The 72,089-nt window shown below is 32.4% G+C and overlaps 2 protein-coding genes across 2 annotated transcripts; both read left to right on the forward strand.

Annotated features, from left to right (window-relative positions):
- Positions 1–22,410: 22,410 nt before the first annotated feature.
- LOC150032147 (pectinesterase inhibitor-like) lies at positions 22,411–22,986 on the forward strand. The gene has a single exon (XM_090308417.1). The coding sequence runs from the start codon at positions 22,411–22,413 to the stop codon at positions 22,984–22,986; it is 576 nt and encodes a 191-aa protein (XP_090164543.1).
- A 7,446-nt stretch (positions 22,987–30,432) lies between these two features.
- On the forward strand, positions 30,433–30,996 carry LOC150032148 (pectinesterase inhibitor-like). Its single transcript, XM_090308418.1, has 2 exons — positions 30,433–30,532; positions 30,620–30,996. The coding sequence occupies exons 1-2, from the start codon at positions 30,433–30,435 to the stop codon at positions 30,994–30,996; spliced, it is 477 nt and encodes a 158-aa protein (XP_090164544.1).
- Positions 30,997–72,089: the final 41,093 nt, after the last annotated feature.

The raw sequence follows: 72,089 nt of genomic DNA on the forward strand, positions 1-72,089 counted from the left end.
ATAATCTATTCCTTCTACTTGATTATAGCCTTGAGCAACTAGTCTAGCTTTATTTCTAACAATATTACCAGATTCATTTATTTTATTTCTAAATATCCATTTAGTACCTATAATAGGATAATCACTAGGACGCGGGACTAGTTCCTACACATTATTTCTTTCAAAGTGATTTAATTCTTCTTGCATAGCAATTAACCAGAACTCATCAGATTCAGTATCTTTAAAAGACTTTGGTTCAATTTGAGACACGAAAGCAATATTATTTAAAGCATTTAAAGAAGAGCGAGTTCTTACCCGTTGAGATACATCACCTATTATTAACTCCTGAGGATGGTGAGTGGAGAATCTCCAATCCTGAGGGAAGGATTTTTTTGGCTCTTTCTGAGATTCATTTGATACTGCTTCCCTATCTTTAATACTAAGATCTTCAACAGGTATTTCTAATTCATCACTAGCAGAAAATTTATTAGTGGCAACATGTGTTTCATAAAAAACAACATTCATTGACTCTTCAAGTACATGAGTTCTTTTATTAAAAACTCTATATGCTTTACTACATGTAGAATATCCTAAGAATATGCCAATGTCCGTTTTTTACTCAAACTTTACAAGTTTCCCTTTGTCTTTCAAAATAAAACATTTGCATCCAAAGACTTTGAAATAGCTAATATTTGGAGTTTTATTATTAAAAAGCTCATAAGGAGTTTTATCTAAAACAAGTCTTATAAAAACACGATTCATTACATAAGATGCAGTATTAATAGCTTCAGCCAAAAAAGATTTTGGTAAATCATATTCATTAAGCATGGAGGTAGCTAATTCTTGTAAAGATCAATTTTTCCTTTCTACAACACCATTTTGTTGAGGTGTTTTTGGAGAGGAAAAATCATGAGAAATTCCATTTTCTTCACAAAAATTTTCAAAAGAAGCATTTTCAAATTCTCCTCCATGATCACTTCTAATTTTCGAAATCATAAAACATTTTTCATTTTGAATTATTTTTGAAAAGCTAATAAAATATTTTAAAGCTTCATCCTTATGAGATAAAAATAAAATCCAAGTAAATCTCGAAAAATCATCAACTATAACAAAAGCATAATATTTTCCATTTAGATTTGCAACTCTAGTAGGTCCAAAAAGGTCCACATGTAATAGTTGCAAAGGTCTAGAAGTAGAAACCATTTTCTTTGGTTTGAAAGAAGACTTGGTTTGTTTACCCATTTGACAAGCATCACAAACTTTATCTTTTTCAAAGTTTAATTTTGGAAGACCTCTAACAAGGGATTTCTTAGAAATATTTGAAATTAAATGCATGCTAGCATGACCTAACCCTCTGTGCTATAACCACGAATCATCATGCAATGCAGATAAACATTTATTTTCTACTATAGGACAATCTAATAGATCAATAGTATAAACATTTTTAGCCCTATTTCCTACAAACAACACTTTTCCATCACATGCATTTTCTATTGTACAATTTTTATCACTAAAAATTACTCTATATCCTTTATCACATAATTGACTAATACTTAATAAATCATGCTTTAAACCATCAACCAACAAAACATTTTCAATAAGAAAATTTGAACCGTTACTAATATTACCTTTGCCAACAATCTTACCCTTTTTATTGTCACCGAAGGTAACGTATTCTCCACCTTTATTTTCTAGGTATGTGAATTTTGTGTGGTCCCTAGTCATATGTTTTAAATATCCACTGTCCAAGTACCACTTATTCTTTATGGATCTCAAACATACCTGAGAGAATTAATTCTCAAGATGTAACCTTAGGTACCCAAATTTGTTTAGGTCCTTGGGGGTTAGCTAACAAAAATTTAGGAATCCATCTCTTTTCATTCATAATATTGATTTTTTTTTAAATTACATGCATAAGCTTTATGACCATGTTTTCCACATGCATGACAAATAATAGAACCTTCTTTGACAAAGTAGTTTGTAAATTTCTTTTGTTTTTGGTGAGGTTTATAACCTAAGCCACTTTTATCAAATATGCATTGTTGCTTACCCATCATGATATCTAAATTCTTGTTCCCATTTGTAAACTTTAAAAGAGTAGCTGAAATATCTTCATTTTAATTTTCTAATAATTTATACTCTTCTTTTAAAGCATGCAAATTTGATTTAGATAAATCTAGATCTTTTCCTAATGTCTCATTTTTCTCTTTTAGATTATCTAGCTCAATTAATAAATTATTATTTTCAAGAGCTAATTTAGCATTATTCTTCCTAAGAGACATATATTTACAACCTAGGTTTTCAAATTCAATTTTAACTTTATTATATGCATCAATGAGCTCATCAAAAGTAAGGTTTTCAGGACTTACCTCATCGTCGTCGTCGTCGTTGTCTCCAAAAGCCATAAAGCACAGATTTGCTACTTCTTCCTCGCTTTCAGATTCACTTTCATCGCTTTCGTCCCAAGTAGCTTTCATGACCTTCTTGTTCTTCTTTGAAATGGCTTTTCTTTGAGGACAGTCCCACTTCACGTGTCTGGGCTTTTTGCATTCATAACAGATGATTGTATCTCTGTTGCTCTTTTCTCTTTTTCCTTCTTGATTGTTTACTTTCTTTGAGAAGTTCTTTTTCCTAAAATGTTTTTTGAACTTCTTGGTCAAGTAAGCGAACTCCTCATCATTTAATTCAACTTCAGTTTCAAAGTCCTCTTGAACTTGAGTGGACTTTAATGCTAGGCTCTTCTTCTTTTTGACATCTTCTTCTACATTGGCCTTCATGATTATCTCATGTGTCATGAGAGATCCAAAGAGCTCCTCCAATGGAAGTTTTGAGAGGTCTTTTGCTTCTTGGATCGCCGTCACCTTAGCTTCTCAAGTTTTAGGCAATGATCTAAGAATTTTTCTCACATTTCAGAGGTGGTATAAGATTTTCCTAATCCTTTCAAGGCATTAACAATATTAGTGAACCTAGTAAACATTTCAGATATTGCATCCATTTTAAACAATTCATAATTATGAACTAACATGCTAATCTTTGACTCTTTAACTTGATTAGTTCCTTCATGAGTTACTTCAAGCGTACCCCAAATTTCTTTAGCAGAATTACATGCAGAGACTCGATTAAACTCATCAGGACATAAAGCACAAAACAGACAGTTCATGGCTTTAGCATTAATAGAAAACTTCTTTTTATCTTCATCATTAAACTCTTTTTCTTCCTTAGGAATATCTTTATTATCAACTATCTTAGTAGGAATTAAAGGACCATTAGAAACAATTTCCCATAGATTATAGTCAATAGAAATCAAATAAATTCTCATCCTAGTTTTTCACTATGCATAATTATTTCCATCAAACAAAGGTGACCTAGTGGTAGATTGACCATCACCATACCCATTTATTCCAATAGTTGCCATAAGCTCGAACAATTAAGTTTTTCAAAAAAGGAAGAGAATATAATAATTTTTTTATAAAGAGAAATACTTTTCCAAAATTTAGATTTTAATCAAAAAGATTTCAAAGATTAAGAAGTAGAAAAAAATAATGGTTTTAATAATCAATTTTCAAAAAAAAAAAAATTCTAATGAAAACGGCTTTTAAAACTCAAATTTTCAAACTTTTTACAAAACTTAGAAAAATTTCAGATTTAATAAGATTAAAAAAACTAAATGTAAAATCAAGAAAAAAACTACAAAACCTTTTTAAAATAAGAAAACCGAGCTACTCGCTCTGATACCAATTGTAGGATCTAAAGGCAACATTAGAGGGGGGTGAATAGGGTTGACTATCAATTTTTAAAAAATAATTTTATCTTCAAACAATGTTCAATAAAGTTAGCCCACTAATATGATTAAAGAAAATTTATGCAAAACAAAACTTAAATCATGCAAGCTATGATAACTTCAAATTTAAAGACAATTTAATCAAGGATAAATTTAAATAACACACTAAAAATTAAATCATGCAATTAGGAAAGATTAAAAAATAACTAAGACAAGAAGAAAAAAATTGAAAACCAGAAATAAAAGAGAGAGAGGAAGAGAAAACACTGGGAATTATAATGGTTCAGCAAATTGCCTACTCCACTCTCCAAGACTCCTTCTTGGGTATTTCACTAAGTGATCCTCTTGCAGGTGAGGACCAAACCGACACACAACCCTCTTTTTCTTAAGCTAAAGAGAAACCCAAGATCATTTTTACTGGTTCAGGATCAAACCAATTTCTTTTTCTCACAACTCAAGGTGTACCCACACCTTAATACAATTCCCAAAAATTAAAAGAAAACATCACAATATTACCTCTTGAAGGCTAAATACACAAGTTGAGCTCTAAAAAACCTCACAAAAATAACTCTTGGCCAATTTAGGAGCAAGGAGGATAAGAATTTGAGAATAGAGAGAATTGAGAGCTTAAGACTTGATAGCTTTTGGTGTCTCAATGAAGAGTAAAATCAAGTTGAATTTATAGGCGAGGGGGATAAATTTTGGCTATTCGATATGATTGCAAATGAAGGGTGGAGATTGAATAAAAATAGAAAAGGAAAGGATTTGTAATTAAGAGAGGAATTAGATTGGAATTATTGATATTTGGAGAATAAAAAAGAATTTGAAGGATGACAATTTAGGAAGGAAATCAAATTTGAAAAGGCTGAAAAATCTTATACCGTGCCACGTGTCGCCATACTATTGATCCGCGCGTCAATTAACGATATCTCCTCCTTTTTCTTTTTCTTTTTTTTTTTAAATATCAGCTGCCACTTGTCATTATCTTATTCGTCCACGGTCTCTACGTCACTGCCACATCATGTGCCACGTCATCGCCACATCAGCAAAAGTGACTGGTTGGAGCGCCATGTCAGCTGCCACATCATTAGAATTGACCGTTTTGTGCCACGTCAGCCGCCACGTTGGATGCCACATCAGCAAGGTCCCATGTGTCACTGCCACATTGGATTTCCTCTCTAATCTTCTTTTGCTTATAATTTTCTCGTTTGAACTCCGATTTGAGTGATTCAAATTGCGTTGGAATCGTCTTTCCGTGCTCTACAAGATTCTAATTTTGAAAAACTGAAAATGTTAGTACAAAAAATCTGAGTTTGTTATCATCAAAATATTTGGTTTGATTGAAGCACTAAAGCTAACAACTACTACCAAGAAACAAGCTATTGAAAATCCTTATTTTTTCTGTAAAATGAAAGGTCACTTCAAGAAAGATTGTCCCAAGTACGCCAAGTGGCGTATAAAGAAGGGTAAACTTCTTACTTTGGTTTGTTCTTAAGTTAATTTAGCTTCTGTACCTACAGATACTTGGTGGGTAGATTTTGGTGCTACTACTCACATAAGTATATCAATGTAAGGTTGCCTATGGAGCCAGCCGCCAAGTGATGCTAAAAGATTCATCTGTGTGGGCGATGGCAAAGTAGTTCCAGTTGAAGCTATTGAGAATTTTAGATTACTTTTAAAAACTGGTTGTTATTTGGATATGAATGAGATTTTTGTTGTACCGTCATTTAGACGGATTTTAGTTTCCCTTTCCATTTTAGACAAATTTCATTTTTCTTGATCTTTTGGAAACAATAAAATTAGTCTTTTTCAAGATTCTAAGCTTATTGGTACCGGTTCTTTAATTGATAGTCTATATATGCTTTGCTTCATTTAACAAGATCCTGTTATCTAATTCATGTGGTACAAAGCATAAATTAAATGAGAATTCTGCTATGTTATGGCATAAGTGATTAGGTCACATCTCTAAATTGAGAATTCAGAGACTTATGTTAGATGGAATTCTTGATCCCCTTTATTTAAGTAACTTCAACGTTTGTGTGGAATGTATTAAGGAAAAATAGACAAACATAAGAAAATTAGGTGTCAACAAATGCTCAAACGTCTTAGAACTAATACATACAAACATTTGTGGTCCATTCCCTACGACCTCTTAGAATGGACAAAAATATTTTATTATGTTCATAGACGACTATTCAAGATATGGATACCTATATCTAATTCATGAGAAGTCTCAATCCTTGGACGTTTTCAAGTCTTTCAAAGTTAAAGTTGAACTTCAACTTGGAAAGAAAATTAAGGCTTTCAAATTTGATCGTGGTGGTGAATATTACGGTAGATATGATGGATCAGGAGAACAACGTCCAGACCCCTTTTGCCAAATACCTAGAGGAATGTAGAATCGTCCTACAATACACTATGCAGGGCAAACCTAGCATGAATGGTGCAGTGGAAAGGCGAAATAGAACACTTAAGGATATGGTAAGAAGTATGATTTGTCATTCTTCTCTACCAAAATCTCTCTGGGGTGAGGCACTAAAGATTGCAGCATATATCCTTAATATGGTACCTAGTAAAGCAGTAGCTAAAATCCTTTATGAGTTGTGGACAGGAAAGAAGACTAGCATTAGGCATCTTCACATCTGGGGTTGTCTAGCTGAGGCTAGGTCTTACAGGCCTAATGAAAGAAAATTGGACTCAAGAACTATTAGCTTCTATTTTGTTGGGTATTCTGAGCGCTCTCAAGGCTTCAAGTTTTATGATCCTACTTCTAGATCATTGTTTGAGATAGGAAATGCTAGATTCCTTGAGGATGTTGAGTTTTGGGGGGTGGAGGGGAGGAGGGTGGGGAGGGGAAGATAACATAAGGAAAGTTGTCTTTGAAGAGGAATTAGTTTCTTTTCCTTATATGGTTATAAATGATGTTCAAGCTCCAATTCCTGACTTTAATTGAACCAATTATAGAACAAGACAACATTGAAGTCCCAGTTGTTGAACCTGAAGTTCAAACTCAACAACCTCAAGAAGTGCCACTAAGAAGATCTATTAGAGAGAAAAAAAATGCAATTTCAGATGATTATCTTGTATTTCTTCAAGAACATCAGGATGATGTAGGCGTAATGGAAGATGATCCAATCAAATTCCAACAAGCTTTACAAAGTTCTAACTCTCAAAAGTGGATAAGTGCTATGGAAAAGGAAATAAAATCCATGAAAGACAATGACGTTTGGGAACTTGTCAAACTTCCATCAGAAGTGAAACCCATAGGTTGTAAATGGATATTTAAAACTAAAAGGAATTCACATGGCAATATCAAAAGATATAAGGCTTGTCTTGTTGCAAAGGGTTTTACTCAAAAGGAAAGAATTGATTACAAAAAGACTTTGCATTGAGTACAAAGAGACTTTCTCTCCAGTTTCATCGAAAGACTCTTTTAGGGTAATCATGGCACTGGTAACTCACTTTGATTTTGAGCTACATTAGATGGATGTAATAACTGTGTTTATCAATGGGAACATTGATGAGGCCATTTATATGGTACAACAAAAAAACTTTGCGTCTTGTAATTTAATGTCTATGGTGTGCAAATTGAAAAAATCCATCTATGGTCTCAAACAAGCCTCTCATCAATGGTATCATAAATTCCATGAAGTGATAACCTTCTTTGGTTTTGAGGTGAATATAGTGGAAGATTGTATATATCACAAGTTCAGTGGGAGTAAATCAATCTTTCTGATGTTATATGTCGATGACATACTCATAACTAGTAATGATGTACGTTTATTGTATGACACTAAAAGATTTCTCAAAAAGAATTTTGAGATGAATGATCTTGGTGATGCTTCTTTTGTATTACGAATTGAAATACCGTGAGATCGTTCTCAAGTTATTTTGAGATTGTCACAAAAGAACTACATTGAAAAGATTTTGAGTAGATTTGGCATGAAAAATTGTGCACCAAGAATACCCCAATTGCTAAAGGTGATAAATTTCATTTAGGTCAATGCCCCTAGACCATACTCGAAACTAAGGAGATGTAGAAGGTTCCATATGCATCAGCCATTGGAAGTCTAATGTATGCTCAAGTATGTACGTGTCCAGATATTGTGTTCATAGTTGGAGTGTTAGGCAGATATTTGAGCAACCGGGGACGGATCATTAGAAAGCAGTCAAACGGGTTTTGAGGTATTTACAGAGAACAAAATATTATACGCTCACTTATCGGAGATCAGAAGTTTTGGAGATCATTGGATATTCTGATTCTGATTATGCTGAATGCCAAGACAATTTGTTATCCACTTCAGGCTATATCTTCATGTTGGCTGGAGAAGTTGTATCTAGGAAAAGCGTTAAACAAACACTTATGGCTTCTTCTACCATGACTGCGGAGTTTATAGCATGTTATGAGGCATCCAATCATGGAATATGATTGTGAAATTTTGGCATTAGGCTGAGGATAGTGGTTGGCATAGAAAGACCACTAAAATTATTTTGTGACAGTAAGTCGGCAGTGATGTATTTTAACAACAACAGAAGCAATACAAAGTCAAAACATGTAGACGTGAAGTTTCTGGTTGTCAAAGAAAGAGTTCAGAATGGTCAAATTTTGATAGAACACATAGGAACAAACTCTATGGTGGTAGATCCATTGACTAAAGGTTTACCATCTAATGTTTTTCATGAACATGTTGTTCACATGGGTGTTAGTCACTTTTCTGATTCCATAGTTTAGTGGGAGTTTGTTATTGAGGATGTTCTTTGACCTTATTTTGTTTATTTTCTATATAGAATAAAGTTGATGATTTATGTTTTATTATTTGAACTCGTTTATCATGCATGCAGTTTAGCATAAAGTTTTAAGAATGATCTCATTAAGGAATTTGGACCAGTTGGAAACAGACATGATCTAGATCACTTCGCATGTAGTTTCCATGCTATCCATCCATACTTGATTTATGTCATTGAATGTATTAGAATTGGTGATCAAGGAAGGTTTAGTTACAAGAGTAGTGACAAAAGTTGCCTTGGCTCCTTATTAATACAAGAGATGGACCAAATTGAACTAAAGGGGAATTCTATTATTAAAATAACCTGTTTATGCGCACTTAAAGTTTACCTGATTTAATTATATCAGGTACACAGACTTAGCTGAAGTGGAAGATTGTTAGACATATTTAAATAATAATATGTTTAATTAAAGTATGGGCTATGTATGTGGATTAATAATTTATCACATTGGGTTATTTTATTAGATTGAGCCCTATTATGTGATCTAATTAATTAACACTAGAAGAAATTCGGGCTTTAATGTCGGTTTTAAACCGAAATTAAAGGGCTTTAATATCGGTTGACAACCGACATTAAAGATAGTGTTATTAAAGCCTTTTAATGTCGGTTGTCTTTAATATCGGACTTCAATAACACAGCCTTCAATATTCGTTGCAACCGACATTAAAGACCTTAAGTGAAATTTCCAACCGACATTAAAGGTCTTTAATGTCGGTTGCAACTGACATTAAAGCCTCTGTTTTTTTTTTTAATTATTAACTGAAGCTCGAATCTGTCCCTTTTTTTTTTAAATTTCGTTGCCGAATCCATTTTTTTGGTCAAAAAGTATAATATGACACATCATCATTGAACGTTATGGTTATGACATATTATTCATGTATGGATTGTAAATCTATTACATTTAGTCCACAAATTCTGCTATAAAATTATAATTTAAAAGGTTGTACAATAATTCAGGCCTTGAAAACACAAATTACAAGTGATACAAACATTATGATTTTACAAACATTATGAGATTACTGTCTCTCTCCACTTGGTAAGTATGGATCCCTTCATAATTCTTCTTGAACCAACCTCCTAGCTTCAGCAGTGTCTGGTTATAGGTATCTTTGTCTGACCATTGTTGTTCAAAGGATCACAAACAAAAAAGGTTTAAGACAAAGGATTGAAAGTGAAAATGTGATAAGAATTCATATTCAACTAACCGTGTTTATTGGGAATGTGCATAAATGGTACATTCAAGGCAAAATTCTTGTAGTGAATGTATTGGATCTAAAGTTCCCCAAGAAAGAGGTTGCGATACCAAATATTTACTCCTTTGTTGCATCTGCAAAACAAGGAAACTCAATAGTTGAATAAATGAGAGAATCTTCTTTTTCAAGATCTTGAAGAAGAGAAGCTTGATTACCTAGCTATGAGATATGAAGATGATGGAAAATTTTCAAGAACACATACATCAATAAGCAAATTTAGCTCACAATATACTTCAAACCTCAAAAGTTGTCACAAAGACTACCATAGTGCATGAATAACTCATAAACTACTATAGTGCGACCTACAAACTCAAGCACCTTGAATCAAATCTAAACTACAAATAAATAGTACCCATGAGTCATAAACGGGTGTTACATTCTAATCCAATATGGTCCAAAGAGAAATAAGCACATTATAACTTCTCAAACAGGAATTTTCATATCATTAGAGTCACTTGAAAACACTTAGAAGCTGTGCTTAAAACTGCAAGCATTCAAAAATGCACTTACCAGGAACAATTTTCACCTGAATCCCTTGTTGTTGCAAGAAACAACAACAACTCATAAAAATCCAAAAATAATAAGAGATGCAACTCGTTTCATTGCGAGTCCTATTTTGCATCCTTTCAAAAACCAATTAACCCAACTCACAGGCTATTAATCAAGACAACCCAACACTGAAGTTAACTTCATTAAATTTCTATAAAATACAAATTCAAAGTCATATATTAGAAACTACAAAAAAAATTGTGTACAAAAATCAAAACAAAATTTACTTCAAAAGTTGTATTAATGAGTAACCTGAATAAATAAAGAAAAACTAATACAAGTAAATGTCACCTCTTTGTTCCGCTTGGAAGTCCAATTAGGAATGGCACATGGTAAGGGACAAAATCCAACAATTCTTGTTAACAAGGATCAATCACCAAATATTAAACCACCACACAAAATCTTTAACATCGACTTCAGTTGTTTTTTATCTCACAATCAGATCATTCTCAAGGGACAAAACTAACCTACAAGAACATAAGGACTAGTTTTCAGTATGAAATCCAAAGCAACAGAAGTTTCTGGATCAATATTAAACTGCACCTTGAAACAGGAGGATAATAATGATGTCGAAGACTATCAATTTCCCAAAGTGAACTTCCTGTACCAATAATTCTTGTTAACAAGGATCAATCACCAAATATTAAACCACCACACAATAAAAATAAAGCGGCCACTAGTATGATTAACTCAAAAAGGCATGATTCAAATTGAGCACACATGGACTATTGTGGAACAAACAACCACAACACGTAGCTAACTGTATTTTCAGCCATGAAATCTGACAAGACTTATGAATTAAAACATCTTATGTAAACCATTGGAAAGTAAGTCAAGAAAGCAATTTTGACAAGTGATGGCGATATTAACAGTTCACCATAGGAATACTAATTAATCCACATGTCCTTGTCCTCTTCCCTCTAACAAAGAGAAAATCCAATTGGAAGGCACGGAATAAATTATCAAATGCATGATGATAAGAATATAATCCAAGAAATTAAAGGGAAAAAACCACCAATTTACAAAGTCAAAAGGAAAAAAGAAAAAAAAGAAAAAGACAACACTTACTAAAGGCGCTAGATTTAATAGGATCAGTTTCCTCATAGTTAAAATGGTCGATGCCTGACTTCATGTTGGGTGTATCAGCATCAACCTCTGATGCATCTGCGAACTACAATGATCTGAAGACACGCAAACTACGATGAAATGAGCAGCAGATCCGACGGAACGACCAGCAAATCTACTTTGGAAGAGAGCAGTGAGAAACGAAATTAGCAGCAGATATGGATTTAGAAGAGAGGAGTGAGAAAGAATAGGGTTTGAAGAGGGAAGTATGAGAATGAGAGGAAAAAGAAAATAGAGGGAGAATAAAGAGGGAAATGAAAAAAATGGGAGAAAAATAGAAAGGTAGAGGAAAAAATGAAGTGGGTCTTTAATGTCGGTTTAAAACCAACATTCAAGCTACCCCTACAATGTCGGTTTTAAACCGACATTAAAGATCCGCTTTAAAAAAAAATAAAATCGACATTATATATCCTATTTCACTTTTTTCAACCGACATTAAAGCCCAAAATTCTTGTAGTGTAAGACTCTAGATTTCTAATTGAGTATGGACTTAATAATCAGAAGTCTATTCCTAGTTAAATAGGGTTTAATGGGAACCCTAATTGAACTAGTATATAAAGAGACTTTAGGGCTATGGTCCTCAATATACCAAAACCGATAAGCATTCAGTCATCGTTGAATCCCATCTAAAGAGAGATCTCACTAAGGGCATTCGATGTTTTGGTTGAGGAAGACTATAGTCATCTTAAAGTCATTGTCATCCCGAAGCTATCATCAATTATAATGGAATTCGGTATGTTATTTATTCTTGACAATTTAGCATGAATGATCCTAGGATTAAATTTATTTAATATACATTGAAATATTTATGCTATCATCTTTGCCATTTGCTTGTCCTATAAAGTCTCTCTTCCAAATGAAAACTTCTTTGTTAATTGTATCCTCCATTAGCTTCTTTTTCACTCGGATAGAAAAGAACCATTTTTCTAAAATTCCTCTCTATATATTGGAATGACTCATGTCAAATGACACAATAGTCGAAAAGAAAAAGAAAATGATCACTTCCAATTCCAATCTTCGAGTCTTTCCCTCTATCCTAGTTTTCTTTTGTCCAGTGTTGTTCTTTCATATACGGACACGACACCATCAGATGACGTAGTATCAAGCAGCAGTCCGAAAACTAAAAATCCACCCTTCTGCGTTAGTGTGTTGAGACCTGCAAGCAGTATAGACCTGAAGGTATTGGCCACTTACACACTCGACCTTGCCCATACAAATGCAGAAAAATCCTTGACTCTAACCAAGTCACTTGCAGCAACGACAACCCATTTCCAACTTAAGAAACGATATTCCTCTTGCTCTGAGAACTATGATGAGGCCTCTAGTAACATTGAAAATGCTCAAAACAATTTGGCCATTGGTGACTTTAATGGTGTCAACATTGCAATATTTGGCGTCATGACGACCATCGACGATTGTCAAGATAACTTCAGACAATCACCGAAAGACCCATCTTTACTTATAAGGAATGGAAAGACTTTAAATGATATATATATATATATATATATATATATATATCATTCTTTTAGGAATGGAAAGACTTTAAATGTCATGGAGATATAAATTTGTAACGCTGCCATATTTGCTGATTTGATTGTGTATTTTTATTGGCAAGAAAACTTTAGTCAATCTACTTATTCATCAAATGCAACCGAAATATATAAATAAAAAATTTCACATAGAAATTCGACAGAAAATTAACTTTTGGACTTGGTGAATGGACAATAGCATATAAAACTAATAAATAAGACCTAGCCATGGAATGGTGTTTTATGTTTTATTTATTATTTTTTTAATACATTTGGATGGGATAATTTGAAGCATAAACTTTGTGCTTTTCGACACACATGGATGCTAATTGAACTATATTCGATTTAATTGGAATAATGTTTTGTTACAGTTGAGAATTCAACCAACATGTGGAGAAGGTGAATAAAAATTAGTGATTTAACAAATATCAATTGTTTTAATTTAGCTAATATCCAATACTAGGCATGTTTGTGACCACTAAACTCTTTTATGGGTAGGAAGATTAGGAGGGAGATTATTTTTCCAAAATTAATAAATACTAGTTGAAAAAAATTAATGATTTGTCTTGTCAACTACAAAGAAAGTAGTGTTTAATTTATATTATGGATATTTGTAGGGATAATTAGTTGGTGTTGAATTTGGTTGATACACATTGTACACTCAACCTAATAATTTTGACTAAATAATAATGAAATTCAACCCTAGCATATCCATAATGAAACAATTTTAATTTGCCTGGTTTGGTTTATTTGAGTTATTTATTTTATGGAAAACTAAAATGTTAGTATGGTTAGAATTTCTGTCTAATTATTTTTTAATATTAAAATAAAATCGAAAACTTAATTTTGATTTATATTATAAAAACTAAATTTAAAAATAATTAAAAATATTTTAAAGATTGGTTGAAAAATAAACAACCACTCCCTGCAATATTATCTGACGCTTGCAACATTTAATTACTGGATGTTTTTATGAAAAAAAAATCAAATAATATGTAATTTTTAAGAAAAATGTTGAAGAAAAAAACGGAGGTTCACCGAATTTTTCGAATTTTTTACGTTAGGCAAAACTTGACATTTTTAAAACATCAAGTAATATCCAGTACAAAAATGATATGAAATCCTTTATATTTTTTCCCCATTCCTTTTTGTTCCCCTCCCTTGAAGTAAGAGCAAAAAAACTCAAAGCCCTAAATTTTTCTGCATCTCTTCTCCCTTCTCTTTTTTGTGGTTCATCCTTCATCATCTTCAACTTGGTGCTCCTCTGTCCTAGTTTTTCGTTCGAATTTCTCCTAAATACCAACGGTGCTCCTCGACTCTAATCGCTTTGTTAGAGCTTCAATTTCCCAACAGATACACTCCTAGTCAGCCAATCTTTCTGTCTCGATGGCGCAATGAAGCTAGTAAACCACAAATCGGAAAAATCGAACGTGAATGAACCTTACAGCTTCATAATGGAACAAAAAGCCCTAACTCTGTACTATAAAAGCCCTAACTCTACAAAACCAATGCGCTACTTCGCATCCTCGAATTGGTTCACAATTCGAAAAGGTACTCTATCAAGAATCACTCTCAATGCCGAAGTAGATTTAGAACAAGGATTCACCACCAAATTGAATTTGAACTACGACAGAGAACAGGCTGTTGGGGTGGAGCAAAACGTGTATGGCGAAGAAGGTAAGTTCTTGTGATCCAAAGAAGGTAGTTCTGACCAAAGACGAAAATTTCGCTATTGATATCGGTAACTTAGATTTATAGATATATCAAAGGGTATTTAAATATCGACGGATATTTCAAGAAAAATCATGGATATCACAGAAATTTATAAAGATATTATGAATTTTTTAGTGAAATTTTAGAACAAACTTATTTATGTAATAAATTATGACTTTAAAAAAGTAAACCAATTTTTAGAAGTAAAATATGATTGGTAAGAGAATAATAGATAATTGTGAAGATTGAAAAATTATTGTGAACTGAATATTCCATTAATGACGTCTATTATGAACGGAATATTTTATTGAAAATTGAGAAAATTTAGAAATTGAAAATGGTAACACATTGGAAAAGCTTGATATAAGAAAAAAAAATACGGAGATATTGAAATGACATATCGGTTAATTATCTAGGAATACATGACGAAATATCTACGATTTTGGACAAAATATCCACGATACTTGTCGAAATATCAACGATTTTATTGGTATGTAAACGAAATTTCTGTGAAAAAATATATTGCCAATATACAATGAGTTAAAAAAAATAGATAAGATTAGGGGTGATAAAAAAACTCAATGACTCGAAAAAACCAATCAATCCAATTCAATCCGTTCGATTTTGATTGGGTTATAAATTTTTTTGGGTTGGGTTGGTTTAAATAAATAAAAATTTTATTGATTGGATTGGTTCATGGGTCACCTAAAATAACCCAAATCAACTTAAACTTATTATTAACTTTAAAATGTAATTTTTTTTTCTTATGTACAATTAGATATACTATATTTATTTTAATTTTCTTAAATTTTATAAGTTTTTTTTGGATAATTTATTCTTCAACAACTCCTAAAAGTAGTTTTTTTTTTTTTTTTTTACTTTGAAAAAATATTATACATTATATAAATTGAAATTAAGTTGTTAACCTTAATTCATATATGAAAATAGTTAAATAAAATTTTTACGTATTAACATTTTACTTCTTTTATACAAAAAAAAAAAAAAAATTAAATAAATGATTCGAATAACTTAAACCAAACCAACCCAACCCAAATGTTTGGTGTTTGGGTTGGGTTGGGTTCATTTTCTAATGAGAAGTATTTGGGTTGAAAAAATTTACAATCTGAATAATTGGGTTGGGTCTAAAAAGTCCTTCAACCTAACCCAACTCAACCCACAAACACCTCTAGATAAGATCAAATGTTGTACAAATAAATATAAGCTTAAATAGTTTTTAAATTAAAATTTGGATCAAAAAGTACTCAATTCATAATTCAATAATAACATGTTGTTGTTGGGATATTCCAACATTAATATAAGAACAAGAAAAATACAAATTATTCCATAAAAAACAAAATATAAATTATATTGTACAGTATAAACAAAATGAAAAACAAAAATAGCAAATGAGTTAAAAACAAACTAGATAGAGAAGATAACTATAAATCAGATGTATTAAAAAGATATATCGATTATATAATAATTAATAAAACAAAGTTGCAACATGAAATAAAAAAGATATCGAGAGAATAAAAAAGGAAAAAGGAGAGAGAAGTGTGGTGTAAAGGGATCGAAGAAAAGGCTAAAAAAAACCATCAAACTAGCTTAAGGATACTGAATCCATTAGCACTCATCCGTGCCCAACACCGTTGGTAATAGAGAGTGAACTCAAATTTAATTAAGGTAGACAGACAATAGATTTAAAAAAACAAAATATCGTCAAAATATCATCGTTATTATCAAAATATCAATAATATCGGTAATATCGACGATATATTACCGACATTTCAATGATTTATGGTAAAAATGATGTTACTCTCAAATTATTTATCAGTACATCAATTTCAGCGAAATATTTTGCGATTTTTTAATCCTTGGTTTTGACGTTCTGCTATCAATCAAATTACAGATACAATGCGAAGCACGGGCACTGGCGTCGCATAAAGCTAGGGTTCTAAGGTGCTTTCGATTCATAACGTCAATGCTCATTTACCTTGACTTTATTAAGATCGAGAACTTGAATTTTTATAAGGACCTATTTTTATATTTACGCAACTAAAGTCTAGTTTATTTGATATTTTTTGTTTAATCATCGTTATACTCGAGTTTGAAGTACTTTGGAATGGAGTAAATTTACTATCAAGGGTTATATCTGTAGAGTAGCAGTTTTTCCAATTTAAAAACAAAGATAGCCATGAAAAAGAATGTAATAGCTAGAGAAAACCCTAGATTTTTATTATAATGAAATGTATTACAACCTTGCAATATATAGAAAAATTTTGGGTGGAAAAACTCTTGCCATGAACACACACTAGATAATACCTCACATAACAGAAGGTTTCTAGAAAAGGAACAAACCAAAAATATAACCAATCATGGGCCCTTATATAAGGGCCTTCACATAAAAGAATAAAGAAAAGAGCTGACTTAATGAGCTATCTTAACAACCCCTGCAAACCGATGTCAACAGCAGCCACAACAGTAAGTTTCTTCTTGAGCTTTTGAAAGTTGGTGGTTGACAGTAGTTTGGTAAGCACATCAACAATCTGTTTGATAGTTTGGAAGATGACAAAAAATGATCTTTTTCTTGAAAACAAGATCGCGAACAAAGTAAATATCAAGTTCAACATGTTTAGTCTTTGAGTGTAAAATTGGATTTACACTTAGATACACTGAGATTATCACACCACAAAACATGGGGATGAGATAAATCAATACAGAGATCAGATAAAAGAGAATGAATCCATACCATTTCAGTTTCCACGAGAGCGAGACACCGATATTCAGCCTTGTACTTGACCTATAAATAATATATTATTTCTTGGAATCCCAAGAAACTAAATTACCTCCAAAGACAACACAAAATCTAGACATATACTTCCGATCATGGACATTAGATGCCCAATCAACATCAACAAAACCATACAAAGAAATGCATTAATGGGTTAGAGGACTAAACCAAGATTTAAAACGCCCTTCAAGTACCGTAGAATATGTTTAACCAGCTGCCAATGTAATATAGTAGGAGAATATGGAATTGTATGTCCTAAAACTCCTGGTTTGTAAACATTAAACATATTCTATTTTACAATAACATTGTTATTGAGGTTTATTCAGTAAAGATATTATTGAATATGTGAATTGCACCTTTTTAACCCTAAATCCAATAAACTAAGAACTCTTGGCTATAACATGAACACTTGAACTATATGTGGTGACATAAAAATGGATCAAGTTCAAGTATATAGCCAAAATAGTATATAGTATAGGGATAAGGTTGGGTACCTTAACCTAGGGACACTATGAATGCGACCCACTTTGTATTTGATACAAACGATGTGATCCTGAATCGTTCATGTGGAGACATGCGAATGGGGACGTCCTAAGACCAGACCATGAAATAGTCACTTTTACATTATAACACAGTTTACTGATAAAAGTGACTATTTCCAATTCGATGTTCTAGGTAACTCGTGTTGGGGTTGATGCTTTAAATCTCGTAGGGTCCTATAGTTTGTAAATATTTTGTACAAACTCATTGTTTATTTAATAAAATATATGATATTTCATTCCATATTTTAATTGCATTAACCACAAACCAATAAACTAACATCCAAGGTTATCATGTAGCTTAAACATGTATGTAGAGACATACGGGTGGATCATGTTTAAGTGATAACCTAAATGGTCTGTAGTAGATGGATAAGGTTGGGTACCTTATCCTGGTGACACTACGAGGATGGAACGCTTTGTAGGTGTTACAATTGTTGTAAAGTACTACAAATGATCTAATCCTGATCATTCATGAATAGACATGTGAGCGGAGGTCTTCTATACAAAGAGTGTATATAAAACCGATCCACGAAATGAATAGTCTCTCTATATAACATCGTTACTAGAAGAAACTTACATTTCACTAGAAGAACCATAGGTGACTTGACCTTAATCCTGATTGAGTTGTCAATGCCTGTTTATGAGGACAATCCTTTGATTTGTATGGGTGAGAGCGGATATGTTAGCCGACTTAACAAGTCTACTATTTTGGGGATTTGTCTGAGTAAAAAGCTGGGAACACAACTACAAAAGATGGAATTCACTCCTTCCCGACCTTAGAAAAAGTAGATAAATTTTTCCCTTAATAGTTGATTTCAAGTCTTGAACAATGGGGCCTCAACCTCTAATTGACTTAAGAGGTGTCAATTTATAGTTTATAGTTAAACTATAAATTGTTTGTTCATCAGAGGAATTAGTGGAAATTGTTTGTTCATCAGAGGAATTAGTGGTACTTAAGGAGATAGATGTAACTATAGGGGTAAAACAGTAATTTGACCTATTTGTAGATATGAGCAATTTGTGAAGAGTTAACTCACTGTTGATTGATTATATCCATGGACATAGAAATATATTTGTTGTGCAAAAAGTGTAGCTACCAGTCTTTAGTAAAGTGTCCGATAGTTAATGAAAATTGATTAATTTAACTAAAGAGTTTAATTAATTAATCTCGAAACATTGGAGTTTCTAATCCGTAGGTCCATAAGATCTCCTTGTTAGTTCACTAAAGGATAGTAATGAGGAATTATTTGAATTGTTCGAATCAATTGAGGGAATTATATATTAATGAGATTAATATATAATGGTTAATTATGGATGTTATCTATAATCCAAATATTAAGAAAGAAATACTTGAATGAGATTCAGATATTAAACTCATGTGAATTAGATTCATGAAGAATTAATTAATTACAATGTTAGAGAGGTGGATCACATAAATATGTGATGTTTATATGTTATTTAATTAACTATATATTAAATAGAATTTAATATATGATTATTTAATTAGTATGCGAATCAATTAAATAAGGGTTATTTAATTAGTTAGTATTAAGGGTTGAAAAGGAAATACTTAGAGAAAGGGTTAAGTCTTCTCCATATAAATATATCCCTATAGCCCATTTAGGGCAAGAGATTTCATTTGTGCAAAAGATGAACTCTAGCCTCCACCAAATTCCTTTTACTCTCTTTCAATGTATTCTCTGTACCCCTTCCTCTTCCAAGTGTTTGAGACCACTCATCTAATCCTTGGAGTCCTAGAGATTAATAAGGTTATTCTTATGGTGGTGTCCTAGATCATTGAGGAGGTGTTCGTGAGATAAGTAAGTGGAATTTACGAGAAGTTTGGGATTCAACAAAGGTGAGCTCTTTTTTTTTTTTTTTTCTCTTTTCTTCATCTTCTATAGGATGTTGAATATATATGATGTTTGCCCTCCACTGTTCTTGTGTGGACTACTGTGATTTTATTTCTATTTAATGGAAAAACTAAATGCAAGGCGATTACACACTTTCGCAGGAACTTGATTCCCTTCAATACATTTCTCCAGAAGCCTTGGGCGAACATTGATCCTCCAAGAAGATCATCAAGCCCAAAGGTCGATCATTCAGGAAGATCATCAAGCCCAAAGATCGATCATCCAAGAAGATCAACAAGCTCGAAGACGATCACCCAAGAAAATCAACCAACTTAAAGATTAAAGTTTATTTTGAAAGCATCAAAAGTATTAGAATTATACTCGCTATATTGAAATTAATACAAATACAAAAGTTCAAATTCTACGAAACAAGTTTCTCCGAAAACCTCGTGCGGACAACATTGTTCTTGGAAATACCTATGGCAGATTGTGAATCACAATACAAAAAAAATGATACTGACGCCCCCCATGATTATACATCTTCCAGTAGGCTTCTAAGCTACTCAGCCTCTTATCTAGTTAACTCTAGAGCTATAAATCCAGAATCCGGTGTGGACCTTGTTATGTTAGTCTTCCATGAAAATAGGAGATATTAGTGATAATGTCCTTTCTATGTCCTTATTCTCATAGAAGATTACTAATTAAGTAGATATTGATTTTCTATTGTGGTTTTACCTTTGTAAATAATGAGCTATGAATTGTCAATAAGTTTTTCTAGCTAGGAACATTGCATCCACAATCTATTGTGGAGACAACACCCAATAAAAGTCTATTATATGACAATTTTTTTTAAAAAAAAATTGAATTATTTTTATTTTTTGTACTATGCTTAGAAAAGGAGAGACATGACTTGATTAGGTGAAGCAATCATTGTCCTTGAATATCTATACTATTGTTTGGAGTTCACAATTTCTTGCTTCTAAATTTTTGTTCTATAATATAACAAAAAAAATGGTTAAATTGTGTGTAAAACAAATTTTTTACTTTAGGATAGGTTTTAAATTTGCTCTTATAGTTGAAAAATTTTAATTTTACCTTGAACTTTGAAATTTTTTCTTAAAAAAAAATACACTAGAGCATGTAAAAATTAAGATATATTCATTTTTATTTGATACTAAATTTGGAATATACACACCATCATATATAAGTAATATTATCTTTTTATATAATCTAACATATATTTTTTATTCGACCTTTTACAAATGTACTGTTACATAAAACTCTTAAAGTTGTCGTTGAAAATGGTGAAGTCCGAATTCCAACTATTGAAGAATATAAATCCATAAAAGGAAATTCAAATTTTCAAACATGTGAATAATTTAGGAAAATTGAATTTATGTGATCTATAATTTGGAGATATTTTTGTAAATGGAATGAAATAAACTTGTCATGGAAAGCAGGAAGAATTTGTAAAGATATTCTTAGTAAATTGAGGTCATGTGATTAATCCGTAACAAAAATAGGTGTAATCGTAATGAATTTCATCAATCATAATGAGCTACAATCGTAAACGTAATTGAATTGTTTTCTATCATGTTTACTTAAAATTACGAATTTGTCACATTTATTGTTACCGTTATTGTTTAACCTACACGTTAATTGTAATAGTAAGATAACAGTAAATATGAAAAATTCATACTTCTCATAATGCAACAATAATAATAATATAACCATAATGATATCGGCCCGTAGATCCCACATAACATTAAAATACAATCAAATTAATCATACTTCTTTGATTATAAACTTCGAAGTAGGCTCCATATTTCATTACGATTACACAATGACAAAAGTAAACAAGAACAAACAAACGTAATCAAATGAGACTTCTTTTTAGATTAATATTAATTATTATATTTTCCTAAGAATAAACATGACCTGAATTCACATGAAAATTTGGTAGAGAAGGAAAGTAAAAACATACGAACCAATTTTCATTGTCCTAAATTATGCAAATAGATGTGGGAAGATCATTTTCACAAATTGAATGTGACAATTTTCTTCATTATTAGAAATGATTTTTTAATTACATGTGGAAGGAGTCAAATTAGGAAATATTTATAATTAATCTTTAATAACATATTTGTAAATTAGTGAATTAAAAAAGGACACAAGAATGTCCATTTTTTTTCCTAACATCTCACTTTTCAATATATTATATATTATTGATTATAAATACTTGTTAAAACTTAACTAAACTAACCTAAAATTCAATAACTTATTGAACCAAAATAAAATAATTTAAACAACCATTACATACAAATAGAAAAGCTAACTTAACACAAACAAACAAAACTCATTACAGCTCACATCAAAAAGTCAAAACTATACGAACAACTAAAGTCAATAACTCCAAACTTTTGTCATATATAGCCACAACAGTTAGTATTTCTCATATAAATACTCCACCAATAATGAAATAGTAGTAAAAATAAAAATAAAATAAAATGGCCAATTCCAATTCCAATACCCATTTCAATCTTAGAGTCTTTAGCTCTGTCCAAGTTTTCTTTTGCTATGTTCTTTTCTTTAGCATTGTTCTTTTGCATGCAAATAAGACACAAGAAAACAACATTGCATCGGCCATCTGCCCAAAGACTAGAAACTCTTCTTTATGTTCGACATTACTGAAACCCATGGGCAGCATGGACGCCCTAAACGTGGCCGATTACACCTTCGGCCTTGCCCATACGAGTGCCATCAAAGGTCTCCGCCATGCACGACGACTCGAGGCAACAAAGACGACCAATCCACAACTTAATAAACGATATTCGGAATGCTCACGTCGGTTCAACTTTGCCCTGGGGGGCATAGAAAAAGGCAAAGAAGCGTTGGCCACTGGTGGCTATATCGTCCTTAAACATGCAGCTATCACCGCAAAGACGGAGGCCAATGGATGTTTAGATACCTTCAATCTACCACCACCAGAACCGTCAACACTTCCGAAGAAGGCTAAGGATCTTGGAGATATTTGTGACATCGCTGCCTGGGTGTCCTCTATTCTCGCAGGAGATGATTACTGAACCTATTGAAAGGTGCTTAGATAAGATTTGAAGTCCTTACCTTTTGGTCACATCATAATACCTTTATCTAATCTTAAATTCTATGTCTTATAAACATAATTAAAAAAGTGTAACAATTAAAGAATTTTATTTTGCATAATGATTTAGTTTTATTTGTCAGTGTTGGTTTGATGGACCATGCTGTCAAAATAATTTATTATTCCTTATATTGCATCTTCAAAATTATTTAGTTTCTTTCTAGACTTTTTACTTATGCGTTTTGAAAGGATTTAGTTTGACCAAGTAACCGATTGTTGTCATTATATACTTGACTTGTTGTGCTTAAAAAAAGGATATTTCAATTAAAATTACCAAACATCATTATCTTCTCTCTCGATCTTCTTGAGTTATTATATTAAATATATATATAAAAAAAAGTTACAATACACTCAAAATAAAACGAACCTATGACATGAAAAGATTTTGAATAGAAGTCCAAAAAGACTCACCTTTCTCTTTGAATTCATCGTTTGATTGCTAATTTGTTTGTAGTTATTGAATATCGGTTGCTTTCCAATTATTAATTACATTATTTGTCTCACGATCTCTAAGAAATTCGAGAAAATAAAAGTTCTTCATAGTAGAAGGAATCGATATTAAGAAAATACACAACAAATTATGTTATGTGGAACATACAAATTACAAGCTACTGGGTTCGATGATGGCTCCAAAACTTCATTTTAGGGTTACAAAATATGATTAAGAAGTTTAGCTTAACTTTTAATTCTGTATCTATATATAATTCACTCAACTTGAAAATTTATTTAATAAGTTCTTAAGTTCTCGATGTTGTGTCTAATTGACTCTTTTAAAGTTAAAGTTTTAATTTTGTATTCAATTGCTCTTTTATATAACTAAAATGGTTGAAAATAAGTATTATATTAGATATAAAATTTTATCACTGTTTAATAGTTATATTCGGCATTTCTTTAAAACTTAAATCTATTGGTTTTATAATTGAAAAACTTAAGAGAAAAATAAAACTTGAAATAAATCTTTTCAGGATAGAATTAAGTTTTTTTTAACCAATTTCAAGTGTCCTAAAAGTTAAAATAATATAGATAGATAGAAAAATGCAAATATATTTTGAAAAATTAGAAAATGATATATATATGAAAATTTTCAACTAAGCTTGTACTTTCTTAAGGAACCTTTGAAGGTCCTTGAGCGGAAGTGTGGAGATAGATCTAAAATTTATTTTCACAGAATCAAAACTACAGAATACAAACGTTATGTATAGTAATAAATTTACAACATGCAAACATAAATGAAAAAGGAATTAGGGTGAGAGAAGACTTACCCTTGAAGAAACATTCTTCATGAATTTTCCTTCTCTAGATCTGTCACAAACAAACTCGATCCAATGGTCACCACCACGAAAAGAGCCTCCTGTATTCTGAAGAAATCGTGGGCTCTTAGAACTTTGGAAGAGAGGGAAAAAGTTTGAGAAAGGAAGAGGGGAAGAACAGAGAAGTTGAGAAGTTTTCTCATAAATAATTTTATGTCTTCTGTATTGTCAAACTCAAGGGAAAAAGAAGGTGGTAACAACTCTTTGCACCACTCCCAATCACGTATGTTGTAGAGAGAAAAACAGGAGGGAGTTACAACTCTCTCCCAAAGTTAATTTAAAAAATAAAACAAATTAATGAAAAATAATTTTAATAAAACATAACATATATTTATATGATAACCATTATATCATAATGTGTGTGTTTGTGTGTGTGTGTGTGTTATATCAAATATAAACATATAAACTATAGTTTAATTTTCTCATTAATGACATTTATTATAAATCTCATTTATATTAAATTTAGTTATATGAATCCAATTCATATAATCAATATTTGAATCATATTCAAATATTTATTTCCTCTCAAACAAACTTTATATTATAATGTTTAAATACATTATGGTAATTGTATCATATATAATTAAATTTAAATTAATTCAATTTATAATTAATTCTCTCAATTAATTTGAACCATTTAAATTAATCCAAAAATTGATTATCATTTAATCCCTGTTGAGCTACTGAGGGAATCTCATGGACCTGTAGATTGAAGGTTCAATAGTACCTGAATAATTAATTAAACTTTTTAATTAAATTATTCAACATCCATTAATTGTCAGACACTCCACTAAAGACCGACAGTTGCACACTTCGCACCACAACTATATTTTTGTGTCTATTGGATATAACCAGTTAACAGTGCAGCGACCCTTTACAAATTGCTCGTAAGTACAGCTAGGCCAAAATTACCATTTTGCCCTTGTGGTTACATTTAAATATTTAAATACCACAGATCCCTCTAATGAAAAATAAGTCATAGTCCAACTATGACCAAATCCCATCTTGGGTCAGGAGAGGATGTGTGTGAAACCCGAATTTCCATTTTCTCTACTTAAGTAAGTAATAAAGGGAATTAACTAAGTATGAGTTAGATCCTATGTTGAAGAGAAGGAAATTTCTAAAGTGTTGAATAGATTTTCCTTGAGTAGTTTGGAGATAAGCCTTTACTAGTAGAATTTGGCTTAGTTTGAAGTCAAAAGGAACCATGCATTTGGTCTTAACGCATGAGATGAGACTGAGTTAGTAGAGGTTTAAAAGAGATTAAACCAAAGGCAACCATGCGTTTATAAGGTAGGGCGCATGTTGGCCGAAGCATTTGCAAGAGGCGTTGCCAAGAGTTGCTCATGTGTTGAGGTTGCGTGAGCGAGAGAAGCTCGAGCATAAGACGGTAGGCAGACGATCGTATAGCTTTAGGGCGGCACTGAGTAATGCGCTAGGCAATCGTGTAACTGTGCGCGGCACTAAGCAATGTGAAGAGATAAGCTATACGATAGGCGTTAAGCATTACACGATCAATGTGAGCATTAGACGATAAGCGTGAAAGCTAAATGATAGCGCTATGCAATAGCCCTATACGATAGCGTTAAGCGTTGAGCGGGCACTAGACGATGAGCGTAGACGCTAGACGATGTGCGGCCACTGGGTGATAGACTAAATGATGGCGCTAAACGATAGACAGAGTGCTAAACGATCGGCGTGGAGATAGATGCAGACGTTGGGCAATGGTGTTGCACGATAAGCAGCCGCATTACACGATAGGTAGATGCGTTAAACGATAAGGCGTCAGTGCTATACGATGGAGCTAAATGATAGGCACAGCGGCTATGCGATAGGTTATGTGCGAGATCGTTTAGAGCGAGAGGTCGCTAAACGATTGAACTACATGATGGGGCATTCGTGCGATGAGATGGATGTAGGCACTAGACAATTGGTTATAGTGAGAGACAACGAGAGGGCTTGTTGTTAAATGACAGCAAGATGTTTAGTACACGATGGAGCTAAGCGATGAAGTGCAAGAGCTGAACGATGGACTAAACGTTGGAGCGGTGCTGAAGCTAACATTACGCAAGGCTCATGAGCTCACCCGAACAAATGGCTATATCGAGAGGTGGTTAGACTTGAGTTAGTAGAAGCTGGACGAATTAAGTTTCATGCAAAGAAAGTATTATGCATGAGGAAGAAAACTCAAGTAGGTGTGTGGCATGAGAGTAGGTGATGGCAATGAAGTATGTGGTGGCAAAACATGGTGCAAACACTTCAAGAGTAGGAGGTGTCTTGCATTGGATGCCTTAAAAGATGAGAAGGATCATTTCTTTTAGCCTAAAAATACCACCACAAGATGTCTCTTCAATGTATAAGCCAAATCCTCTTCAAAGAGAGTAAGGAAGAGTGTTAGAAAATAGATTTGAAGGAGACCATGCGTTGATCATGAAGGGCATGCGTCGGTCATGAAGTTCCAAGAGAAGGAGATGCTATCGGACAGTGAAGTCTGGAAGTAGCATCCATTTGGGACTAGGAGCTCTGCCAGACTACTCGTGCGTTTTAAGTGATTCCAAAGCCACCTGAAAGCTCTGAGAGTCTAGTTATTAGTGTAGAGCTGCGGGAGAAGAAACGCTAAGAAATCAGGCTGGAGAGTGAGGAAAGGAAGAAGGGTCGAGCTGTCGGGTAAGCTTGGGCCAGTCTTGATTTTTTTAGGATTCCGGTCAAACCACGAGGAGCCCGAGAAGACCAAGGAACTTCTATAGAGGAATATTCCTACCTTACCAAGGTGAGTGACCCTGTGGGAGGAACCTCGTATGGGATGGTCAGAGGGCCCGAGAATCTTTCTGAGACATTCTAGAGCATGTTTGTAGAAGGAAGTATCTCGAGATAAAGCTTAGAATTATAAGTAATCTGAGCTTTAAATTGAACTTGAAATTTAGGGTTCAAAAGAGGAGCCCGAGAAGACCAAGGAACTTCTAGAGAAGAAGATTCCTACCTTACCAAGGTGAGTGACCTTGTGGGAGGAACCTTGTATGGGATGGTCAGAGGGTCCACAGAGCTATGTGCACATAGGGAACAAAAGGAAATGCAAGAGAGTAAACATTTATGATTAGTAACAGTTAACTATCTACCGTGTGTGTAGGTAGAAATCAGACTCATTCAAGATTGAGGTTTGAGTACTAACCTCATATATATGATATGCTTGTTATTATGAGTTGAAATAGACTCTAGAAGTTGCTTACCACTCACTGAGCTTTGTGAAGCTCATTCTTTCCTTTCGTGTTTTTCTACCCAAGTAGCAAAATGTGAGGAGTTCCAGAATGCTGTTAAGGTCAAGGTCTGCCACAAGCCACAATTACACTTTTAAAGTTTTAAGAGTTGTTGTAAACTTTGTAGTTAAGTCTTGGAATTGTATAAACGTTACATTGTTATCATAAAATGAGCCTAATCAATCAGTTGTTGTTATCTCCTTGACTTAAAGTCTACTGAGAGTAAGAAATTCAGATGGGCAGTAGGTATCACAAAAGGGTGGTATCTGCGGTCCCTCATGCCTCTCCTCGGGCTCAAGAGGTGGGCTCGAGATAGAGTGTGACAGTGTGGCGTCACATTGTTTGAGCCTCCGAATCAGCCCTTAAAGGAGTAATTTATCTACTTTCCGCGACGTTGGGGAATGAGCTGTGAATTCCATCTTGTGTAGTTGTGCTCCCAGCTCCCCAATCAGATGAATCTTCAAAATGGTAGGCTTGTTGAATCATCGATCTAGCCAGTCTCACTCATATAAATCAAAGGACTGTCTTCATAGATAGGAGTTCACAACTCACTCAAGATCCAGGTCATGTCACTTATGGTCATCCTGGTGAAATATAAGTCTCTATTATGAACGGTGTTATATAATGAGACTAGTCATTTCGTGGTTTGGTCTTATACAAACTTGTTTGTATAGAATACCCCTACTCACATGTTTCCACATAAATTATCAGGATCGAATCATTTGTAGCACTTTACAACAATTGTAACATCTACAAAGTGGGTCATACTCGTATTGTCACACCAAGATAAGGTATCCAACATTATTCATCTACTACAGACCGTTTAGGTTATTACTTACATATGATCCACCTATATGTCTCTACATACATATTTAAGCTATAGAAGATAACGTTGGATGTCATTTTATTGATTTTTGTAGGTTTAATGCTACTAAATGTCAAATAAAACATCTTATATTTTATTAAACAAATAAAATGTTTGTATAATACAATTACAAACTACAGGACCCTACGAGAGTTAGAGTATCAACCCCAACACTTTCGACGTCGAGTTAGGAGTTCGATTTCTTATCCTATATATTGTCAAAAAGAAAAAAAAATTAAAAATTAAATATTTGTAATAAATTGGACTAAACTACCGTTCCTAGTGGATCATATAAATTGCAATACAGTCAAAGGGATATACAAAAAGAAAACAAACCAGCAAATAAAAATAACCAATTTCAAACAAAATTTGAAAATCAGATTGAACTTAAATAATATATAAAATCTAATTCATTAAACAAGACAATTAATAGTTAATCAAAATTAAAAATAAAAGAAGAAAAACTGAAATTGAAAATATTTAAAGCTCATGATTTACAAACTGACATTAAAATTTAAGAGGATTTAAGACTCAAAACTACAACTTTTAATTCTCTTTTTTATAAAAAAAAAAATAAATAAATAAAAGATGAAAATAATAAACAAAACTTTTAACATTGTGCCATGCAATTTAACATATCGTAAAAGAAAATTGTAGCTTGTTACTAAAGTACTAGAAAACATTTGAACTCTTGGTTATACAATTTATCCTTTTTTCTCCATCGAAAAATTCCAATATTGATGTTAATATAAACTTGATTAAGTAATATTGGCATACGCTCCATCTTTAAAGGTAGGAGTTTAATCCCTTACCCCGCAATTGTTATATTAAAAATATATATATATATATCTAATGTTCACCATCAAAATCAATCAAATCTTAAAATGAAAACTCTCTTTGGTAGAACAAGAGAAATCATCTCTCACACCAAAATAAGCATAGATACGTTTCAAATGACATAGTATTTAAACTATCAACTTCAAAAGTAAAGGTTGGATTTTTCCATCCCATAAAAAAAAAATCCTCTAAAAAATGGCCAAAGAATTAACTTTAAAAACTAATGAATTTTTCTTTTAAATCAAGCACATGCATTTTTTAACTTGCCTTAACTAGGGATGTTCATGGGTTGTATTGAAAGACTTTTTAGACACAATTCAATTGTTAAATTTTTTCAACTCAGATAACTCTTGTTAAAAAATGAACTCAACCCAACCCAACTATGAAATATTTAGGATTAACAACTCAATTTCAATTGTAAAAGTCTAATTTAATTATTTTCATATATTAAATTAAGATTAACAACTCAATTTCAATTTATATAGTGAAAATTTTCTTTATAAAGTACACAGAAACTACTTTTAAGAGTTGTTGAAAAATAAATTATTCAAAAAAATATTAGAATTAAATAAAATTAAAATCAATATATATATAAATAACTATTAATAAAAAATATATTTTAAAGTTAATAATAAATTCGGGTTGGTTCGTGTTATATTAGGTAAACCTATGAACCAACCCAATCCATAAAATGTTTATTTATTTGAACCCAACCCAACCCAAATGAGTTGATAACTCAACCCAAATCGTACGGATTGGGTTGGATTGATCGATTTTTTCGAATCATTAGATTTTTTGAACCCCTAACCTTAACAAAACAGGACAAAGGTGAGCATGCATTCAAAACATTGGTTTTGATTAATATTTCAAGATAAAAAAACAAAAAAAACAAAAAAGACAAAATGCATTGAAATGCCATTAAATCCTCATTACAATTCGTTTGTCCGATAAAGTCTCTTCCAATAATAACTTTTCCATCTCCTCCATTGATGACCTTTACTCTCGGAGAGAAAAACAAACCATTTCTCTAAATTTCATCTATATATATTTGCAATGTTTAACATCAATAAAGACACATAAAGAGGGAAATTTTTAAAAAGAAAATGACTAATTCCAATTCAAATTTGAATCGGGGAATCTCTAGTTCTATTTCGGTTTTTATTTTTTGCCTTCTTTTGTCCAACGTAATTCCTTTGGATGCTGGTACGACACTATCAAATAACATAAAATCGAGCATCTGTCTAAAAACTAGCAATCCATCGTTTTGCACAAACCTATTGAAATCTGCAGGTAGCACGGACCTAAAAGCGTTGGCCACTTACACCTTAAACCTTGCTCATAAAAATGCAGGAAAGTCTATGACCCTAGCCAAGTCACTTGCAGCAACAACAACCAATTCTCAGCTTAAGAAACGATATTTGTCTTGCTCTGAGAACTACGACGAGGCCATAGGTGACATTGAAAATGCTCAAAAGTATTTGGCCACCGGTGACTTTAATGGTGTTAATCTTGCAACTTCTGGCATCATGACGACAATCAACGACTGTCAAGATAGCTTCGAACATCCGCCAAGAGACCATTCATTGCTTCCAAAGAAGAGCAAAACTTTGAAAGATATTTGTAGCATTATTTTAGTTATATCTAATCTTCTTCCTAGGGGCATATAATGAAGCACCCATGCAAACTTTATTATTGTTCTTAAAATTACAATAATTGATCACCCATTGTGTTTTTTTACTGGCTAGAAAATGTTGAAGAATCAACTCATTTATAAAATGCAAGAGAAATAGATAAAAAAAAATAATAATAATAACAATATTAATAAATCATGTAAAAATTGAGAGAAATTTTACTTTTGGACTTGGTGGGTAGACAAGCAAACAAGTATCTAGAAATACTAATATAAATAAGTAGTAATGGAAGAGAAAAATTTGGGTGCTCTCTTGGATACATCTATCTTGGTGCATCCTAAATATAGTCCAATAAAATATTGTCATGTGGCATTTTTATCTTTTTAAAAATCATTTTTTTCTAATTACTTTTTTGTATGGTACAGATGTAGGGAGCACAAGAGTTAGGTGCAACATACGCTCCACCTAATCATTGCTCGTAATGGAATGATATATTATTTGAAATGAGATTATCAATATTTTAATTTAGCAATTACTTAGGCAAGCTTCTGACTGCTAAATTCTTTTAGAGTTTACATATAATTATAGATAAGAAGATTAATGGAGAGATTATAGTTTCCAAAACTAATAAACACCATTATTAGGAGGGAAAAAATGATGATTTGGATGGTCAAATAATTTGAAGGAAAGTAGTGTTTAATTTATATTAAGAATGTTGGTTTGACTAGATATGGTCGAGATACTTATCTAATTAATTTGTTTTTTTTAAGTTTCTTCAACATAACTGTGACGTTGATTAAATTATGAACTCAACTCAAGTCAATTATAAGAACCATTTGAGTTGGGTTAGATTGAATTGTTTGAATCATTTATTTAAAATTTTATCTTAAGAAAAAGTCAAATGTTAGTATATAAGCACCTACTAATTATTTTCAAATATTCAAATAAGATTAACCAACTGAGTTTCAATTTATATTATAAAAATTTTACATTCCAAATAATTGAAAAAATATTTTAAAGAGTTCTCGGGTGGATAAATAATTTAAAAAAATCATGAAACTAGGACTAATATATGAATTGCATTGTAAGTAAACAAAACTAATTTTCAATATAAATAATAAGTTTGAATTGTTAGATGAATTTAAGTAAACTTAAAAAACAATCCAACCGGTAGATATTTCATTTATTTGAAGCTAACACCCAACAAGAAGTTGATAACCAATATTCTACTAAGTTGGATTGATTGAGTTTTTTCAGGTCATCGAGTTGTTTAAATCCCTAATTTATAAACATTCCCTATTCCTTTTTTTTAGTAAACAATGTTGAATAATTTTGGTCCACTATAATTCTACAACTCGTTTCAAGATCGTTTCACATATATGAATACTAAATATTTGAGACTTAAATGTCTACGATTTTAAATATTTGAGAACATAAATATATATTTTTGTATAAGATGAGAAATTAAATGGATGTTTTTGGAATATATAAGATAATTACTGCGTAGGAGTTATTGTTAAATGAGCTGAACAATAAAAACAAAAACTTATGTTAATGGGTTATGGATAAATTTAATGTTATATCAACACTCTAACCGTTAAGTGGGTGTTTGGCAACCAAAGAATGTTGGGTTGGGTGGGCTTAAGTGTTTGTTTGATCGATTAAAAGAAAACGGTGGGTTTAATAATGCTTTCAATCTTCCCTTTTAACTCTCCTCTAACGTTTCTCTCTATCCCTCATCTGTCGCTTCACCTTTCTTCTATTCTCATCTCTTCCATCTTCTGTCTTCTTCATCTAACTGGTAACATCCTCTTCTCTCCTCCATTTCTCTTTCTCCGATTGTCTCTTCTTGCTCGATTTTCTCTTCTTGCATGAAATTTCTTGTTTAGATATACTTTTTTTTGTGAGTTCTTGGTTTAGATCTATTTTTTTAGAGTTCTTTTTTTTTTTTTTTCCAAATTTACTTTTTGTATGTAGTTTTTCTTTCATTCTACTTGTTTTGGAAGTTTTTTTGTTGAGATCTACTTTCCTTTTGGAGTTATTTGTTTGGATTTACTTTTCTAGAGATTTATTTTTTGTGTGTTTCAGATATGTATATCTATAAGGTTTTGCATGGTTTTTTTTGCGTGTTTTTTTATCTACTATTCTCAAATGTTAGATATGTAGGATTTTGCGTGGTTTTTTTCTTGGATATTTTTGGGTTCGATTTTATGATTATGTGCTCGGTTTTTTTCTTAGATTTCTTTAATTTTTCTTGGTTTTTTTGTGAATTTTCTTCCTTTTTTATACCTTCAAATGCTCATAACTGTATGAATAGAATCTATTGTTTGAATCCATAAAAAACCTTCTACTTTAATTTTGAAGAGTATCTAAATTGCACAAGTTTTCAACATTTTCATTTGAAATGTTAAATATTTTTTTTATTTAATCCCAAAAAATGCAATAAAATTTGGACAAATGTAAATTCTTAGTATTGGGTTTGTAAAAAAAAAAAAATGATAGTGGGTGGTAAACAAAGCTACTTGAAAAAATTATTTGGTGAATTAGTTTAAAAAATTAAAAAAAAAAAATGTGTAAGCAAACAACATTAAGCAAACAAACTATTTTAAAAAAACATTTGGTAAACAAATTTTAAAAGAAAAATCAATTTAAGGTATAAAAGTTTAAAAAGAAAACAATATTTAGTAAAATTTTCAATAAATATTTGTTAAACAAATACTTTTAAGGAAAAAACGTTTATGGTAAACAAGTTTTTCTTTTAAAAAAGTACATAAATTAGAATGAAACTAGTTGGCAAATAGTAGGCAAAAAAAATTAGAAAACAAATAGTTAGTAAATAAATTTAAAAAAAAATTATAATTCTTAGATATGTTATAAAAAACATGAATTGGGATTAAATTTTTTTGGTAAAATATGTTTAGGTAAATTTGATCTCTTCTTAGGTCAAAACAGTGAGATATTTGTTAACTTAATTAACCGTAAAGATAAGTCAAATGAACCATGACTTATCGAGACTTGTTTATGAGAACCCCAAACCCAAAACCATCGGAAGTTGAAATCTCTAAATCCTAACCAAAAAAAAATCTTTCACGTCACCACTTATAGGTATTGATTACCCCTAGTTTGAAAATATAGGTAGATCTGACCTATTTAATATCATTGACTTGGACACACAAAAGTTCAGACCTCTTTATTGCTATAATAAAAGAGGCACGGAAACGGTATTGCATCCGCCTACTTGCTCGAACGCATTAGATTGACCATCTAATATTTCATTCCAAAAATACATATTTTGTGATTTTTTTTAAATGGTTACATGTCGGTCGTTTGATATTATTTTTGTGATGTTCAAAATAAAATAACTTTACTGTACTATAACATTCTCAACATCATTAAGAAAGGTAAGGTAAATATTCTATCCACAATTTCAGTTTGACATAGGCGATGCATATTATATAAACATAAACTGTTAAGTTATTGAGTTATTCAACGTTTATGTGTACAACATGTTATTTTTTTTAATAATGTTAAGTTAGCAAGATTACGTATACATACATACATACATACATACATACATACATACATATATATATATATATATATATATATATATATATATATATATATAATCAATTCATAAGTAATTGAGGGTTAAAAATCGTTGTCAGATCAGGAGAAAAAATGTTCAATTTATTGCAATATAACATTTATTTTGGTGGTATGTATTTTACAAATTGAAAAGATTAGAGTTTTTACTGTTTTTAAAAATAATATATTGAAAAGAATTTGTTATGTTTTACAAATTGAAAAGAATTAGAGTTTTTACAGTTTTTTTTCCTAATAGGGTTAAGAAAGTAGATATATAGTTGAAAATTAATTAATAATACTGCAAAGAAAAAAAAAATCAATCTAATTTACAAAAACTCCATCAAATGCCCTAACTCAAATCAACTCTACACCCCAAACACAAATAATAATAAGGGACACTTTTAAATTTAAAATGTATTTAAAAATATTTACATTTTATAACAAAAAGTTCCAAAAGTACGAAACACTTTTGGAACTTTTTGCTATAAAGTGTAAATATTTTTAGGAATTTTCTATTTATAAGAATTTCTCTAATAATTACCAACTTAACTCAAATCTACATTTCAAACACAGTCAATTTAACTCTTCCGATATTTTAACTCCCTAGACAATAGTTACTAACTCAATTTAACTTAACTCTATGCTTTTATCGCGCACCAAACGTCTCCATAAATATATTCTTTTCACCCATTTTCTATGAAACAAACATATTGATATGTGGTTAAACACGAACATAGTTTAGCTTGCATAAATTTGTAGTATCAACCTCGAATCAAATGTTCGATTCTCCCACATTGTATGTTGTAAAAAAAACATGTTGATAGGTAGACGTCTAATATGTTTTTTGAACGAAATTATATATTAAGTCACTAAAGTTACAAATTTTATATAATATACATCTCTAAATTTTAAAATTATTTATTGGATACTTCTCATTTTGTGTCTAATAAGTATTAATATATCCAACATCTTTTTAAGATCCATGGATACATTTGGATACATTTGGCATAAAATTAAATATTTGTAAATTAAACTTGTAATTTAGTCATTAAAGAAAATTCAAACCATGGTTGTAAATACTTTTTCCAAATAAGAATATTCTTTGACATAGGCGACCAAATTTAAATATGAAATTTGATAATGACTTACTACTTTATTGTATACATAACAAAAGAATAAATTACGCGTGTATTAGAGATACTAAATTATACATTCTACCAAATCCTATAAATCCAACTATATATATATAATTTTTTTTATTGATAACATGTAGAATGAGAGAATTAATAGTACAAACATTATAACACTTGAGCAACACTATTTTTAGCCATCTATGTTCAAAAAGAAAATAAAACAACAAATAAAAATAACCAATATTAAAAAAAAGATTTGAAAAACAAATTGAACTTAAATAATTTATAAAATCCAATCCATTAAACAAGATAATTAAAATTATTCAAATTGAAAACAAAAGCTTGAAAAACCAAAATTGAAATATTTAAAGCTTCAACATTACAAAATCAACCTAAAAATCAATAGAATTTAAGGTTCAAAACTTAAACTTCTAACATTTTCGTGAGCATAGTTCAAGTAATATAAAATTTATACTGCGGATTATGAGATTAAAAGTTTGATTGGTTGTCCTTTCTTGATAAAACAAAAGTCATCCAATCATCTCTTGTGCCTGCTCACATGTCCATCAATCATTATTTTGTCCCTACCATCTCTTTTATATTATTTTTTCTATTTCAAACACTAATTATTAAATTCTAAACTAAATTTAAAATCTATTAAAAATATTTGGACTTAAATTTAGAATTTTTAAGCCTTTTCAACTAAATCCACTAAAAAATTAGCTTAAAAAAAGGAGATTTTCAAAAATAGAAAACGAAGAAAAACTATTTACATAAAATGTAAAATTTTAATGTTCTTTGATAGAGACGGATAGAAATCCATCATTTATCTATCAATATCTATCAATATTCTTTTACTATTTCTTTAAATAGTTTGTCCTTTTTTTCTATTCGTAAAATTTTTTCATTAAAAAAATGAATTTGAGATAATTAATCTTTAAATATTTATTTTTTACTTTACTTTATTTTGAATCAAGACATCCATTGTGAGAGTTCAAATCTTTTACTTCTTTGTTAAACAAGTCGTGGCAAAAGATAACCATGCATTGATTAGATTGACTTTCTACTTTTTCTTTAAGATGAAAAACAAAACTAAACAAAACGTAATTATGGTTATTACAATTCACATCAAAAGGTTGATATGTCATTTAACTCTTGTGTGAGAACTATTTAAATAATAATATATTTAATTAAAGTATGAACTATGTACGTACATTAATAATTTATCACATTGGATTATTTTATTAGATTTTGTCCTATTATGTGATATGATTAATTAATGTCCTAAATTCCTAATTGAGTATGAACTTAATAGGTAGAAGTCATTCCTAGTTAATTAAGGTTTATGAGAAAACTAGTACATAAAGAGACCTTAGGACTATAGTCCCCAATATACCAAAATCGATAAGCATTCAGTATTTCTTGAATCTTATCTAGAGAGAGATCCTACTAAGGGCATTCGGAGTTTTGGTTGATGAAGGGTCATCTTAAAGTTATCGGCATCTCGAAGCTATCATCAATCACAATGGAATTCAGTATGTTATTTATTCTTGACAATTTAGCATGAATGATCCTAGAGTTAAATTTATGTAATATAGATTTAAATATTTATTCTACCAAGTGGTATCAGAACATGAATTTCATGTTGGATTGTTGGTTTACATGCCTCCCAAACATTTCGAGTGGCATTCAAAGCTGGAATAGGAGGACAAGCCTCCGTGAGAGCGAACATGAGATCCTCGATGATCAAGATCGTCGTGATCATGTATTTCCATGTTGCGAAATTATCGCCAGTAAGTTTTTTGGCACTTAACAATGCTAACGTGGTTGTTGCCATTTTTGAAAATGTTGCTGAAAATACGAACAAAATTTTATTAGATTTTGTTAAACTACTTTTAAACTAATCAGTTTTGCAAATCAGTTTCAAGTACCCTAAGATGTAGACTTCTATTTTACAATGATGCTCCAGTGAGGCAGGAAAAGTGTCACCGATGGGGTGATCAGTTGTCCATTTTCTTGGATGAGACATTCTCAACCATTAGGCAGAACCAACTCTTAGAACTGAACCTCACAGCCACCATTTTTTGGTCCAGAATTGTTAACCTTTAACAATTCCACGTAAGTGTAACCCCTCGCTTTTGGTTCTAGAGTCCCGCCCTAATGAGCCCACCGTAGGGAAGAAGCAGATTAGTACAAGAGACTAAGTTACCTTATCCTCTTAGAGAAGATCAAATAAAGAAACGCACAAAACTGCCATCCTTTAAGGGGACACTCCCAGGGTGCCTCGAGGCAATGCCCAGTAACTTTATTCAACATAACAAGAGAGACCGCGGGATATGTTGTCGCACTTCCCGCTTCTACTTACTATGAACACTCTCTCCATCCACCTTGATATTGACCTACCCAAACACCATTTGTTAGGGGGACACGCCAAAAGTGCCACGAGGCTGAGGGTAGATCTCATAGTGTGGACTATTTAGGAGAAACGTGAAAGATTTAAGTGAAGCATCTCATGCCCCAAGTACCTCCCACTGAGTGTTCTACCTAGGGGTTCATTAACCTAGACAATCCGGCTACTAATTTTAGTCTAAGTCATCTATTTAAACTTTGCTTATAAACAACATTTGTCTATGAAATATGAACAAGTTCAAGTAGGCACATTTAAAGACCAACAGCTGAACTTTTCTTATCACAGATATATTTCTGTGTCCATCGGATATAACCAATCATGAGTACGATGACCCTTCATAGATGCTTGTAAGTACAACTGGGCCAAATTATCATTTTGCCCCTGTAGTTACATCTCACTACTTAAGTACCACTGATTCCTTTAATGAACAATACAACATAGTCCAACTATGTATGAACACCTCTCGGGCCAAGAGAAGGTATGGCGCCACATCGGTCAAGCCTTGGAATCAGCCCTTAAGGGAGCTATCTATCTACTTACCCCTGCTTTGGGGAATGAGTGATTTTCATCTTGTGTAGCTGAGTTCCCAGCTCCCAAATCAGACGAATCCCCAAAATGGTAGGTTTGAATCGGAGACCTGGCCACTCGCGCCCATACAAATCAAAGGATCGCCCTCAATGGCAGGAGTTCCCAACTCACTCAGGATTAAGGTCATGTTACCTATGGTTATCTTAGTGAAGTGAAGTCTCTGTCATGAACGGTGTTATATAACGAGACGTTAACACTTCGTGGTTAGGTCTTACACAAACTCTTTGTATAGACGCCCCCGCTTGTGTGTCCCCAACACGAATGATCAGGATCAGACCATCTGTGACAAGTCACAGCACTTGTGACCATTCCACAAAGCGGGCCGCATCCATAGCATTACCAGGATAAGGTTTCCCTCCTATATCCATATACTACAGACCATTTTGGTTATCACTCAAGATATGATCCACTTGTATGTCACCACATACATGCTTTAGTAACATACAGATAACAAGGGATTTTATGTTTATTGGCTTGTGATAAAGCAAATAAAACAAGCAACTGAGCAAAATACAAGTTGTGAAGTAAATATCATATATTAACAACACAAGCGTTCGTACAAACTGTTTACAAACTAGTGGACACGAGACTTTAGGGCATCAACCCCAACAAAAGTGATGTAAACTAGCTTTACGCCCGTTCCATAACTCCAGAGGTGTTCTTGCAACACTCTTAGAAGGAACATAATTGAGAATGTATACTGCAGTCTCCACTGTGAAACCCTAAAACGAGTCTGGTAATGAAGCGTAACTCATCATCGAATGAACCATATCCAACAAGAGTTAATTGGTTGTCTCCTACTGCCACAGTTGAAACGACGTACCGGTGCCTACTCGCAACGTCATCTCACTAGCCTCCAACTGTCGCCAGGATCTAATACCCTGAAAAGAAGAACATACATGATTAGTGGCGCCCGAATCTACTATCCAAGCATAATCATCATTCTCCACTAAACAAGTTTCTAATACAAGTAAATCATATTTACCTTTGTCTGCCTTGGCAGCCTTCTTTTCCTTTAGATAACGGGGATAATTCCTCTTCTAGTTTCCGTCTTGGTTCCAGTGGAAACATTTTCTGTTTTCAACCGGTGGTGGACGCTTCTTCTGGGTGACAGATGGCGGGTTAGCATACGCATTCCCTTTCCCTTACCACCCTTATTCTTCTTCCCTTTTCCAGAGTTAGAAGTTGAAGGTGCAGACTTTGTTCCTGAGGTCGAACCTCGATAGAACCTTTTAGAGGATGAGACAACATTTGCCTCACCTTCCTTTTTCTCCTTACTTTTCAGCAATGATTGGTAAGTCTTAAACTCGTTGAGGAGAGTGGTGAAGGAGTAGTCCACTTTGTTAAGAATCATATTGCTAACAAAGTGGAAGAAGCTCTTCGACAATGAATGTAGGATAATGCTAACCTGACTGCCCTCATCGATTTTAGACCCATTAATCTCTGCCACGTTAAAGTAGACCATCATATTCAGCACGTCTTCATGAACAGAGGTTGCTTCCTCCATTTTAAAGCTGAAGATGTGTTTTAGAGCCTCATGCTTGAGCTGCCCAAACGGTTATTCGAACATTCCGCGCAAGGACTCCATGATCTCACGAGCTGAGACCATGGACTCGTGTTTCTTAGCCAACACGTCACTAAGAATGGCCAGAATATAGGCTCGGGCCTTCTCATTTGTCCATGTCCAATGCTCATATGTCGCCCGACTATTTCGAGTAGCGTCCTGAGGTGGAATAGAAAGACATTCTTCCGTAAGGACAAACTTCAAATCCTCGATGATGAGTATCGTCGTGAGCATATGTTTCCAACTTGAATAGTTTTGGCCATTATGTTTTTCGGTGCTAAGTAAATTGATAGTGGCTGAAGCCATTAAAAATTGTTGCTGAAAAAAACGAATAACCTTCTATAAGACTTTGCAAAAAACCACATTTTTTAATGTAAAATGTGGGAAATGTGTCTTATTACTTACAGCATGCAAACAAATATGAATATAGATGATTGAACAACAAGCTTATGTTGCAGTAAACTTGATGACGTAAAGATGGAAATGGAGTGTGGATGTTGTGTTATGCATTACTACTTCTAAATATATGCGTTGTCAACTATATGCTTGTAGTATGCTATGGAATAATGTGTTGTCACAAGTTTCCTTGCGCTGAAACCAAGTATAATTCCAACGTAAGTTTCTCAGAGTAATCCGAGGTCGAACACATAGATTGTTTTCGTTAATGTGTTACTTTCGTGATATATGCGACCGTTTTACAATTAATAAAAGATTTTGTTTGTACATGAATTTAATTTGTGATAAACATAAATTACGTTGATAAAATAAAAGTGCGATAAAAGTAAAGTTCTAAACTATTATGATACAAGATACAAGATTCATGATACATGATACTAAGTTCGAGACTGACTGTGAAGTTATACAAAAGATCGTGGTATGCGATGGCAAGTCTTTATGTATGAATCAGAAAAAGAAAGTATAATTAGTAAAAACATCGCAAGTTTGTTAACTGCATTAAAGATGTAACTAAGGTTCCACTTTCCCTTAGCATACACCTCTCGGTGATCGGCCGCGTTCCCATATCTCTATGGTGAAACAGGGATGAACGTGATGAACGCAAGGTTGCTTCCATCTCTGGAATTACTTCTCGCTTTAGTTAACGCATTCTTCCAACCCTTTCTCGATAGGCAGAATGGTATCTTCACTTCTTCTCTCACAAGTGAAGATGTCGTCTAGCATGCTTTAGCTAAACAAAATTATTTCCTTAACACAGATTAATTTACTTGCTTAATTCTTATTAATTACCCAGGGAATTAAGAAAACATCATGGAGAAAGTGAATCATGGATGAACGGAAGCAGACAGAGAGATGATGATGGAAATGATCATAACAATTAATACTAAAATTAAGCATCTGATACATGGTGTGAATGATAGATTAAAGAAGATGAATACAAGTGATGAAAACGAGAAAGAAACAAATATAGAAGAGTGTCAACGTCTTGACACAGATCTGGACGGAGGTTTTTCTTGCCGGCGTATGGAATGGATGAAGAGAAGAACTTCCCTCTCAGGCTTGCTCGTCTGGTAGTAGTGACCTTCGTATAGAGCTTCAACGGTGGGGATTGAAAGGATTCTTTGCCTGGAGACTCACCTCTCGGCCTTGTCTTTTGATTCTTCCTGAATCTACTCCAATTAATCGCTCAACCAGTCTCTCTCTCAGATCTGTATTCAAGTCTCCCTGATCGAGTATATACAAGTATCAATTCTCTCATATCTAGTATCCTTTTTCAATGGAATTACAGAAGTTATTTATAGGCGAAGCTTTGACTCTTTGCATTATGGTCCCCACTTTATTGTTAAGGTAGTTCCTAAAATGGTTGAGTGAATATTCCTTTTGTTACGTAATCAATCCCATCAAAAATGCACAAATGAAAGCTGTACACGCGTCAGAATCCTCTGCAATTGCATTGCTCTGTACATCTTCGATCGTTTGCCCGCATGCGGTGTTGTTTTTTATCTTTGAGTCATGAATGCATGTGGTGACTTGATTTCCTACAAAACAGACTTGAAACATTCTTTTCTACCATCGTAATGGCGTCAGTGGGTGTATTGATGACAATTTATAATTCTCGTATTTCTTAGCCAATTTTCATACTATCGATGCAACTGTTCTTCCTTTTGGCCTCAATATCTAAATAAAACAGTATAAATAACTTGTATTTCTACAAGTTATCATTTAACCAACTAGTTTTAGCAAAACAAATTCTAAGTACCCTAAGTGAAAAGACTTCTATTTTGCAATGATGCCCCAGCGAGGCAAGACAAATATCATCGGTGGGGTGATCAGATGTCCCTTCACTGGGATGAGACATTCTCAACCATTAGGTAAAACCAACTCTTGGAACTAAACCTAATAGCCATCATTTGTTTAGTCCAGAATAGTTAACCTTTGACAATCCTGCGTAAGTGTAACCCCTCGTTTTCGGCCCTAGAGTCCCGTCCTAATGTGCCCTCCGTAGGGAAAAAACAGATTAGGGCAAAAGACTAAGTAACCTTATCCTCTTACAGGAATAAAATAAAGAAACACACAAAACAACCATCTTATAGGGGGACACACCCAGGGTGCCACGAGGCGATGCGCAGAAACTTTATTCAATCCAACGAAGGAGACCGAGGGATATGCTGTCGTACTTCTCGCTTCCACTTACTATGAACACTCTCTCCATCCACCTTGATATTGATCTACCCAAACACCATTTGTTAGGGGGACACGCCAAAGGTGCATCGAGGTCGAGGGTAGATCTCATGGTATGGATTATGAGGGAGAAACGCGAGAAGTGAACATGAAGCATCAAATGCCCCAAGTACCTCCCACTAAATGTTCTACCTAGGGGTTTATTAACCTAGACTATTCAACTACTGATAATAATCTAATTTAATTATTAAATTTGCTAAAAAACAATTTTTGTCTTTGAAAAAAAAAATTAACAAATCCAAGTAGTCACATTAAATTCTTTAATGGACTGGCCTTAATTTGCATGCATGCATTAAATCTATCTAAATTACCTTTCTATGTAGGTTCTCAGGTAGGGGTGTTTCATTGCCGTCATCTTAAATATCCCAGCCTAGACAGAACCCGCCTTAGACAAAAGGTCTATTATAGATAGATTTTCTACGTATTAATCTTTTACTAATTATTTTAGTTCTAGTTTCATTTTATAACCATTTATAAAATAAACAACTAAAACACTCATGCCACATAACGAAGTATTTATACGCTAATAAATATAACGTTAAATAAATAAATCATACATAAATATAATCCTTATATTATATGATGCATGAGCATGCACGTATGTAAATTAAATCATACTTCACTAAATCATAACACTTATAATAAAGAGAATATGCATGACCTAGGGTGGGATTTATCTATGTGTGCATACCATATCACAATATATATATATATATATATGTACATCACATGTATAATACCATGGATTAATGGACTAGGATGAACCAAAACAAAAATCAAAATGAGAAAACAATCAATTTACATAATTCAGCTGAGCAAATGATAACAGCCAGAAATGCACGTTATAAAATAATGCAAGTTTGCATTGATAAAAATATACAAGATTGCGTCAAAAAAGCATTAAGTTCACAATATTGCGGTCGCAGGCGTCCATCGTATTAAAACAGTTAACTTATGAATTTTTATGTAGAATATGCGTTGACGCAAGATGGAAAATGCGATCCAAAAAAAATCAATGGTCGAGCGCATCAAAAGATTGCGTTACCGCAAGGCTACGTGGTTATTTGCGCTCACAAATATCTACTCAAGAAGGTTGCCGCATAGAGCCAGCGCAACTTTGGTAGGCGCATCTGGGTGAAAAGCGTAATAAATCACGATGGGACAGAAAGCTGATGACGGTCGATTCCGAATTAAGTTGGCAGGCCGTTAATGAATTACTGTAGCAAGTACACTCAATTTTTCGGTGACAAATATTCGGCACATCAGACAGAGAATTAATGTCATCCCAACAGTACAATCATACGAGAGAAGAAGCCTTTCACCCCGAAGCTCTATAAATACCAGAGGCTACTGATAACGGGCAGAAATGCACATTATCATAGTGCTAAGTTCTTAAACAATATTGGATTGCATTGATAAAAGATGTTAAATTGTGTCCATCAAGCACCGATTTCATAATATTGCGATCACATGCATTCATCGCATAGGAACAATTGATTTTACTATTTTTATGCAGAATATGCGTTGACGTAATGCAAGAATTACGATCATAGGAAATCATTGGTCAAGCGTAACTTCACCGTAAGACTTTGCGATGATTGTATTCGCAAACATTCGCTCGAGAAGATTGCCGCATACTTGTTCAACACAACATGGAGGGTGCATTTGGGTGAAAGGCTAATTAATCATGATGGGACAGAAAGCTGATGACAGTCGAATCCGAATTAAGTTGACAGTCGATAACGATCACAAGTATATTCAGCTTTTCGATGACAAATATTCGGTACATCAGTCAGGAATTAAATTCGTCCCATCTGTACAATCATGACAGATAAGCAACCGTTCACCTTGGATGTTCTATAAATACTAGAGGCATTTTTCGGAAAAGGGGTTGACTGGTTAACCAGTTCACCATTCTTTAGTTCAAAGTTTCATACGTCCTTGTTCATAATTTTCTTTCGTTTTAAGGCGGACACGAGAGAGAAGGTTATGCCGATAGATCGTTCTGTAAGCTTGAGAGAGCGTCGGCAGCTTCAAAGACAGAGAGAGGGCCGACGCCTGCAGAAGCGAGAACATCTTTAGAACCGAATAAATATTACAGTGTAAAAGCCTTGGCCAACAAGGAATTGCTACCAGGCTCTCTACCTTTAACTTCCATTGTTATTTTGTGCTCCACTCATTTATCAAAATGGAATATATTTCTCTATATTTGTTCACTCTCTATTATTTACGCATGAGTAGCTAAATCAATTGAATGGGTTGAGAAGCATTTAACTAGCACAACTAGGGAATCTTCACTCTATGCGATTATCTTGTATTATGTATGCTTCATTCGTTCATTAGAGATACTCGGGAGGGTATCTAAGGATAGGATCTAGGCAGGGAAGGTCAGGTTATAATCTAGGCTCGGGAGAGTCAGATTAGAACGTATAAACAAGAGATGGGAGCTTAGGAATAAGCACTATTTGTTATCAACGCATCGCATGCATCCTAGAGATAGGATATGATATGCGGTCACCTTGCTTTTATGCATTTTGCATCATCGCATAGGATAAGAGTAGAGACTTAGGGATAAGCTCTATGGACACTTTTGCATTCAACACATGCGTCCTAGACTTAGGAGCATCGCATTTGCATTGGAAAGTGACTTGTTGTGCATGGTGGTAGCATGATTGTATAGTCTGACGCATTCCAAAGTAACGCTAGCTAAAGATCTTCTCAACCCGTCCATCGCATACTCAGTGCATCTATCACACAACTGAATTTTCTCAAATTTGCCGCATTTTTTTATTTTCCCATTAACGCAATCAACAACAAACCAACAATTTATTTATTTGGCCACTGCAAAGTTTTCATAAAAATTACCAACACAACTTGTTTTCATAAGTCCTTGTGTTCGACCCTGGACATACCAGGAAACTCAGTGGAATTTACACTTGGATTCCGCTAAGGAAACTTGAGTGCACAATGCGATTTCATCAATATATATCACCCACATTTCCACTTCATAAAAATTAAGCATCAGCCACTTTCAGTAAAGGAGTTCGTCTAGTTCGACAGTTAGATAATTTTCTTAGCCTTGTTCATAGTTTTATTTTACTTAGAAAACGGAGCGAGAGAAGGGAAGAGACCAAAAGATCGCCTTGGTCAGCTTGAGAAAGAACCTAGGAGGCGTGAAAAAACAGAGAGAGAGTCGACTCTTGCGAGACAAGATTATCTTTTGAACAGAGTAGAGAAGAACAGTGTAAAAAGCCTTGGGAAGCAAGAGATTGCTACTAGGCTCTTTATTCTTATTTCGTATTTTTATTCTGTATTTCAATTCTATATCTATAAAATAGAACTTGCTTATCTACATCTGTTCACTCTCTTAAAAGTACGCATGAGTAGCTAAATCTATCGAATGGGTTGAGAAGAACTTAGCTAACATGACCTAGGATCTTCATTGCATGTGATTATCTTGTCTTATGTTGCGCCTAACATCCCTTTAGAGCTACTCGAGAGAGAGTCTAAAGAAAGAACCTAAGACTTGAGAGAGTTAGATTAGAATCTAGACTCGAGAGAGTAAGATTAAATCTGCATAAGCAAGAGTTAGGGACTTAGAGATAAGCTCTATTGCCAACATGCATCGCATGCACCCTAGAGATAGGTTATGGTATTATACAGTCGCCTTGTATGTGTGTGTCATTCATCATCGCATAAACAAGAATAGAGGCTTATGTGTAGGTCCTATAGACTTATCGCATATATCGCATGCGTTCTAAAACTAGAACTAGTAGCATTTGCATTGAGAGATGATTTGCTATTGTATTTGTGTTGCATGATCGCATAACATGAACGCAATCCTAGGAAGTGTTAGCTAAACCCCTTCTCAACCCGTTCCCCGCATACTCATCGCATCTTTCGTAATATTAACTCTTTTCTTAACTCTGTCGCATATATTTTATACCGCAAACAACAAACCAACCAATCATTAATTTATTTGTTACCGCAAAGTTATCTTAAGAATTACCACCACATATCGTTTTCCTTAGTCCCTGAGTTCGAACTTGGACTTACCAGGAAACTCGGTAGGATTTATACTTGGATTCTACTGAGAAAACTTATTGCATAATGCATTTTCCATCACCGTAATTCCTTTCATAAATTCACCGCATAAGATAATGCATCAGCAAATCGGTTCACAAGCGAACAGAGTCTTGAACCACTAGGCAAAGCTCCCATTGTTTAGTAAATGCCTCTAGGTAAATGATTGTGGAGCACACACTAGACAATAGTGTAAAAGCTAAATGATCGCATAGACAATAATTAGGTCGTGAAGCCTGATAGTCTAGACGATCGCATAGCACGTGAAAGATAAACGATTTACCATGCAATTACTCCACGATCGTATATTCAGTAACTAAGCGATGAGGCTTGTTGAGCTATACAATCGTCTAGTACGCGCGTGCATTAAACGACAACCGAGCATCTAATACTCAGCGATCGTCTACCTCATATCTACACGAATCGACCAACACTTGATCATCTTCTTCCATGAAGAACCAAAAACCTTACTCTGAACTTCATCACGAACGATTCAAAACAAAACTAACTTTGAATTTACAGGCTCAAAAGCAATTAATTATGCCCAAAAAATGCAGGGGCCTTAACAATTAACTAGAGAATTCAACAAACCGAGGTTACATCCTAGAAATTTCCATTAATCCACACATTCACAAACGAATTAACAATTAAAACAAAGAGTAGACATGTTGCACCCACCGTGAATGTAAATGTAATTCTTTTGCAAGAATGAATTGGAATTTCAGAAACCGAGTGCTCTAATACCAATTGAAGGAACTCTTATTCAAGAGTACCTACGAGTGGAAGTGGATCTTTTCCAATTCATTGTCACAGAATTATCACATATACATTCAAACATACTAATATGCATTCATAATACTAAAAAGATCAAGAGGTCATACCAGGTGAAGATTTCTTCTTCATAGTGAGTCTAAAACCCAACCGTCTACCTCGAACAATCACCACTCGAATAGTAGGAAACAGATATGACACCACCACTCAGAGCCCTCAGTATTTTTGGAGTGTGAATCCAAAGTGTGGGCTTTGTTGGTAGAGGGAAGGAAGAAGAGAGACTGTACTCAACAATCAAACAAGTGGGAGATGAGGTCATCTATCTCATAGATAAGATGCTTGATCATTTAGGTGAAGTATACGATCGTATAGGAAAAAGTAAGCAATCGTCTAAACGATCGTGTAGGAAAGGGCAAGCGATCGTCTAAACAATCGTGTAGGAAAAGGATGAGCGATTGTCTAAACGATCGTGTAGGAAAAACTAAGCGATCGTCTATATGATCGTTTAGTAAATATCAGGAGCTAAATGATCGCTTAGCAATATCGTATATGTAAACTATCGTGCAGGCACTATCATATAGGCACTGATTTTCTAAGCGATGACACTCTCTTTACACAATGTTCGTGCATCTCATTCTTAACACACTGTCAGCTATTTATGCATCTAAAAGTGATCTTTCAATACACTCATTCGTTATTAGAACAAAAGAGACGCCATCTCATTTCCATTATAACCATCAAATGAATGTGATCTCATCATATTCATAACATATAAATTAATATCATATATTAATTATAATATTTTCCTTTACTAGATATAAATCATATTTATATCCAATTTCCTCCAAATTAATGTATCTCATACATAAAGTTAATTATATCATATTTAATAACTCGTTCAATTATATCATATATAATTGAACTCCCTCTTGTCAATTTGAACATTTCAAACTGACTTTCAATTGTATCTAAGCTACCAAGAGGACCTTATGGACCTATGGCTCAAAGCTCCAACGGTACGTGAATAGCTGACTGAACTCTTTAGTCACGATATCCACCATCGTTAACTGCCAGACATTCCACTAAAGACCGAAGTTGAACTCTTCTTGCCATAGATATATTTCTATGTCCATTGGATATAACCAATCATCAGTGCGATGACCCTTCACAGATGCTCGTAATTACAGCAGACCAATTTATCGTTTTGCCCTTGTAGTTACATCTTCCTCCTTAAGTACCACTGATCCCTCTAATGAACAATACAACATAGTCCTACTATGTGTGAACACCTCTCGGGCCATGAGAAGGTGCGTGGAGCCACATTGTTCAATCCCTGGGATCAGCCTTTAAGATCGCAATCTATCTACTTACCCTTACTTTGGGGAAGGAGTGAACTCTATCTTGTGAACCTGAGTTCCCAGCTCCCAAATCAAACGAATCCCCAAAATCGTAGGTTTGAGTTGGTGCTCTGGCCACTCGCACCCATGCAAATCAAAGGACTGCCCTCAATGGCAAAAGTTCCCAATTCACTCAGGATTGAAGTCATGTTACCTATTGTCATCTTAGTGAAGTGAAGTCTCAGTCATGAACGGAGTTATATGACAAGACATTAATACTTCGAGGTCAGGTCTTATACAAACTCTTTGTATAGGACACCCTCACTCACATGTCCATTACATGAATGATCAGGATCAGACCATCTGTGACAAGTCACAACATTTGTAACAATTCCACAAAGTGGGCCGCATCCGTAGTATTACCAGGATAAGGTATCCCTCCTACATCCATATACTATAGACTATTTTGGTTGTCACTTAAGACATGATCCACTTGTATGTCATTACATACATGCTTATGTTACATAAAGACAACCAGGAATATTAAGTTTATGGTTTGTGGTAAAATAAAAAACATCTAAATGTGCAAAGTCAAGAAGTGAAGTAAATATCATATATATATTATACATCACAAGTGTTCGTACAAAGTTGTTTACAAACTATAAGACACGAGACTTTAGGGCAAAAACCCCAACAAGAACAAGACATACACACGCAGACCACCGGGAGCGAGAGAAAGAGACAGCATTGGGCCAGCGTTGACTTCAGTAGCAAAGAGTCGGCATTAGGTGCTGTCCGACGTGGGTATTTGTCATTAACAGGCAGGTGTCCGACGGCGTTCGAGCGTGGCTGTCCGCGTAAGTGTCTTGTCCGGTCTAGGTAAGCATCTTGGTTTCGGTGGGTTCTGGTTCAGCGTGTGGGTTAGCTGGTCGTCAGCGACAGAGGAAGTGCGGGTCTATGTGTGAGTTTGCCAATCAGAGGTGGGTAGCACACTTGACTTGTGCTGTTTGTCAACGAGCTGTTCTTTGTTTCAGAGGCGACACCATGTGCAAATCTCTCGGTATCAATGGGTATCAAAATTTTGGTGATTATTGTTGATTATCTGTAATTGTAAATTCCTCATTACTTATAATGAAATTGAATCAAGTTGGTTCTCAAAGTGGATGTAGACCAAATTGGTCGAACCACTCTATATCTTGGTGTTCGTTCTTTATTGCTTTCGATTTATGCTGCTGATTGTTTGTACATTCTGTTTGGCCATCTAAGTTAGGTTCTAAACTCTCACAGATTGCTCATGTGAAAAATAGTCGGTCACAAGAAAGGCTATCTCTTGACAAAGTTTATTGTCAATACTTTGATTACTGCGTTAAGAGTACCATTTACAGTTGGTGTTTTTTTTTCCCAAAGATTGGACATCAATGTTGTGCTAGGTATCTTGTTAAAGAGGCCCACCATATATGTGAAATTATTTTTTTATATTTTAATTGTGAGCATATATTTTGTTGTTTATTGTTTTAGTTGATCTTACTCAAATATTTGGAAATTTGAGTTCAATCCTAAGTTGAATGGATAGAACTTCAAGATTTGGAAGAAAAGTCTAGAGATACTTCTCGGGTGTATGGATTTGGACCTTGCATTAAGGACCGATAAACCTACTTCTTCATCAGTCCTTCTTGAAATCTAAGGGATAGGAAGTAGAGCTAAATGTTACCACCAGGAATAAAGTCTACAGAGGATGGTCCTCTAGGACAAAGTCTGGCCCTTCTTCTTCTAAGAACAAGAGTGTTCCAATGAAAAAAAGGTAAGAGGAAAGGAAAGACTCCTACTAGCCACAAAGGCAAGGCTGAAGTTGTAGATAAAGGAAAATGTTTCTACTACAACAAGAACGAGCACTGGAAAAGAAACTGTCCAAAGTAACTTGCGAAGAAGAAAGCCGAAAAAGCAAAACAAGGAAACTAATTTCTGAAGCATACTTGTAGAAGGCGAGATAACTCTCAGGGTTGTGAATAGGAGAGGTTATCTCATCAAAATTAGTGGGAGTTTTTGAAGTTGTTATTTGGCGATAGATTCATTATATTAGATAATGCACTTTTCGTATCTAAAATGAAAAGAATTATATCTATCTCTTGCTAGAATAATTGTATACGGTATCTTTTGACATAAATGAAATGTTCATTAGCAAAAGAAGAATTCTTATTTGTTATACTAGAAAATAACTAATATGTTAAAACCAAACCAAAGCAAAGTCTATTTTAAATATCGAGATGTTAAAACGGCTGGAACGAAAAACAAAAGGCAAAAAGATTCTTCAAGTGCATATCTGTAGCACTTAATACTTGGTTACATTAATCTCAATAGGATTGAGAGATTGTTTAAAAGTGGTCATCTAAGCCAATTAGAAGACAACTCCTTACCTCTGTGTGAGTCTTGCCTTGAGGGTAAAATGCTTAAAAGATTTTTTTTTTTTTTTTTTTGGAAAAGGTATTAGAGCCAAGGAACCCTTAAAATTCATGCATTCAGACCTCTGTGGACCAATGAATATTAAATCATGAGGAGGGTATGGATATTTCATCAGTTTTATAGTTGATTATTCAAGGTATGGTTATGGTTACCTAATTCATCATAAGTACAAAGCACCTGAAAAGTTCAAGGTGTATAAGGTGGAAGTTGAGAATTTGTTAGGTAAAATGATTAAGGCATTACGATCAGATTAAGGTGGAGAGTATCTAGACCTGAGATTCCAAGACTATTTGATAGAACATGGAATCCAGTTGCAACTCTATACATCTGGCACCTCAGTAGAATGGTGTATCGGGAAGAAGAAACATAACCCTGTTAGACATCGTTTGGTTGATAAATAAGATATCCTCAGTTGCCCAATTTGTTTTAGGGATACGCAGTAGAGGCTGTTGTATACATTTTTCTTTTTAACATAGTTTCCATTAAGAGTGTTTCTGAAAATTCATATGAGTCATGAAGAGGTCGTAAAATTTGTTTACGACACGTAAAGGTTGTTTATGTTATTTCAAAATTTTGCGACGACCGACACATGTGTTGGTGCAAAACCCTAAAGAATTGAAACGTTGTTCAAAAGTATGCCTATTTGTAGGCTACCAAAAAGTTGAATACTTCTTCAATCGTGAAGAAAATAAAGTGTTTGTATCAACAAATTCTATTTTTCTCAAAGAAGACCATGTGAAGAACAGCCAAATATGGCTAATATAGAGAAGTGGAAACGGTCAAGTCGCATGTGTTTGATGATCATTAGACACTCCATTCTGGAGTCTTTTCAGGGCTCTATCACGGAAAGTGAAAATGTCAATAAGTTCCTTGCTCATATTGAGAAATATTTTGCTAAAAATGAAAAAGGGGAAGCAAGTAGTTTTTTGACTTCTTTAACTTCTATGAGGTATAAGGGCAATGGAAACATAAGGGAGTACATTATGGAAATGTCCAATCTCGTAGGTAAATTAAAGGCACTTGATATTGAGATAAATGAAAATTTACTCGTGCATCTTGTACTTATCTCTCTCCTTGTACAATTCACTCAGTTTAAGACAAACTATAATACTTAGAAGGATAAATGGAGTATTAATGAGCTTATCTCATAATGTGTGCAAGAATAAGATAGGATTAAGAGAGAAAGGAAATAAAGTGCTCACTTGGCAACAAGCTCTCGTGATAAGAAGAAAAAGAAATTTGTGGATGCTACAGAAGGGACATCTCAGCAGAATAAAACCAAGAAACAAGCTACTGAAAATCCTTATTTGTTCTGCAAAATGAAAGGTCATTTCAAGAAAGATTGTCCCAAGTACACCAAGTGGCGTGTAAAGAAGGGTAAACTTCTTACTTTGGTTTGTTATAAAGTTAATTTAGCTTCTGTACCTACAGATACTTGGTGGGAAGATTCTGGTGCTACTACTCACATAAGTAAATCAATGCAGGGTTGTCTATGGAGTCGACCACCAAGTGATGCTAAAAGATTCATCTATGTGGGCGATGGCAAAGCGTTCCCATTGAAGCTATTAGGAATTTTAGATTCCTTTTAAAATCTGATTGTTATTTAGATCTGAATGATACTTTTGTTGTACTATCATTTGGATGGAATTTAGTTTCTATTTCCAGTTTGAACAAATTTGGTTTTTCTTGTTCTTTTGGAAATAATAAAGTTAGAATCTTATTGGTACCGGTTCTTTAATTGATAGTCTATATATGCTTTGCTTCATTTAACAAGATCCTGTTATCCAATTCTTGTGGTACAAAGCATAAATTAAATGAGAATTCCGCTATGTTATGGCACAAGCGATTAGATCACATCTCTAAATAGAGAATTCAGAGACTTGTGTCAAATGGAATTCTTGATTCCCTTGATTTAAGTAATTTCAACGTTTGTGTGGAATGTATTAAGGAAAAACAGACAAACATAAGGAAATTAGGTGTCAACAAATGCTCAGACGTCTTAAAACTAATACATACAGACATTTGTGGTCCATTACCTACGACCTCTTGGAATGGACAAAAATATTTTATTATGTTCATAGACGGCTATTCAAGATATGGGTACCTATACCTAATTCATGAAAAGTCTCAATCCTTGAATGTTTCATGGTTTTCAAAGCTAAAGTTGAAATTTAAATTGGAAAGAAAATTAAGGCTGTCAAATCTGATCGTTGTGGTGAATATTACGGTAGATATGATGGATCAGGAGAACAACGTCCAGGGCCTTTTGCCAAATACCTAAAGGAATGTGGAATCGTCCTGCAATACACTATGTTGGGCAAACCTAGCATGCATGGTATAGCGAAAAGGCAAAATAGAACACTTAAGGATATGGTAAGAAGTATGATTAGTCATTCTTCTCTACCAGAATCCCTCTAGGGTGAGGCACTAAAGATTGTAGCATATATCCTTAATAAGGTACCTAGTAAGGCAATAGCTAAAACCTCTTATGAGATGTGGATAGGAAAGAAGCCTAGCATTAGGCATCTTCACATTTAGGGTTGTCCAGCTGAGGCTAGGCCTTACAGGTGTAATGAAAGAAAATTGGACTCAAGAACTATTAGCTGCTATTTTGTTGGGTATTCTGAGCACTCTCGGGACTTCAAGTTTTATGATCCTACTTTTAGATCATTGTTTAAGACAGGAAATGCTAGAGTTTTACTCAAAAGATATAAGGCTTGTCTTATTGCAAAGAGTTTTACTCAAAAGGAGGCATTGATTACAAAGAGACTTTCTCTCCAGTTTCATTGAAACACTCTATTAGGGTAATCATGGCACTGGTAACTCACTTTGATTTAGAACTACATCAGATGGGAACATTGATGAGACCATTTATATGGTATAACCAAAAAACTTTGTGTCTGGTAATTCAAAGTTTATAGTGTGAAAATTGAAGAAATCCATCTTTGGTCTCAAGCAAGCCTCTCGTCAATGTATCACAAATTCCATGAAGTGATAACCTCCTTTGGTTTAAGGTGAATATAGTGGAAGGTTATGTATATCACAAGTTCCGTGGGAGTAAATCAATCTTTCTGGTGTTATATGTCGATGACATACTCATAGCTAGTAATGATGTAGGTTTATTGCATGACACTAAAAGATTTCTCAAAAAGAATTTTGAGATGAAGGATCTTGGTGATGCTTTTTTTGTATTAGGAATTGAAATACTACGAGATCGTTCTCAAGGTATTTTGAGATTGTCACAAAAGAACTGCATTGAAAAGATTTTGAGTAGATTTGGTATGAAATATTGTGCATCAGGCGATATCCCGATTGCTAAAGGTGATAAATTTCATTTAGGTCAAGGCCCCAAGACCATACTCGAAATTAAGGAGATGCAGAAGGTTCCCTATGCATCGGCCATTGGAAGTCTAATGTATGCTCAAGTATGTACGCGTCCAGATATTGTATTTATAGTTGGAGTGTTAGGCAGATATTTGAGCAACTCGGGGACGGATTATTGGAAAGCAGTCAAACGGGTTTTGATGTATTTACAGAGAACAAAATATTATATGCTCACTTATCAAAGATTAGAAGTTTTGGAGATCATTAGATATTCTGATTCTGATTATGCTGGATGTCAAGACATTTTTCGATCTACTTCAGACTATATCTTCATGTTGGCTGGAGAAGTTGTATCCAGGAAAAGTGTTAAACAAACATTTATGGCTTCTTCTACCATGACTGCAGAGTTTATAGCATGTTATGAGGCATCCAATCATGGAATATGGTTGCGAAATTTTGTCACTGGACTGAGGATAGTGGTTGGCATTGAAAGACCACTAAAATTATTTTGTGACAGTAAATCAACAATGATGTATTCTAACAATAGAAGCAATATGAAGTCAAAACATGTAGACGTAAAGTTTCTGGTTGTCAAAGAAAGAGTTCATAATGGTCAAATTTTGATAGAACACATAGGAACAAACTCTATGGTGGCAGATCCATTGACTAAAGGTTTATCACCTAAAGTTTTTCATGAGCATGTTGTTCACATGGGTGTTAGTCACTTTTCTGATTCCATGGTTTAGTGGGAGGTTGTTATTAAGGATGTTCTTTGACCTTATTTTATTTATTTTCTATATAGAATAAAGTTGTTGATTTATGTTTTATTATCTGAAATCGTTTATCATGCATGCAATTTAGCATAAAGTTTTTAAGAATGATCTCATTAAGGAATTTGAACCAGTTGGAAACAGACATGATCTAGATCACTTTGCATGTAGTTTCCATTATATCCATCTATACTTGATTTATGTCATTGAATGTATTGGAATTGGTGATCAAAGAAGGTTTAGCTACAAGAGTAGTGACAAAAACTGCCTTGATTTCGTACTAATACAGGAGATGGACCAAATTGAACTAAAGGGGAATTCTATTATTAAAATAACTTGTTTATGCATGCTTAAGGTCACAGACATAGCTCAAGTGGGAGATTTTTAGATATATTTAAATAATAATATGTTTAATTAAAATATGGGCTATGTATGTAGATTAATAATTTATCACATTGGGTTATTTTAATAGATTGAGCCTTATTATGTGATCTAATTAATTAAGGCCTTAGATTCCTAATTGAGTATGGACTTAACGGGTAGAAGTCCATTCCTAGTTAATTAGGGTTTAATGGGAACCCTAATTGAACTAGTATATAAAGAGACCTTAGGGCTATGGTCCTCAATATACCAAAACCGATAAGGATTCAGTCTTTCTTGAATCCCATCTAAAGAAAGATCCCACTAAGGGCATTCGGAGTTTTGGTTGAGGAAGAATATAGACATCTTAAAGTCATTGTCATCCCAAAGCTATCATCAATTATAATGGAATTCGGTATGTTATTTATTCTTGACAATTTAGCATTAATGATCTAGGGTTAAGTTTATTTAATATAGATTTAAATATTTATGCTATCATCTTTGCCATTTGCTTGTCCTATAAAGTCTCTCTTCCAAATGAAAACTTCTTTGTCAATTGTCTCCTCCATTAGCTTCCTTTTCACTCGGATAGAAAAGAACCATTTCTCTAAAATTCCTCTCTATATATTGGAATGACTCATATCAAATGACAATAATCGAAAAGAAAAAGGAAATGACCAATTCCAATTCCAATTTCAATCTTCGAGTCTTCCCCTCAATCCTAGTTTTCTTTTGTCCAGTGTTCTTTCATATGGGGACACGACACCATCAGATGACGTAGTATCAAGCATCTGTCCGAAAACTAAAAATCTACCATTCTGCGTTAGTGTGTTGAGAACTGCAGGCAGTATAGACCTGAAGATATTGGCCACTTATACACTCAACCTTGACCATACAAATGCAAATACTTGACTCTAGCCAACTCACTTGCAGCAACGACAACCCATTCCCAACTTAAGAAACGATATTCCTCTTGCTCTAAGAACTATGACGAGGCCTTTAATGACATTGAAAATACTCTAAACAATTTGGCCATTGGTAACTTTAATGGTGTCAACATTGCAACATTTTGCGTCATGACGACGGTCGACGATTGTCAAGATAACTTCAAACAACCACCGAAAGACCCATCTTTGCTTATAAGGAATGGAAAGACTTTAAATGATATATATATATATATATATAGCATTATTTTAGTTATATCTAATCTTATTCCTAGGCCCCTGTAATGAAAGGTATGTACTTACTTGTACATTGTCATGGAGATATAAATTTATAATGCTGCCATATTTGCTGATTTGATTGTGTATTTTTATTGGCTAGAAAACTTTAGTCAATCTACTTATTCATCAAATGCAACTGAAATAGATAAATAAAAAAATTCACATAGAAATTCGACAGAAAATTTACTTTTGGACTTGGTGAATGGACAGTAGTATATAAAACTAATAAACAAGACCTAGCAATGGAATGGTGTTTAATGTTTTATTTATTATTTTTTTTAATATATTTGGATAGGATAATTTGAATCACAGACCTTGTACTTTCCGACACATATGGATGCTAATTGAACTATATTTGATTTACTTGAAATAGAGTTTTATTACAGATGAGAATTCAACCAACACGTGGAAAAAGTAAATGAAAAGTAGCGATTTAAAAAATATCCATTGTTTTAATTTAGCTAATATCCAATACTAGGCATGTTTATGACCACTAAACTCTTTTATGGGTAGGAAGATTAGGAGGGAGATTATTTTTTCCAAAATTAATAAATACTAGTTGAAAAAAATTAATGATTTGTCTTGTCAAGCTACAAAGAAAGTAGTGTTTAATTTATGTTATGGATATTTGTAGGGATAATTAGTTGGTGTTGAATTTGGTTGATACACATTGTACACTCAACCTAATAATTTTGACTAAATAATAATGAAATTCAACCCTAGCATATCCATAATGAAACAATTTTAATTTGCCTGGTTTGGTTTATTTGAGTTATTTATTTTATGGAAAACTAAAATGTTAGTATGGTTAGAATTTCTGTCTAATTTTTTTTAATATTAAAATAAAATCGAAAACTTAATTTTGATTTATATTATAAAAACTAAATTTAAAAATAATTAAAAATATTTTAAAGATTGGTTGAAAAATAAATAATCACTCCAACAAAAAAAACTGCAATATTATCTGACACTTGCAACTTTTAATTACTGGATGTTTTTATGAAAAAAATATCAAATAATATGTAATTTTTAAGAAAAATGTTGAAGAAAAAAACGGAGGTTCACCGAATTTTTCGAATTTTTACGCTAGCCTAAACTTGACATTTTTAAAACATCAAGTAATATCAAGTACAAAAGTTATTATATAAAATCCTTTATATTTTTTCTCCATTCTTTTTTGTTCCCCTCCCTTGAAGTAAGAACAGAAAAACTCAAAAGCTCTAAATTTTTCTGCCTCTCTTCTCCCTTCTCTTTTTTGTGGTCTATCCTTTAGCATCTTCACCTTGGTGCTCCTCTGTCCCAATTTTTCGTTCGAATTTCTCCTAAATACCAATATGGTGCTCCTCGACTCCAATCGCTTTGTTAGAACTTCAATTTCCCGACAGATACACTCCTAATTGGCCAATCTTTCTGTCTCAATGGCGTAATGAAGCTAGTAGCCACAAATCGGACAAATTGAACGTGAATGAACCTTATAGCTTCATAATGGAACGAAAAGTCCTAGCTCTGTACTACAAAAGCCCTAACGCTACAAAACCAATGCACTACTTCGCATCCTCGAATTGGTTCACAATTCGGAAAGGGACTCTATCAAGAATCACTCTCAATGCCGAAGTAGATCTAGATCAAGCATTCACCACCAAATTGAACTTGAACTACGACGGAGAACAGGCTGTTGGGGTGGAGCAAGACGTTTATGGCGAAGTTAAGAAGGTAAGTTCTTGTGATCCAAAAAAGGTAGTTCTGACCAAAGATGAGAATTTCACTATTGATATCGGTAACTTAGATTTACAAATATACCGAAGGGTATTTCGACGGATATTCTATAAAAAATCATGGATATCACGGAAATTTATAAATATATTATAAATTTTTTAGTAAAATTTTAGAACAAACTTATTTAAGTAATAAATTATGACTTTAAAAATATAAATCAATTTTTAGAAGTAAAATATGATTAATAATAGAATAGTATATAATTGTGAAGTTCGAAAAATTATTGTGAACAGAATATTTCATTAATGACGCCTATTATGAACTGAATATTTCATTGAAAATTGAGAAAATTTAGAAATTGAAAATGGTAACACATTGGAAAAGCTTGATATAAGCAAAAGGAAAAAAAAATATGGAGATATTGAAATGACATATCGGTTAATTATCTAGGAATACATGACGAAATATCTACGATTGTGGACAAAATATCCACGATACTTGTCGAAATATCAACGATTTTATTGGCATGTAAACGAAATTTCCGTGAAAAAATATATTGCCAATAACAATGAGTTAAAAAATTTAGATAAGACTATGCTGATAAAAAAAACTCAATCACTCGAAAAAATCGATCAATCCAACCCAATTCGTTCGGTTTGGATTGAGTTATGAATTTTTTTAGATTGAGTTGGATTCAAATAAATGAAAATTTTATGGGTTGAGTTGGTTCATAAGTCACCTAAAATAACCCAAACTTATCAACTTTAAAATGTATTTTTTCTTCTTATAAACAATTAGATATACTATATTTATTTTAGTTTTCTTAAATTCGATAAGTTTTTTGGATAATTTATTTTTCAACAACTTCTAAAAATATATTTTTTTTTTTTACTTTGAAAAAAGATTATACATTATATAAATTGAAATTGAGTTGTTAACCTTAATTCATATATGAAAATAGTTAAATCGATTTTTTACATATTAACATTTTACTTCCTTTTATACAAAACAAAATTAAATAAATGACCCGAATAACCCAAATCAACCCAACCCAAATGTTTCATGGTTGGGTTGGGTTGTGTTGTGTTCATTTTTTAATAATGGTTAGTTGGGTTGAAGAAATTTACAATCCAAATAATTGGGTTGGTCTAAAAAGTCATTCAACCCAACCTAACCCACAAACACTCCTAAATAAGACCAAATGTTGTACAAATAAATATAAACTTAAATAGTTTTTAAATTAAAATTTGGATCAACAAGTACTCAATTCATAATTCAATAATAACGTGTTGTTTTTGGGATATTCCAACATTAATATAAGAACAAGAAAAATACAAATTAATCCATAAAAAACAAAATATAAACTATATTGTCCAGTATAAACAAAATGAAAAACAAAAATAACGAATGGGTTAAAAACAAACTAGATAGAGAAGATAACTATAAATCATATTTATTAAAAATATATATCGATTATACAATAATTAATAAAAAAAAGTTTCAACATGAAATAAAAAAGATATTGAGAGAATAAAAAAAGGGAAAAAAGAGAGAGAAAAATAGAGAAGTGTGGTGTAAAGAGATCGAAGAAAAGGCTGGAAAAAAAAAAACCATCAAACTAGCTTAAGGATACTGAATCCATTAGCACTCATCCGTCCCCAACCCCGTTTGTAATAGAGATTGAACTCAAATTTAATTAAATTAGACAATCAATAGCTTTAAAAAAACAAAATATCATCGTTATTATCAAAATATCGATAATATCGGTGATATCGATGATATATCACCGATATTTCAATGATTTATAGTAAAAATGATGTAATTCCCAAATTTTTTATCAGTACATCAATTTTAGCGAAATATTTTGTGATTTTTTAATCCTTGGTTCTGACGTTCTACTTTCGATCAAAGTACAAATACAATGTGAAGCACGGGCACTGGTGTCGCATAAAGCTAGGATTCTAAGGTGTTTTCGATTCATAACTTCAATGTTCATATACCTTGACTTTATTAAGATTGAAAACTTGAAGTTTCATAAGGACCTATTTTTATATTTACGCAATTGAAGTCTAGTTTATTTAATATTTTTTGTTTAATCATCGTTATACTCAAGTTTGAAGTACTTTGGAATGGAGTAAATTTACTATCAAGGTTATATCTGTAGAGTAGCAGTTTTTCCAATTTAAAAACGAAGATAGCCATGAAGAAGAACATAATAGCTAGAGAAAACCTTAGATTTTTATTATAATAAAATGTATTACAACCTTGCAATATATAGAAAAATTTTGGGTTGAAAAACTCTTGCCATGAACACACAGTAGATAATATCTCACATAACAGAAGGCTTCTAGAAGAGGAACAAACTGAAAATATAACCAAATCATGGGCCCTTATATAAGGGCCTTTACATAAAAGAATAAAGAAAAGAGCCTAATGAGCTATCTTAACAACCCCTGCAAACCGATGTCAACAGCAGCCACAACAATAAGTTTCTTCTTGAGCTTTTGAAAGCTGGTGGTTAACAGTGGTTTGGTAAGCACATCAGCAATCTGTTCGATAGTTTGGATGATGACAAACAATGATCTTTTTCTTGGAAACAAGATCGCGAACAAAGTAAATATCTAGTTCAACATGTTTAGTCTTTGAGTGTAAAATTGAATTTACACTTAGATACACTGAGATTATCACACCACAAAACATGGGGATGAGATAAATCAATACAGAGATCATATAAAAGAGAACGAATCCATACCATTTCAGTTTCCACGAGAGCGAGACACCAATATTCAACTCATACTTGACCTAGAAATAATCTTGGAATCCCAAGAAACTAAATTGCCTCCAAATAAAACACAAAATCCAGACATATACTTTCGATCATCGACATTAGATACCCAATCAGCATCAACAAAACCATACAAAGAAATGCATTAATGGTTTAGAGGACTAAACCATGATTTAAAACACCCTTCAAGTACCGTAGAATATGTTTAACTAGCTGCCAATGTAATATAGTAGGAGAATATTGGGTTGTATGTCCTAAAACTCGTGGTTTGTAAACATTAAACATATTCTATTTTACAATAACGTTGTTATTGAGGTTTATTCAGTAAAGATATTATTGAATATGTGAATTGCACCTTTTTTACCCCAAATCCAATAAACTAAGAACCCTTGGCTATAACATGAACACTTGAACTATATGTGGAGATATAAAAATGGATCAAGTTCAAGTATATAGCCAAAACAGTATATAATATAGGGATAAGGTTGGGTACTTTAACTTAGAGACACTAAGAATGCGATCCACTTTGTATTTGATACAAACGATGTGATCCTGAATCGTTCATGTGGAGACATGTGAATGGAGACGTCTTAGGCAATGAGTTTGCATAAGACCAAACCGTGAAATAATCACTTTTACATTATAACACAGTTTACTGATAAAAGTAACTATTTTCAATTCAATGATCTAGGTAACTCGTGTTGGGGTTGATACATTAAATCTCACAAAGTCCTATAGTTTGTAAACATTTTGTACAAACTCATTGTTTATTTTAATAAAATATATGATATTTCATTCCATATTTTAGTTGCATTAACCAAAAACCAATAAACTAACATCCAAGGTTATCATGTAGCTTAAACATGTATGCAGAGACATACGAGTGGATCATGTTTAAGTGATAACCTAAATGGTCTATAGTAGATAGATAAGGTTGGATACCTTATCCTGGTCACACTACGAGTATGGAACGCTTTGTAAGTGTTACAATTGTTGTAAAGTACTACAAATGATCTGATCCTGATCATTCATATATAGACATGTGAGCGGGGGTATTCTATACAAAGAGTGTATGTAAGACCGAACAACGAAATGAATAGTCCCTCTATATAACACCGTTACTAGAAGAAACTTACATTTCACTAGAAGAACCATAGGTGACTTGACTTTAATCCTGATTGAGTTGTGAACGCCTGTTTATGAAGACAATCCTTTGATTTGTATGGGTGAGAGTGGCCATGTTAGCCGACTTAACAATTCTACTATTTTGGGGATTTATCTGAGTAAAAAGTTGGGAACACAACCACACAAGATGGAATTCACTCTTTCCCGACCTTAGAAAAAGTAGATAAATTTTTCCCTTAATAGCTGACTTCAGGTCTTGAACAATGAGGTCTCAACCTCTCATTGACTTAAGAGGTGTCAGTTTATAGTTTATGGTTAAACTATAAACTGTTCGTTCATCAGAGGAATTAGTGGTACGTAAGAAGTTAGATGTAACTACAAGTGTAAAACGGTAATTTGACCTAGCTGTAGATATGAGCAATTTGTGAAGAGTCAACTCATTGTTGATTGATTATATCCATGGACATAGAAATATATTTGTTGAGCAAAAAAGTGTAGCTACCAGTTTTTAGTAAAGTGTCCGATAGTTAATGAAAATTGATTAATTTAACTAAAGAGTTTAATTAATTAATCTCACAGCATTGGAGTTTCTAATCTGTAAGTCCATAAGATCTCCTTGTTAGCTCACTAAAGGATAGTAATGAGGAATGATTTGAATTGTTCGAATCAATTGAGGGAATTATATATTAATGAGATTAATATATAATGGTTAATTATGGATGTGATCTACAATCCAAATATATAAGAAATAAATACTTGAATGAGATTCAAATATTAAATTCATGTGAATTAGATTCATGAAGAATTAATTAACTATAATGTTAGAGAGGTGAATACACATAAATATGTGATATTTATATGTTAGTTAATTAACTATATATTAAACAGGATTTAATATATGATTATCTAATTAGTATGCGAATTAATTAAATAACCACGAATTAATTAAATAAGGGTTATTTAATTAATTAGTATTAAGGATCGAAAAGAAAATACTTGGAGAAGGAGTTAACTCTTCTCCATATAAATATATCCCTATAGCCCATTTAGGGCAAGGGATTTCATTTGTGCAAAAGATCAACCCTAGCCTCCACCAAATTCCTTTTTACTCTCTCTCAATGAATTCTCTGTACCCCTTCCTCTTTCAAGTGTTAGAGACCACTCATCTAACTCTTGGAGTCCTAGAGATTAACAAGGTTATTCTTACGGTGGTGTCCTAGATCGTTAAGGAGGTGTTCGTGAGATAAGTAAAAGGAATTTACAACAAGTTTGAGATTTAACAAAGGTGAGCTTTTTTTTCCCTTTTCTTCATCTTCTATAGCATATTGAATATATATAATGTTGGCCCTCCACTGTTCTTGTATGGACTACTGTGATTTTATTTCTATTTAATGGAAAAACTAAATGCAAGACGATCACACACTTTCGCAGGAATTTGATTCCCTTCAATACATTTCTCCAGAACCCTCGTGCGAATACTAATCCTCTAAGAAAATCATCAAGCCCAAAGGTCGATCATTCATGAAGATCATTAAGCCCAAAGGTCGATCATCCAAGAAAATCAACAAACTCGTAGACGATCATCCAAGAAGATCAACCAGCTTAAAGATTAAAGTTTATTTTGAAAGCATCAAAAGATTATGTATTAGAATTATACTCACTATATTGAAATTAATACAAATACAAAAATTCAAATTCTACGAAACAAGTTTCTCCGAAAACCTCGTGCGGACAACACTGTTCTTGGAAATAGCTATGGCAGATTGTGAATCACAATACAAAAAGAATGATACTGACGCCCTCATGATTATACATCTTCCAGTAGGCTTCTAAACTACTCAGCCTCTTATCTAGTTAACTCTAGAGCTATAAATCCAGAATCCGGTGTGGACCTTGTTATGTTAGTCTTCCATGAAAATAGGAGATATTAGTGATATTGTCCTTTCTATGTCCCTATTCTCATAGAAGATTACTAATTAAGTAGATATTGATTTTCTTTTGTGGTTTTATCTTTGTAAATAATGAGCTATGAATTGTCAATAAGTTTTTCTAGCTAGGAACATTGCATCCACAATCTATTGTGGAGACAACACCCAATAAAAGTCTATTATATGACAATTTAAAAAAAAAAAAAATGAATTGTTTTTATTTTTTCTACTATGCTTAGAAAATGAGAGACATGACTCGATTAGGTGAAGCAATCATTGCCCTTGGATATCTATACTATTGTTTGGAGTTCACAATTTTTTGCTTCTAAATTTTTGTTCTATAATATAACAAAAAAAAATGGCTAAATTGTGTGTAAAACAACTTTTTTACTTTAGGATAGGTTTTAAATTTGCTATTGTAGTTGAAATTTTTTAATTTTACCTTGAGCTTTGAAATTTGTTCTTAAAAAAAATACACTAGAGCATGTAAAAATTAAGATGTACTCATTTTTATTTGATACCAAGTTTGAAATATACACACCATCATATATAAGCAATATTATCTTTTTATATAATCTAACATATATTTTTTATTCGATCTTTTACAAATGTGTACTGTTACATAAAACTCTTAATGTTGTCGTTGAAAATGGTGAAGTCCGAATTCCAACTATTGAAGAATATAAATCCATAAAAGGAAATTCAAATTTTCAAACATTTGAATAATTTAGGAAATTTGAATTTATGTGATCAATAATTTGGAGATATTTTTGTAAATGGAATGAAATAAACTTGTCATGGAAAGCAGGAAGAATTTGTAAAGATATTCTTAGTAAATTGAGGTCATGTGATTAATCCGTAACAAAAATAGGTGTAATCGTAATGAATTTCATCAATCATAATGAGCTACAATCGTAAACGTAATTGAATTGTTTTCTATCATGTTTACTTATAATTACGAATTTGTCACATTTATTGTTACCGTTATTGTTTAACCTACACGTTAATTGTAATAGTAAGATAACAGTAAATATGAAAAATTCATACTTCTCATACTGCAACAATAATAATAATATAACCATAATGATATCGGCCCATAGATCCCACATAACATTAAAATACAATCAAATTAATCATACTTCTTTAATTATAAACTTCGAAGTAGGCTTCATATTTCATTACGATTACACAACGACAAAAGTAAACAACAACAAACAAACGTAATCAAATGAGACTTCTTTTTAGATTAATATTAATTATTATATTTTCCTAAGCATAAACATGACCTGAATTCACATGAAAATTTGGTAGAGAAGGAAAGTAGAAACATACGAACCAATTTTCATTGTCCTAAATTATGCAAATAGATGTGGGAAGATCATTTTCACAAATTGAATGTGACAATTTTCTTCATTATTAGAAATGATTTTTTAAGTACATGTAGAAGGAGTCAAATTAGGAAATATTTATAATTAATCTTTAATAACATATTTGTAAATTAGTGAATTAAAAAAGGACACAAGAATGTCCTTTTTTTTTTTCTAACATCTCACTTTTCAATATATTATATATTATTGATTATAAATACTTGTTAAAACTTAACTAAATTAACCTAAAATTCAATAACTTATTGGACCAAAATAAAATAATTTAAACAACCATTACATACAAATAGAAAAGCTAACTTAACACAAACAAACAAAACTCATTACAGCTCACATCAAACAGTCAAAACTATACGAACAACCAAAGTCAATAACTCCAAACTTTTGTCATATATAGCCACAACAGTTAGTATTTCTCATATAAATACTCCACCAATAATGAAATAGTAGTAAAAATAAAAATAAAAATAAAATAAAATGGCCAATTCCAATTCCAATACCCATTTCAATCTTAGAGTCTTTAGCTCTGTCCAAGTTTTCTTTTGCTATGTTCTTTTCTTTAGCATTGTTCTTTTGCATGCAAATAAGACACAAGAAAATAACATTGCATCGGCCATCTGCCCAAAGACTAGAAACTCTTCTTTATGTTCGACATTACTGAAACCCATGGGCAGCATGGACGCCCTAAACGTGGCCGATTACACCTTCGGCCTTGCCCATACGAGTGCCATCAAAGGTCTCCGCCATGCACGACGACTCGAGGCAACAAAGATGACCAATCCACAACTTAATAAACGATATTCGGAATGCTCAAGTCGGTTCAACTTTGCCCTGGGGGGCATAGAAAAAGGCAAAGAAGCGTTGGCCACTGGTGGCTATATCGTCCTTAAACATGCAGCTATCACCGCAAAGACGGAGGCCAATGGATGTTTAGATACCTTCAATCTACCACCATCAGAACCGTCAACACTTCCGAAGAAGGCTAAGGATCTTGGAGATATTTGTGACATCGCTGCCTGGGTGTCCTCTATTCTCGCAGGAGATGATTACTGAACCTATTCAAAGGTGCTTAGATAAGATTTGAAATTCTTACCTTTTGGTCACGTCATAATACCTTTATCTAATCTTAAATTCTATGTCTTATAAACATAATTAAAAAAGAGTGTGACAATTAAAGAATTTTATTTTGCATAATGATTTAATTTTATTTGTCAGTGTTGGTTTGATGGACCATGCTGTCAAAATAATTTATTATTCCTTATATTGCATCTTCAAAATTATTTAGTTTCTTTCTAGACCTTTTACTTATGTGTTTTGAAAGGATTTAGTTTGACCAAGTAACCGATTTTTGTCATTATATACTTGACTTGTTGTGCTTAAAAAAAGGATATTTCAATTAAAATTACCAAACATCATTATCTTCTCTCTCGATCTTCTTGAGTTATTATATTAAATATATATATAAAAAAAAGTTACAATACACTCAAAATAAAACGAACCTATGACATGAAAAGATTTTGAATAGAAGTCCAAAAAGACTCACCTTTCTCTTTGAATTCATCGTTTGATTGCTAATTTGTTTGTAGTTATTGAATATCGGTTGCTTTCCAATTATTAATTGCATTATTTGTTTTACGATCTCTATGAAATTCAAGAAAATAAAAGTATTTCATAGTAGAAGGAATCGGTATTAAGAAAATACACAATAAATTATGTTATGTGAAACATACAAATTACAAGCTATTGGGTTCGGTGGTAGCTCCAAAACTTCATTTTAGGGTTACAAAATATGATTAAAAAATTTGACTTAACTTCTAGTTCTCTATCTATATAGAATTCACTCAACTTGAAAAATTATTTAATAAATTCTTAAATTCTCGATGGTGTGCCTAATTAACTCTTAAAGTTGAAGTTTTAATTTTATATTCAACACGTCTTTTGTATAACTAAAATTGTTGAAAATAAGTATTATATTAGATATAAAATTTTACTCACTGTCTAATAGTTATATTGGGCATTTCTTAAAACTTAAATCTATAGTTTAATAATTGAAAAACTTAAAGAATCAATTAGACTCAAAGTTAAATTTGTTTGATAAAATTGTTGTTTTTTTTTTTTCTAATTTTGAATATGTTTATGTTCTTTAGACTAGTAAAACACAACTTTAAAAAATTAGGGTCTAATTTGTAATTTAATATTCCTGTATAATTTTAGATGTATTGATATTCAATATCTAGATTAAGTGATATTTAATTACAATATTACATGAAACTTTTTAATTATTCGATCTAAATATATAAGAGAAAAATAAAACTTGGAATAATATAGATAGATAGAAAAATGCAAATATATTTTGAAAAAATAGAAAATGATATATATATATATATATAAATGTATGTATATATATGAAATTGTTCAACTAAACTTGTACTTTCTGAAGGAACCTTTGAAGGTCCTTAAACAAAAGCTTGGAGATCGATCCAAAATTTATTTTTACAAAATCAAACTTACAGAATAGAAACGTTATACATAATAATAAATTTACAACATACAAGCATATATGAAAGATATTTATAGCATTATTTTAGTTATATCTAATCTTCTTCCTAGTGGCATATAATGAAACACCCATGCAAACTTTATCATTGTTCTTAAGATTACAATATTTGATCACCCATTGTGTATTTTTACTGGCTAGAAAATAATTTTTTTCTAATTTCTTTTTTGTGTGTATAAATGTGGGGAACACAAGAGTTAAGTGCAGCCTAAACTCCGCTTAATCATTGTTCGTAACAGAATGATATATTATTTGAAATGAGATTATCAATGTTTTAATTTAGCAATTACCCAATATAAGGCATGTTTCTGACTGCTAAATTCTTTTAGAGTTTACCTGTAAAAATAGATAAGAAGATTAATAGAGAGATTATAGTTTCCAAAACTAATAAACACCATTATTAGGAGGAAAAAAATGATGATTTGTATGGTCAAATGATTTGAAGGAAAAGCCACCTAGTGTTTGTTTGATCAATTAAAAGAAAACGGTGGGTTTAATAACCCACATTTTTACTCCCAAAAAACCAGCCCTCATAATGTCTATATTCAATCTTCCCTCTTAACTCTCCTCTGACGTTTTTCTCTCTCCCTCATCTATTGCTTCACATTTCTTCTATCTTATCTCTTCCATCTTCTCTCTTCTTCATCCGATTGGTAACATCCTCTTCATCTCCTTCATTTCTCTTTCTCCGATTGTCTCTTCTTACTCGATTATCTCTTCTTTGCATGAAATTTTTGGTTTAGATATACTTTTTTTTGTGAGTTCTTGGTTTAGATGTATTTTTTTTTGGGAGTTTTTTTTCAGATTTACTATTTTTTTTTTCGTTCATTCTACTTGTTTTGAAAGTTTGTTTTTGATCTACTTTCCTTTGGAGTTCTTTGTTTGGATTTACTTTTTTAAGATTTTATTTTTTGTGTGTTTCAGATCTGTAGATCTGTAAGGTTTTGCATGATTTTTTTTTTACATCTTTTTTTATATACTTTTCTCTAATGTTAGATATGTATGGTTTTGCCGTGTTTTTTTCTTGGATTTTTTTGGGTTCGATTTTATGATTATGTGTTTGATTTTTTTTTTTTTTTAGATTTCTTTAATTTTTCATGGTTTTTCCGGGGTTTTCTTAATTTTTTGTACCTTCAAATGCTTATAATTGTACGACTAGAATCTATTGTTTGAATCCATAAAAAACTTGTACTTTAATTTTGAAGGGTAAATTGCACAAGTTTTCAACATTTTCATTTGAGATGTTATATATATATATATATATATATATTGTATTTAATCGGAAACAATGCAATCAAATTTGGGCCAAATGTACATTTTAGTATTGGCTTTGTAAAAGAAAATGATAGTGGGTGGTAAACAAAACTACTTGAAAAAATTATTTGGTGAATTGGATTAAAAAATTAAAAAAAAAATTGTAAGCAAACAAACCTTTTTTAAAAAATATTTGGTAAACAAATTTTAAAAGAAAAATCAATTTATGGTATACAAGTTTAAAAAGAAAACAATATTTAGTAAAAGTTTCAATAAATATTTGGTAAACAAATATTTTATGGAAAAAAAGGTTTATGGTAAACAAGTTTTAAAAAAAAAAAAAAAGTATATAAATTAGAATGAAACTAGTTGGCAAATAGTAGGTAAAAAAAATTAGAAAACAAATAGTTGGTAAATAAATTTAAAAAAAGTATAGTTGTCAGATATGTTATAAAAACATGGATTGGGATTAAATTTTTACATAGTTTGTAAAACATAGTTGGCAAACTATGTTAGGTAAATTTGATCTCTTCTTAGGTCTAAGACAGTGAGATATTTGTCAACCTAATTAATAGTAAAAATAAGCTCGATGAACTATTACTTATCGAGACTTGTTTTTGAGAACCCCTAACTCATAACCATCGAAAGTTGGAATCTCTATATCCTAACCACGAAAAATATTTCACGTCACCACTTATCACTGATATTGATTACCCTTATTTTGAAAATATAGATAGATGTGACCTATTTAATATCATTGACATGGACACACAAAAATCAGACCTCTTTCTCGTTGTAATGGAAGAGGCACGGAAACGGTATTGCATCTGCCTACTTGCTCGGATGCATTAGATTGGCCACCTAATATTTCATCCAAAAAATACATATTTTGTGAATTTGTTTTTTTTAAATGGTCACATGTTCGGTCGTTTGATATTATTTTTGTGATGTTCAAAATAATATAACTTTACTATACTATCACATTCTCAACATCATTATGAAATGCAAGGTAAATATTCTATCCACAATTTCAGTTTAACATAGACGATGCATATTATATAAACATAAACTAGTAAGTCATTGAGTTATTCAACATTTATGTGTATAACATGTTAATTGTTTTAATAATGTTCAGTTGGCAAGATTACATATATACATACATACATACATACATATGTATAACAAATGCATAAGTAATTGAGGGTTAAAAAATCGTTGTCAGATAGGAGGGAAATGTTCATTTTATTGCAATATGAAACGTATTCTGGTGGTATGTATTTTACAAATTGAAAAGAATTGGAGTTTTTACTATTTTCAAAAAGAATACGTTGAAAAGAATTAGAGTTTTTACAGTTTTTTTCCTAATAGGATTAAGAAAATAGATGTATAGTTGAAAATTAATCAATAATACTGCAAAGTAAAACAAAGCAAAACAAACAAACAAAAAAAGAGAACCAATCTCATTTACAAAAATTGCATCAGATACTCCAACTCAACTCTAACTCCCCAAATACAAATAATAATAAGAGACACTTTTAAATATAAAAAGTATTTAAAAATATTTACACTTTATAACAAAAAGTTCCAAAAGTACGAAACACTTTTGGAACTTTTTGCTATAAAGTGTAAATATTTTTAGGACTTTTCTATTTATAAGAATTTCTCTAATAATTACCACTTAACTCAAATCTGCATTCCAAACACAGTCAATATAACTCTTAGATATTTTAACTCCCTAGACAATAATTACTAACTCAACTCTATAATTTTATCTCGTGCCAAACGTCCCATAAATGTATTTGTTTTCTTTTCATCCATTTTTTATGAAATAAACATATATAGAAACAAACATATTGATATGTGGTTAAACACGAACATAATTTAGCTTGCATAAATTTGTAGTATCAACTTCAAATCAAATGTTCGTTCAACCACATCGTATGTTGTAAAAAAACATGTTGATAGGTAGACGTCGAATATGTTCTTTGAACGAAATTGTATATTAAGTCACTATAGTTACAAATTTTATATAATATACATCTCTAAATTTTAAAACTATTTATTGGATACT

The sequence above is a fragment of the Benincasa hispida genome, chromosome 12, assembly GCF_027475165.1.
Source record: "Benincasa hispida cultivar pf3 chromosome 12, pf3_genome.v1.1, whole genome shotgun sequence".
Lineage (NCBI taxonomy): Eukaryota > Viridiplantae > Streptophyta > Magnoliopsida > Cucurbitales > Cucurbitaceae > Benincasa > Benincasa hispida.

Coding starts and splice junctions, on each gene's coding strand:
- LOC150032147 (XM_090308417.1), top strand. CDS start 22,411: ATGGCCAATTCCAATTCCAATACCCATTTCAATCTTAGAGTCTTTAGC.
- LOC150032148 (XM_090308418.1), top strand. CDS start 30,433: ATGACTAATTCCAATTCAAATTTGAATCGGGGAATCTCTAGTTCTATT. Junction 30,533..30,619: donor CGTAATTCCTTTGGATGCTG/GTACGACACTAT, acceptor TGAAATCTGCAG/GTAGCACGGACCTAAAAGCG.